Source organism: Thermobia domestica, chromosome 4 (assembly GCF_964235325.1).
Source record: "Thermobia domestica chromosome 4, izTheDome1.hap1.1, whole genome shotgun sequence".
Classification (NCBI taxonomy): Eukaryota; Metazoa; Arthropoda; class Insecta; order Zygentoma; family Lepismatidae; genus Thermobia; species Thermobia domestica.
In genome coordinates, this window is record NC_137457.1 from 333,240,926 (window position 1) to 333,313,014 (window position 72,089).

The 72,089-nt window shown below is 34.9% G+C and overlaps 1 protein-coding gene across 1 annotated transcript; it reads right to left on the reverse strand.

The window, feature by feature from the left end:
- Positions 1-17,114: 17,114 nt before the first annotated feature.
- On the reverse strand, positions 17,115-47,997 carry LOC145684474 (uncharacterized). Its single transcript, XM_081756904.1, has 2 exons — positions 47,474-47,997; positions 17,115-24,391 (listed from the first exon to the last, which is right to left on the reverse strand). Exons 1-2 carry the CDS (start codon positions 47,839-47,841, stop codon positions 23,542-23,544), a joined length of 1,218 nt encoding a protein of 405 aa, XP_081613030.1. The 5' UTR covers positions 47,842-47,997; the 3' UTR covers positions 17,115-23,541.
- Between the last annotated feature and the right edge of the window lie 24,092 nt (positions 47,998-72,089).

A 72,089-nucleotide genomic window follows, 5' to 3' on the forward strand; every position in this document is an offset into this window, starting at 1 on the left:
CAATGATTGATTATTTACCATATGGTGGTTTTCGGTGGGAAGACAAAATTGACGATTGGCAAGACACTAATAAAATTATTAATTGGTCCACTGATAGTGAATAGTTTTTTTTCTAGAAGTGGACTTAGAATATCCAAATTATTTACACGAATACCATTCTGATTTTCCGTGTGCTCCCACGAATGAAATTCCACCGAATGGTAAATACTCAAAATTACTATTAACACTTATATCGAAATCGAATTATATCTTGCATTATAGAGTATTACAATTTTATCTAAAGCAAGGTTTAATATTGGTAAAAGTACATAAAATATTATGGTTTCATCAATCTAAATGGCTTGCATCTTATATAAAAGAAAATACTAGGCGTCGTACAAATTCTACAATTGAATTTGAAAAAGATTTCTATAAGTTATTAAATAATTCTGTATACGGAAAGACAATGGGCAATGTACGAAAATGTATTGATATAGGATTAATTAATAATGAAAAAGAAGTGTAAAAAATTAGCAGTGCAAGATCAGTTTCAAAATTGGGTAAAATTAGGAGACAATCTTGCATTATTCCATATGCTAAAAAATCTGTAACTCTAAATAAACCGATCTATATAGGAGCTACACTTTTAGAATTATCAAAATTAGCAATGTATGAATTCCATTATAATGTAATGAAACCCCGATATGGAGATATGATTAGTATTACTTACATGGATACTAACTCTTTCATTTACTACATTAAAACCGACGTTATTTATAAAAATATAAAAGACGAATGAGTATTTTGATACTTTTAATTATCCGGAAAATCATGCTTTATATAGCACAAAAAAATAAGCACGTTTTAGGTAAAATGAAAGATGAAATGAAAGGCAAGCCAGTCAGTGAAGTAATTCGTTTACGTGCTAAAAATTCTGCCATAAAAGTAGATAAACAGGAAGAACATAAAACGTGTAAAGGGATCAAGAAAATGTTGTCAAAAACCAAATTACTTTTGAAAATTACAAATCTTGTTTATTCTATAAACAAATTATACAAAAAACACAATACGCTCTTCAATCGAAACAGCATAATATCACGACGAATAAAGTGAAAAAAGTAGCGTTAGACCCTCATGATGATAAACGTTATATATTAGATTGTAATGTTCATACTTTACCATGGGGTCACTATAAGATTATGGAAAAAGATAATCAATGTAAAATATGTAAATAATTGTTACTTAAATATTAAATAGAAAGGTAGGAATGTCAAGAAAAGATATTGTAAATGAATTATATGAATATGCTAGAAAACACTATGCTAGAATTCCTGTTATTACCAAAGGTATTCACGATTTATAGCAGACAGATCTTGTAGAAATGAATAGTGGGAAATTAAAAGGTCTAGCAAAAATTAATAAAAATTATAAATATTTATTAACTGTCATAGATACATTTAGTAAAAAAGCATGGGTGCTTGTGAAACAAAAAACTGGTGAACATGTGGCCAAAGGTTTTGAGTCGATTTTAAAGCAAAATCAGATAAGTCCTAATTGTCTTCAGACGGTTAGAGGCAAAGAATTCTACAACACATACTTTACTCAATTAATGAAAAAGTATAATATTATGCATTATTCTACATATACTGAAATAAAAGGTAGTATTGTCAAAAGATTTAACAAAACATTGCGTTTTCCCACCCCTTATTTTACCATAGCAAATAATACATAAGACTACGTAACATAGCAGGGGTGTACTCGTTTTCAACCCCTTTTTAAACATAGCAAAGAATACATAGCAGTTGGCCTATTTTCCCACCCCTATTTGAACATAGTCCATGTACTCGTTCTCTTTTATGAGGTGGGTGGACTCGTTCCCTTTTTCCACCCCTTATTTTAGCATAACATAAGACTACATAACATAGCAGGGATGTATTCGTTCCCTTTTATGATCACTATTTCCACCCCTAATTGAACATAGCATAGATTACATAAGACTACGTTTCAACCCCTATTTTAACATAGCAGTTGGCCTATTTTTCCACCCTATTTGAACATAGTTCATGGACTCGTTCTCTTTTATGAGCATATTTTCCATCCATCCCTATTTTCACATAGCATCGTGTTCGAACTTAGCAGAGAATACGCGAACACATAGCAAAAACTACTCCAATCCTTATTTTAACACATAAGACTACGAACATGGCAGAACATAGCAGAAATTACACTGAGGATAACAAATTCGTTCCACCCTATTTAAATATAGCAGAACTAATAAAAGAGTGTGACTTATTTTCCTCCCCTTATTTTATCATAGCATAAGACTACGTAACATAGCAGGGATCTACGAACACCCTGAACCGTCCCTCCAGTTTAGAGGGTGTACTCGTTTCCTTTTAGGGATGTATTTTAAAAGCAGACAATGAGCACATTATAGCAAAGACTGTAAGGGATGTACTCGTTTCCAACATAGCAGAAATTACATAAGACTATGTAACATAGCAGGGGTGTACTCGTTCCAACCCCTATAGCAGACAATGAGCACATTATAGCAAAGATTACTGAACCGTCCACCCACGGTCTTTTAGGGGCGGACAGATAATCATTTTAGGGGGTCCACCCCTAAGAAAAGACTAAGTTCCACCCCTAATTGAACATAGCAGAGATGTATTTGTTCCACATTATCCTTACGACCTCCATTTTAAGGGTGAACTTGTTCCAACCCAACCCAACTTCCGCCATATGTGGATAATTCTCATTACGTCAATCATTCAGTTTTTAAAAACATTGTGCTAGTGAGTACAGCCTCGTGTATTTTTTTCGATGGAAAAGTGCTGACATAATTTCACAATCGTATTATAATTAGACTCGAAATTATGACGTTTTTTCCTCCTTTTTTCTTCAACAGACAATATTGATTTAATAGTATGGGTTGATCGCTCGCGGTATGAATTAGGGATTGAAGACGCAAGACTGCTAGTTGTTTTCTATTTTCATTCAACGATAGGATGTACAAAAAAGGGAAACCCCGACCGTGACCGGTGACATCATCTCTATTGCGCAATATTACGCAATGCAATCACAAAGGTTTGTGTTGATCGCAAGCGATCTGTCTTGGCATTCAACACAAAAAGGGGAAACCCCAACCGTAACCGGTGACATCATCCCTATTGCACAATATTGCGCAATGCAATTACAAAAATATAAAAGACTGACCAAAAAGTTCTTTTTTAATCAGTTGCTTGTTGGTGTTTAAAGAGTAAACACCATTAAACACAGTTTACTGGCTCATTTAAACACAGTTTATTCATATTAACCCCTTACTGTAAATCGTTAATTATAACATCCTAGCTGTTGATAAATATTTTCCGCCGGGGCACTTCAGACACTTTACTTTTAAATTCTGTCCACCATCATCCTCAGCACTAAAGAAAAAACTATTATTTCAAATGTTCGAACGGTAAAATATTTTCGTTCTCCATCTTTATAAAAACAACACCAATCAAAGTAAAATAGACTACCAGTATCATTGCACTACTAGTTCACTCACTGAATGTATTGATTTGGAGCTGTCAAAATCTACGACAAAATCTTCCAGATGCTTGCAATCAGTACACGTGATTTCCCTAAGGCTGTCCTCATCTTCAAAAAACAGCAAATGGCACTACGAACTTATCTGTTTCTCTGTGTGACTGTGACTGTCGGTCACTGACATACGTAGTTCATGCTTGATTGTTTCATTCTGAGAAATTCACTTACAGGAAATAAACATTTGTTTCCGAAAAAATACATATATTGTAGTTACTCATCCGAAATGTAACGCGAAAAAAGTAACGCAAACTAGGTACGTTACTTAAAAATTTGTAACGCGTTACCGTTACAGTTACTTTGGAAAAAATGTAAGGCGTTACTAGGAAACGTTACTTAAAAAGTAACGCGTTGCTTGCGTTACGTTACTTCCCAACACTGCCCAGGTTACTAAATGTGGAATCACCACCTCACACTTCCGGGACATGTAGTAGTTGATGACCAATTACCAAATGAGGAAACACCACCTCAATATGTGGATCCGTTTTCGAGTTTTTAGGTTTTAAGTATTTTTACCTTTGCCCTCGATGGTCACTATTTTTGTAACTTGTAGTAGTTGATGTCCAATTACTAAATGTAGAAACACCACCTCAATATGTGGCTCCGTTTCCGAGTTATTAGGTTTTAAGTATTTTGACCTTTGACCTCGATGGTCAGTATTTTTGGAACTTGTAGTAGTTGATGACCAATTACTAAATGTGGAAACACCACCTTAATATGTGGCTCCGTTTCCGAATTATTAGGTTTTAAGTATTTTAACCTTTGAGCTCGATGATCAAGACTTTTGGGACATGTGCTCTTTGATGATCAACTACTAAATGTGGCTTCCTTTAGAAGTTTGACCTTTGTTCACGATGGTCAGTAGTTTGGGGACATGCTTGTGTCATTTCTGCTATGTTAAATTAGGGGTTGGGAACGAAATCTGTGCTACGTTAAAATAGGGGTGGTGAATGTGTTCATAATGTTATGTAATTTCTGCCATGTTAAAATAGGGGGTTGAACGAATACAGTCCTGCTATGTTAAATAGTTGTGTGTTCGTAATCTTATGACACCCCCTTTGCTATGTTACATAGGTATTCATTGTCCGCTATGTTTATAGTTAAAATTGGGGTTGAAAAATGCTCATAAAAGGGAATGAATACACCCCTGCTATGTTTCGTAGTCTTATGTATTCTTTGCTCTGCTATGTGTTCGTAGTCTTATGTAATTTCTGCTATGTTAAAATAGGGGTTGGAAAAAGAGAACGAGTACACCCCCTTAAAAAAGTGCTCATAAAAGGGAACAAATACACACCTAAAATGGAGGTCGTAAAAGACCGTGGGTGGACGTTTCAAGATGCTCGATTTCCCATGGGCCCCTGAGTTGTTCTGATATGAGCCAGATCGATCAATTTTCTACTACTTTTATATATATATATATATATATATATATATATATATATATAGTTTATATTTTGGGGTTTACCTTTCGTCACGGACATACGCAAAGTAAAAGTCAAACTTGCGTCTTTTACATGGGCAAATCTACATAAATTCACTTGATGCACTAGCGAACAGAGTTTAAGCAATACTAAAGATACTAACAGTACAGCCATGTCAATGGATTCGTAGCATAAATAAATGTACCAAATACATTATTACTATTATTATTGTTTATTTATTTATTAAATTTTACATTTCAAATGTAAGAAAATAATTAGCGTGGTTGCACAATATTGTGTATTGGCATCCAAATTGAGTATTAGTATTCCAATTTTGTAGAGGGAACCATATTGATAAGGTAAAAATTAAAATGTGATCATTCGTTATAACGGTGGCAGGGATACCTTGGCCGACCAGCTTAAAATTTGAAAAGTGCCACATTTAAAAATTTTGTACGGTAGCATAGGACCAGGGTATGTATCCCTATACGTTTTAAAGATCCACCTCATTTTCTTTCATGGATAAAAAAAATGTTAAAAATTCTTGTTTCGGATGTTTCTGACCCAATTTATTCTCTTTCATTATATAGGGGAGAGTCGTATAGTATCGGACGTCAGCTAGTATTGGACGATATTCGTTTCTGATAATTAGGCTGTAACTGTCAACACTGCCTATGACGTGTTCGTAGCCTCAAACGAGACAAAGTATTTGACGCCATTGTGGATAAGTTGAGTGCGTCGTTTGGAAGCAGCAACATCGTATGTGTTTTCGCTGTTATTTTCCAGTGCTGAAGTTAAATTTGTGAAACTGTAGCGTTCAGCTGGGTAAGTAGATAATCGCATAAACATATTTTAACAACGCGATGTCATCTTGCGAATATGTACATGAAGTAATGTTCGTGTAATTTTACTTCATTTAACTTGGCAAGATATTTTCTTGGTCTATGTCAGTTGGGTAGTATCGGACAAGGCATTGGCGGCCAGTACCGGACACACCGATGAGAGAATTTTGGCGCCAATACTTATGTTTTTTTTATTTTTCAGCTAAACATGGGGAAAACAAGAGGAAAATGAACGGAAGAGAATATAAAGTTAGCCATAGATGTCGTCAAAAGTAGACTTAGATTTTGATCGTGATATGACAGAAGCAGAAAATGATCATCCACGCCAATCCCAATCCGCCAGCACACCGCCAAGACATCATCATACTGAAGCAACACAGGCCGATGTAGATGTCTCAGATATCCCTTCAACGTCTGGGCCTAGTACATCTCGTCAAATCTCTAGATCTTGTCTGGAAGAAATATCTCCACTTCCAGGTGACAAGAAAGAAATATTGAACGTGACGAAACTACGTGGAGAACATAGGGAAATTGTCACTTCAAGTCTCTATAAAAACACACTAGAAGAAAGAAGGAGACGCATGGCTACAACAGCTAAAAGTGGTATAACCTCGGCGAGAAAAGCAGACTTAAAACGAAAACCTGACATGGAAAATGGTGAGTCTTTTTCATCGGCAACAAATTATTGTTTTTAAATTCTAAAAATGAAGAAAATACTGTATGTTTGGTCTGTGGAGAAAATTTCCAGGAAGACTGGGTTCAGTGCAACTTTTGCTATCGATGGGCCCACGAAAATTGTGCCGATCTTGGAGGAGATTCTTTATATTACAAGTGTTATGTGTGTCAGTAAAGTAAAACATGTAAGTAAGGTGAAGTTCTCATGAAAATGTGAGTGTGTTCGATATAGGCCTCCAATGTTTGATGTAGTGCAAATTTAATGTTTCAGAAAAATGTACATTATTACTCATTTATTGTATGTTGTAAGTTCGTAGTATAATGTAATTGTTCAGCAAGGAATAAAGATTTCAGAAATGTATTACCAATTTATATTCCGCCAAACACTTACCAAATAACTGATGAACCCAGATGTAATTTGTATTACCGAACACTGGTTGAGGGAAGGTGAAATAGAGTATACAGTCCTACCAAATTATATATGTGTTGGTGGATTTTGCCGGACCTTCAGTAGGCGCGGTGGTGTTTTAATGTTTGTGAGAAAAATATTAAAGGTAAAAAAACAACAGCATGTATCTAAATGAGGAACAGACATTTGAGCATGCAGTGATAGAAATCGAAAAATTAGGATATAGGTTCATTATAATTGTCATGTATAGAACACCTGGCAGCTCCTTTCCCCGTTTTATTGAAAAATTAGAACAACTGTTAACTCTAGTTAAGAAAGAAAGTAAACCAATCGTATTATGTGGCGACCTAAATATTGATTTCCTGACACCATCAAATCACCTAACATTATTATCAAACACTTTGCAATCCTTCGGCCTACAACACACAATAAACACTCCAACCCGCATTACAGAAAACTCAGAATCTTGTATAGATCAAATTATAATAGATAATGAAACTACTTCCTTTAAAGCAAATAATCTTAACACATCACTCTCCGACCATAATGCAGTTCAAATAAACATAACACTTCAACCCCAAGATCGGAAAATTGATAGAAAAGAATGTAAGTGGGCAAGAATCTTTCATGAAACGAACGTTAAGTACTTCCAATATCTTCTTAGCAAGGAAGACTGGACGGACACGTTTCTAGAAAATGACGTAAACAATAAATATAGACAGTTCATTAATACCGTTAGGCACTATTTCTAAATAGCCTTTCCACTTAAGAAGATAAAGGTATATTCTCACAAAACTAGATGCAACTGGATAACACGAGGCATAGTTAATTCCTGCATGAGAAAGAAACAACTACATACAATTGTGAAAAGGATGAATAATAGGAAACTAAAAGAATATTTTAATAAATATAGAAATATTCTTAAAGGAGTAATAAAAGAAGCAAAGAAAATGCACTCATTAAATAGGATATCTAAATCTGATAACAAGAACAAAACACTATGGCAAGTAGTAAACGAAGAATCAACCGCATCAAAACCGCAAAATATAGGAATTAAAAAAGTAATACACCATGGCCAAGAAATAACAAATAAACACCATATTGCAAACCTACTTAATAATTTTTTTGCCAACGTTGCGAAAACATACTCAAGTTCTGAGTCTGAAAATACGAACAACATAAAATTATCTAGTAATTCTGTATCTATATACTTAATACCTACCACAGAGTTAGAAATAAGATCGATTATTAAAAAAATGAAGATGAAAAGATCTTCTGGGCCCGACGATATGCCTTATTATTTGCTTAAAATGTGTGCCGAATATTTTCTTATACCGTTGACTGATATATGCAATTTCTCTCTTGAAACGGGAACATTTCCAGAAGATCTTAAACTTGCTAAAATAAGACCTATACACAAAAAAGGATCAACTGCTGACCCAGGAAATTATTGTCCTATCTCTATTCTATCTGTTTTCTCCAAAATTTTAGAAAAAGTTATGTATAACAGATTGGTGCACTTTTTGGAAAAGAATAATATCTTCACGAAGAGCCAATTCGGGTTTAGGAAGTACAAATCAATTAACAATGCTGTAGTTGCTTTTCTAAGTGATATATATAAAGCGAGAGAAAGAAGAAATAAAATATATGGAATTTTTCTGGATCTCACAAAAGCCTTTGACCTTGTTAATCACAAAATGTTATTGAATAAATTGCGTAGTTATGGTATTAGAGGTCATGCTAATTTATGGCTCCAGTCCTATTTGACTAACCGCATGCAATATGTAGAAATAGGTGCAACCAAGTCAGAGGTAAGACACATAGGCACGGAGTTCAACAAGGATCAATATTAGGTCTTATACTTTTCCTTATATACATTAACGATCTTCCCGATTATATAGTTCCAAACAAAAGCGTACTTTTTGCGGATGATACAAACATTTTAGTTGAAATTCCAAATAACATTTCCACCGAGGATTTCATATTTAAGAGCACGACAGATAAAATTACAGAATGGATAGAAGCAAACCAACTTAACTTAAATACAGCGAAAACAACTATAATGAGTTTCAATGAAGGAAAACTGAACTCTCTAAATAGACATCAAATACGTATAGACGGGGAACTCATACAGGTATCTGACACTTGTAAATTTTTAGGGTTAAAATTAGACTCTAAGTTAACATGGGATGATCACGTGAATGATTTGTTGAGGAAACTAAGCGCGAAAATATATCTTATACGTAAAGTTAGTAAGATTCTAACTACAGAAACCTTGAAAACAATTTATTTCGGATTGATCTAGTCAGTTCTATCGTATGGAATCATTTTCTGGGGTAATACCTGTTATGCGAAGAAAGTATTTACAATGCAGAAGAAAATGTTACGAATAATGTTATCAGTTCCGTTTCATACACCAAGTAGACCACTGTTTCAGAAACTTAAAGTATTACCATTGCCGTGTATATACATTCTCGAAACAACATCATTCATACATATGAATAAAAGTAACTTTCAACTCAATTCGGACCTACACCAATACAACACAAGAACAACCAATCATATTCATATACAAAATTTCCGCCTAACAAGAACTCAAAATTCGTTACACCACATAGGAATAAAACTTTATAATAAATTACCAGATCGTGTCAAACGAATGCCAAACTTCCAGTTTAAAAGGCACCTCAAGTTACTGTTACTTAAACATCTTTTCTATGGTTTAGATGAATATCTTCAGTGTGATCTTTCTTTGTAATGTAAATATTAAGATTTATTTGAATTTTGAAATATATAAAACAACATACAATTTATATTTTCTCTAAAAATACACTTTTAGTCTTATTGTTACGTATATATTTTGTATTATTATTATTATATATATTTTTAAATAATTGTATTATTAATTGTAGCGTTTTCTCTTGTAATTGTGATTATTATTAATTGTAATAGTAACTGTATCTGCTGACGAAGCCATGAACGCTAAGTTCTTACGGCGGAAATTGAAATAAATAAATTGTAACAAAGCTATCTATGACGATACTACCCGACTCTCCCCTATCTTATTACCCTATATGATTATATGAATGTGTACAGGGGTTCCCTCCCTTTCATATGGCATGGGTATATTAGTACACTCCTTTGAAAATTTGGGAGGAATATATTGCCCAACCCCTTAGTTTTGGAAGTTGCCAAATTTAAAAATTTAATATAGTAGTATAGGATCTTAATTGCTAATAAAACTCCAACTGAAAAAGTATTATTTATATATTAAGAGTATATATAATGGTTTAGTTAGTTGGAGTTTTTTTTAGCAATCTTGAATTTTCCAAAGCTAGAATGAATAATTTACAAGGATCTTAATATATACCACTATAATTTTGAGTGGTCAATCTCGTTCCCTTCTACAAGTAAAAAAAAATCAAGAAATTACTACGAAATCATGTTTGCCATGAGGTTGGTTACTGGCACAGTTTATTCCCTTTGGTGAAAGCTAAGGGTCTATTCCTTTTCACAATATATGGGTATCTTGGTGCAACCCTTTTAAATTAGATAGGGGTACATTGGCCCTGTCCTTAAGTTTTGGAAATTGCCATATTTAAAAATTTGGTATAGTAGTGTAGAACCCTAATAAATACCAATATAATTTGGAGTTGTCCATCTCATTCTCTTTCATGGTTTAAAAATTGGTACCTACACATGGCTTCCACGAGATCTGTTATTGACGTAATTTATTCCCTTGTATGATTATATGGATGTGTAGAGGGTCAATTTCCTTTTATAATGCATGTGTACATTGCTGTACCGATTTCAAATACATGGGAGAAGTATCTAGATCCACGCTTTAAATTTGCCAATTGTCAGAACAAAAATTAGTAAATATTCTGTAGGACTCGTTGTAAATTTAAGTGTTCATTTTGATCCCTTTTATGAGTGTCAAATATTAGTACTTTCACGTAGTTGGTGATTGACCTGATTTATTTTCCTCTTCTGTCTTGGGCGAGTATGGCGTACAGTATACATTGCTCAATGTAAATTGGAAAAATAAGACATCCTACATCCAATTAAAATATTGATAATTGGTTAATTTAGTTTTGATAATAATAGCCCCAAGGACTTTTTGTAGCATATAATTGAAATAATAATTCTAAAAAAATGTTTTCTACAGGGTATAATTTAGTATATGAATAAATAGTATAAAAAAGAAAGGATATGTAATAAATTAATTATATAATGGATACTTATAACTACAGTAATTAAATTATAACATAAATCCAGAGTTGAACAAATTCCGACTACATATATGTCTTTTTTTTCCTGGTGTTACACGTGAAAGTAGTACAATAAAAATGTTACTTGTTTCAGACTAAACAGAGAACTCTTCCACCATTACCATGTGACCAACAATAATGGCGTGGAGTGACCAACGACACTATCCAACCAGTAGAGTATCCGACAAAGAAGCCAAAGGAGACCCCGCTAAAGCAGAATAAATATTATATATCTGAATATCTTATCTAGAACTCACCACTATTTACATCATTGAAACCTTGTACGAGAACTATATTAGGGACATCACGATAGATAAACATGGCCAGTCACTAGACTATTCCTTTCAAGTTATAGTTTAAAGTCAAGAACAAGAGAACTTTATCCTATCTAGCAATCACCCTGTAATGTTCCAAATTAGACAATTTTATCTTCAATATACCATATACTTCTTCAGCCAAAGAAATTAAAAGCTAATCAGCTGTGTCTGCGGCATGAAACGAACTTTTTAAACAGTACTGTTTCAGGCAATAAACTCAGGTACTGTCAACCCTACATCCTACGCTTTTGTAAAAAGAATAAATGCTGTTATACTCGTTCAAATGCATCATAGACGATAAAAATTATATCCCTCCTCTTTCACGATATTACATCATTATAAAACCAAAATGGAAGAACACTGCACCTTGGCTATCAAGAAGGACACAAATTATCTTTAAAAAGCAATATTATGTTAGGCTACCCATAACGCACCAGTAATTGCAGAAGAATCCCAGATTCGAATCATAAACTCTTGGACGCGATTTCCAGCAGTGGACTAGTACATAATAAAATGTCAAACCAAACAATTCTGAACCCGTCTTAGAACTGCTCAGCGCTTTTCTCGCAGCATAAGGCGGTACTTTTGACATATTCACGAACGTCCGTTAAGTAACATGCAGGAAGAAAGCCACTAAAACTATGTTAGGACCTTTTCTCTCACAGAAGAAATCGATGGTGAATTTGTAAATTCAATTGGAACTCCGGTGCCAAACAAAAAGGGACAATAAACTGGAATCAAATTGAACCCCCTGTACGAGAAAACATTCTACGCCAGTAGAACTAAATGAGAAGTACAACTCATAGAGAGAAACCGAACATTAATAAGCCAGCCTCCACATACTTCAGTCTCGTGTTGTATTCCGAGTATAGTATGTCTCATATAGCCTCACTACTCAAAGGGGACACTAAAATCTGAAATTACCTCTAAAAAAGGCGGTAATTAATTTTGCTTGAATTTAAGTAAATTATTGGTATGTATACATAGGTTGTACAAATCAATAGCCACTATATCAGTAACATGTTTTGATGTTTATTATGACAATCAGAAATATGACTATTATGACTATTATTATTTATTATGACTATTAGAATTAGAATTATATTCACTATAAAATTTTTGCTTATTAGAATCTAGGCATCAGAAAATTGAAATGTAGAAGTCAGAAGTACCTCATATAATAATGTGTCATTTATACTAATTGCCAAAGTAATTGTAAATAGGAATTAATTGGAGTCCACAAATACAGTGTATTTCCTTCCCTCCCCCAACCTGTTCAATTGGTCATAAGAAAATGCTACATTTGCATTGCAAGAATTCGATAGCACGATATTATAAAATTATACAGGGTCTCCATAAAGTCCTTCGCCACCCCTAAAACACGGAAACGATGAAATATATATGTCAAAACGACAAAACACGTATTTCATCATTTCAAAAGTATCACGTATTGAGGGAAACAAAGTTGCCCCAGAGTCCCTCGGAGGGTCCCAGACGGGCCCAACTCAAACTTTTCAGATGACAAAGGGAGTCAAGTAGTATATCGTTTGAAAGCTATATTCAGAAGAAAAACAATGGAATAAGTTTCGATGCTCTATAGTAAACCTGAACAAAATGGCGAGAGGTCAAAATATTAATACAGTTTGCATTGAAGTCTTTGGCCACTCCTAGAAATCTGAAATGGCTCAATAGATATCAAAACTGAAAAACACGTATTTCATCATTTCAAAAGTGCCACGTATTGAGGGAAACAAACTTGCCCCAGGGTACCTTATAGGGTCCCGGACGGGATTCGACGCAAAAGTTGTAAATGACCGTTCGAAAGCAATTGTTAAAGGAAGGAAGATGGAAGAAGTCTTGTGAGCATACAAACCTTGTGTGAAATGGCGGGGGACTGAAAATGTTAACACAACCTTGTAAATCTAATTGTAGTAATGCTAATAATAGTACTACTACTTGTAATAGGAATATTAGTAATAGCATCAGAAGTAGGCACACTTCTACTTGAAATAGTATCGTCTCAATTAGTAATGCAGACATGGCACCCAGTTAATTAAACCTTTCAATAGATGTGACTGTTTACATATCTCTCAGTTCACCCCTTCCTTTCCTTTGGACATGGTTTGCATAGCCGTTAAGAACATGTATCATCTTCATTCTTTTACCAATAACTTTCATACAATATGGCACTTGTCCGTTTTCCTATTCGCAAAGTTCAAGTTGGACCCGGCTTGGTAACCTGCAGGGATTCTAAGACAAATATTTGCACATCGAAATGCTCTACTTTACAATTAAGGAAACACTTCTTTTAGCGTTTTGACATATTGGGCCTTATACAGAGTCGTTTTGAAGTGTCATTAGTGCCGTATTAAAGAGGTCGATTAACATATGTTTCCTGCAGTAGTCAAGCTTTTAGTATGACGCTAATTATACGTCAAAACGACTCTGCATAAGGCGGCTTATGTTTTACCGTTTGAAATCATTGGAAGTGGCATGGACTTTTTGACGAAGGCCGTGTTAACATCTGAGTCCCCCCTTGCCATTTCACACAGGATTGGTATTGAAACACATGGTTCCATTTTCCTTCTTTTAACAATAACATTCAAACGATATATTATCTAACCCCCCTTGCTACTTAAAAAGTTTGAGATAGGCCCCGTCTGGGACCCTCCGAGGGACCATGGGGCAACTTTGTTCCCCTCAGCATTTCCTACTTTTGAAATGATGACATACGTGTTTTTCAGTTTTGATATCTGTTGAGCCATTTCAGATTTCTATGGGTGGCCAAGACTTTTCAATGCAAACTGTATTAACATATTGACCTGCCAGCATTTTGTAGATGCTTAGTCTTGTTGTATGGGAATAATTGAGACCAAAAGCAATCTACAGGCTAAGTCCAGAAGAATCTTGGCCGACCTCTTGATAAACCACGTGTTTCAGCAAGGTGAATTGTGGCAATCCGATACCCACATGAGGAATATATTGTTTTGCTCAGCAAATAGTTTGTTTGTGTTTAAGTATATACAAAGCAAAGTTTCTAGTTACGGAAAATATTACATGAGGAAATATTCCGGTTCAGTGTGAAAGCTCCCGTAAGAACTATCACCATAATCAGTGGAATGTGCCTTGTTAGTTTTTCCCCAATGTGAAAGTACCTAGCTATATTGTTAGAAATGAAAAGGCCTTAATTTCAATCAAGTCGCTACTACAGTTTTCGTATCTGAACACACACATGTTAAAGCGCTACTTACCCCTGAAAACGAATATTTGTCTTTTATTAGTTTCTCGTGTTACCCAAAGTACCTGTGGAATTAGAGCAACTGCCTTCCGCTCGCATTACATCGACTACGATCTTGGAACTAGAACATGTTTCGGTTTAAAGATCTCAAATATTTATCTTTCAGCCCGATTCTTTGTATCAATCCGAAATTTCAAGTCTAGATAAGAGGCAGCAAAGTTCTTGCATTATTCTCGGTGCTCACATTGTGATTTACTAAATAATTATTAAATATAATTGTAAGGTGTACATTTGATATTTTGAACAGGTTGAGCAAGATAAAAAGACGTAAAAATTAGACAATGCTTGACCTAACTGTTTATGCTTTCTTAACTGTCAATGAAATAGGTCTCTTGTGGAATTTTAAATATTCGAGTTCTGTATTCCGGTTTTGAAATATATACTAGCTTCAGATTTTTCAAATCCCAGGTGTGTATCTCGGCCTTGGAACTGGGTATGGACCTAGATTCGACATTCGAACTCTCGTCCGGATCAAATCAGATTTTTTATTAATAAGGCAAGATTTTGATCTTTAGAGTAGAACGAGGGAGACATATAGACTTGTCAATATTCGTCTTATTGTTTTCTTCTTCACTGTCAGGACTTCGTGAAATTACTTTCGACGAATTTTAGATATTCAAGTTTATTACAATTTGGAATGTGGGTTTGGATAAGAATGAAGATCAGAGATCCGGATCTTCGGATCCGCCCATCCCCACTATCAACTTCTTATTTTGTTTAAGTACATGTGTGTTAACAGTGGTTGACGGTTCATATAAATATACAGGGCTGTTAGTAAAACAAGCTGTAATTATTGATTGAGAATATCTTCTTATATTACCATAATTTTAATTAGATGCACTAAATTTATACACTACTTACATTATCAATGAAAAATCATTTTTCTTCTTTGTAAAGTTTTTGTACCAACATATGTACACCTCATCGATACCTTTTAAAGGTTGAGTATAATTTTTCCCCACCATGGTTTTGTATCCACACTGTCAGATAATTCATCCTAACTTCTATGAGTCTTATTTTAAAAAATACTTTCAATATCAATTTTATTATTTCACCATCAATGCTCACATCATGTCCCCATTAGCAATAGATAAACTTGGAAAACATAAAATTTCCGACAAATAAAGACGATCATTTGAACTTAAGTATACACCGCCTTATGCAGTCATTTTGACGTATGATTAGCATCATACTAAAAGTCTGACTACTGCAGGAAACAAATGTTAGTCAAACTCTTTAGTATGTCACTAATCACGCATCAGAACGACTGTGCATAAGGCCCACAGTGTTTGAGGAGCATAAAATGTTTCTTTCTTTTCCACCATCAATAACTTTTATCCAATGATTTCTGCAGGACCAGTTCGGTATTCCAAGAAATTTTATAAATGCGATTTCCACTTCAGAGTTGAAAACGCCCAAAACGAACGGGACCAATTTTAGAAGTACTTCCAAATTTAATTTCACTTCATGTGCATGTCTTTTACCAATTCAAATCACTGAATCAAATGTTTCTGTACAATCCAACACAAATTAACTTGATTTTAGTTGAATTAAGTCCATATTCCACATTCAACAAGTAACCTTTCTTTGTATCCATAGTTTTGGAGTACCTACATTGGTCACTTCGCACTTCTTCGAACCTGACAATTTGCGCCCAAATGAACTCGGTTAAGTTTTCGTCTTTTGGATCTAGCATAGAAAGACTAGAACTATCGTTGCACTCTGCTACAGTAGGCCTACTTTGGCTACTTCTGAAATGACCTAATCTATTTACTTATATAAAGAGGGACACTGAACACAATTGGCGTACTGAGTTACTTTGCTCTTTCTTCTGTTCCCCTGGCCCCCTTGTCCACGTGCAGTACCAATTTCAATTTTGGCAATCGGGGCATTAGCGCACCACAGAAGGGTTGTATATGATAGGGATAAGTATCTGTTAAAGTTTTAGGTCCACGTCGTTGCATTTTATGTGTTACCGAAATTTGGAAATTAATAGATTTTGACCTCTTGTATTAACTTGGACGAGATTTTATCATGTTGTAGATGAGTATGGGAGTCCATAGTCTTTCATAGGACACGTGCAAGCTAACGCGCACATCTAAAGTTTTGGGGAGGGATATACGAATATATATATGCGTATTTGTTATAGCGACTGTCAAACAAATATCTATCCATCAAATAATCGTAAACAACATCGTTATAGTGTGCTCAATAAAACATCGATGTAAACAACTATTCAAACGAAAATATCTTACTGTGGACCTAGAAAAAGTAGGATGACCATTACGTCGTACCCACACAAAAAAGCAAATAATACCAAATTATATATATATTTATAAATCAATTTGTACTTATACACTAAAGTACATAAATGTAATATACACAACCAAAAGGGTGGTTGGGTGGGGGAAGTTACGGTGGGTGGTGTCGCTACACATTAAATAAACAAACAGGTACTACAGAGATCTCACCAAAAAGCATCTACCATCATATAACAGTACGAAACACCTGGTTCAAGCCAAACGTAACATGAATGGTTCTAAATGAAGTACGGGATGAATGCCGTACTTGTACCTTAACTCATATTCACTGCGAGCATCTTACACACCAATGTGTTTTCTACCAATAAGGTTGACTGGAATAAAACAAACACAATTTAAATTTGAAAGACATGAGCGACTAATAAAGCATAGGGATGAAAGCAGAGATAGTTATAAGTCTAAGATACGTAAGATATAAAACGTTAAGTTGTCCTTTTTGTGAGTAATAAGACAAGGCTTATCCTAAATTCAGAATGAGGTTCGACGTGAGCTGCAACGCTCTCTTCTCCTCTGTCTGACTGGATCTGACCAAGATTTTTCAAAATGACAAGTTTTTATTGCATTAGAGTGCAACTGGTTGTTGCTCTCACTTCGTGGTATTTTCCTAATGAAAATCCAAATTCAGCTCGATGACGGCACAAACTGGGCTTAGTGCAAGTGCACTAACGATGGCTTCTTCCAAGTTGGTCATCGACTGGCAGGACGCTGTGACAATGTCGCAGAAAACCAAGAGCTTTCGGGAACCAAAATTTTTTTTATTTCAAGTTGGGAAATAAAAATTTAGGCAATGTTTCACTATCTCTCTCTCTCTTTCTGTGCGTGTGTGTGTTTGTGAAGTGCAGGGAACATAAGAAGAAATATCCTATTCCAATATTTAAAATTTAACAAGAAATCGAAAACAAACTTTTGTGAATTTATGAATTATTTGAAAAACAGAAAATTCCACTATTTCTTCACATATAGGCCTGCCTAGGTAAGGAAATAACTATATGAAAGTTCCTTATGAAGATTATTTTTGTAACAGAAAATACGAAGAATGCTTTGATTTTAGTGTGTTTAAAACTTGTAAATCCTAATTTCAATATTGGAATTTTGTATAATCAACATATTAGAGCAGATATTTGTAATATAAAGCTACCATTATTATGTATAAAAGTGTATTGGAAATAATGACAATTCGATAGAACAAGTACATACATATATATGAAAAAGAAATATGATTTTTATTTTGTAAATTAAAATGAAATTAATTGTTGCTTTTAGATCGCAGCACTAATAGTACAGCTTTTTACGTTTCTTTTATTATTTTATTGGTAGAGCAACTACACAAATAAACTTCCTCATTAGGTATATTTCACTTTCTCTTAAGAACGAATATATGAATAAATAAATGTATATTTTCAGACAATGGTCAGAATTTGTTTTCATGAGTTACTTAAACTCGAATTTTGGATAGTCAAAAATTTACAGTAGGCACTTTATATTATCTCTACTTATTTATAAATGTTACAGTATGTAAATCTAGAAAAGTGGCAAAGCTATGAGAAATCTTCGTCTTACGCGTATTAAACTGACGAAATATAATTTTGAGAGAGCAAAGGTGGATTCTGACGGAAGAACATATTCAAGTTTTTGAAACATTTTAGAAGAAATGAAGAATTGTTTGATTTTAACTTCATGTAAACTTTTAAGACCATATTTATTTCCAATAAATTTTACGGCTAACCAATGGTGTACGAATAAAAGAAGTATGTTTTTATGAATCGCAAAATATTCATCACTTTTAATAAATTTAAAGTTTAAATAATAGAATGGGGTATTTGTACTCTACGAACTAGATGTATGTTCTCGGCACTTTAAATACACACACACACATACATAGAGAGAGAGAGAGAGAGAGTTGAATTGAATTGATTTTAATGTCCCTTTCAGCAGCGAGGCTATATGAGACGGGACCAACTAACTGATTAACGTGCAATCCGAATTATATACTAACCGCTTAGCAACGAAGGAGCTTGCAGACGAAGACAGAGAGAAAGAGGGAAACACTATGTAAATTTTCACTACAGAACTTGAAATATTAGAAAATTTTCCGGTTCCGAAAGCTAATTGGAAAATTATAATTTGTTGCTGACAAACTTTTCTCTACAGAAGTGCAACTTTGTAGTTCAATGTGCAGTTAAATATAGTGGAAATTTTTTTACCTAACATCACTATATATAATATCCAAAATTGTCCCGATTATGGAAAGTTTTTTCCACTCGTTTCTACATCGTAATGAAAATTTTCCGATCTATGAACATTCCTTTCACTTGTTTCTACAGAGCAATAAAACTTTCCGATTCACAAAATGTTTTACTTTTTGCTTCAAAATGATAAAAATTTTCCGACTCCTCTGAAAAGTATGAGGTTATTTACAAAATGTTCTTGAAAGTTTACTGAAATTTTGGAAAATATATCTCTTTAATCCCGAAGCGAAGCAAAGGTTTGGTATGTTACCATTATTGAAACAGATGCAGACTTAATTCCTCACCACACTCCATTTACGTTAAACGTGTTACAATAACTAATTTGTGCAGTTTTAAGAGACTTAGAGGAAAATTTTCTTAACCCTTGACACGAATAAGTTTTGTCAACTTCAAATGGTAAATATATGGCAAAGAATGATTTTAAACATTCTCTTATAGATATTCGACTCGATTCAAGATTTTCATATGTGTTACTATGTAAATTCTCGTATCCAACTCTCGAGGAAATTGGTTTTGAAACTACTGACAGACATGAAATTTCTCAGCTGCATATGTGAAAGTAATGTTTTTCAAAAATGATCCATATAGGAAAACTTTGCAAGACTGTTAATATGAACAAGGTGTTTCAAATTTTGCGCGACCACATGTATAGATTTTGACATAATTTCTCACTAGAACCAACACACTCATGGGAAACAGTACATGTCCCAAATGTGATTTTTTCCAAATTTCTTTCAACACTATAAATTTCTATGTGTGAATTTGCTCACCTATATACGACAGGAAACTATAAAGTGTGAACATATAAAGAAAGGCTATATATTAACATAGATTATAAAATGTGTATTTTCCTTAAATCGTATACCACTCTGTGTATATGCATCAGGTTTATAACATGAACGCTTTTTTATACGATTTTGCATTTCTCTATTTAATGTGCATTTCTTACAGCACTTCTTTAAAATTTGATGATATGATTTGAACGTGTTAATACGTCATTCCTTACGTTTGTTTCCTAGTAAATCTCTTACGAAACAAGCTGACATGTTATGAGGATTACTCACAGAATATGTGAACAAATGGCTTTTTAAACCTGATTTCCGACTACATTCGTTTCCACTCTCTTAGCAAATATGTTGTTTCTTACTCGACTGTATTAACAGACGATCTCTCAATTTTAGTGACGTACCGCTCGCGAGTGATCTGACTCTTCTAACTCTTTTTGATGATTGAATGAGTCGTTGTACACTAGAAATGAGCAACGATTCTTCGAGAGTCGTTGTTGTTCAAAAGTCGTTGTTCTTCGGGAATCATGATTCTTCAGGAGTCATGGTTCTTTTTGAACCACTGTTTTCTGGAAGGGACGATTCTTGAGGGGTGATAATGTTTGGAAAACGTGAATCTTGTACGTCGCTCACTCGCGAACCGAACTCTTGCTTTTTAATCTTGATGGTTGATTCAGTCAGTTGCTGCTTTGGAGGGGTAGATTCGGCGAGCGACTCTTCAGTCGGGTTCGGCAAATGTGCGTTATCTTTGTGTATTTGCACCTCTGGCATGAACAAATTAGAAAGAACACCGACAATGTAAATGTTTAGCACTTTGATGTGGCAGTTGGACTCAGATTGATATTTTACATATAAAGCGTAAACTTTTACTATCAATTTAAATCAAATCTTCAGAATGGGGGAGTAGGTCAAGTACGTAAAATCCGGAAAGAGCCTGTTCTTTCCTGTTTCTTGGATACGCAATTGCAATGGCACATACACAATTGAATATTCAGTTCAGAAATTAATGAAAACGAGAGCGCACCAGAAATAGAGATTACTCACTCTCCGTTTGTTCGTACATCAATATTGTGCAACTGTTAGTTTTAAACAAAAGTATGTGTTAAACAATTCCTAATGAAAATGGTATGTTAAAATGAGCATATGTAATTCAAATAAATTCGTAATAATTAAAGTAAATTTAAAATATATTTTATAATAGGAGAGAATTGATCCTGATTATCTTAGTTCATTATTTTCGTTGCAAAAGGTAATTTCAACTTAAATAACGAAGGTCTACTTAAGGATATTTTAAGATACTTTTATAATATAGACCTATATAGAAATTCTTAAAACTGCGATGTTCAAAATTCAAAACGTATTTCCCGTAAGTTGTACCTAAAACATAACTGAATTTTTTGGAAGCACACACGTTGGGATGGGTGGGACCGATGCCCCTGTTTAGGTTTTCTGTACTTAAAACAGTTCTTAAACCGCAACGTTATGTTATTGACAAAATACGTCTATTATATAAAAATGACAAGAATCTTGTAATCACGCCAAGGGAAAACAGTTGAACCGTTTAAAATTAATTTTTTGGTGTAGTTATCAACACCTACTTTGAATTCAGTTTTTATCATGTTACTTTGATTTGATGCAGGTCCGTATCACCGGGAGGCACGGGGACCAAGACACTTCTAAATTTTTACTGTCTCCCCTAAAATTTTCACGGTAGGCTTGCAAATGACCTATAATATGATTAGATTGCCCTCCCTAGCATCCTCCGAGCTCCCCTACAAATTTTGCCTGGCTACTGGCCTGATTTGATTTGGTTTTGAGTTTAGCGTCTTTTTGAGAAGCGAGGCAATGTAGCTCAGTGGTAAGTCGCTTACCTCTGGTGCCTGCGGTCCTTGGTTCGCTCCCCGGCCATTCGTGGTGGACAAGAAGTCCGTGGATTTTCTCAAGTACTCTGTTTCCTCCCACTTTCTCATTCCACCAATTCTTCCATCATCATTCAGTTGTTTTATTCATAGTCTTCCTTAGCCTGAGGGCTTAATCGTTTGCCAATAAACTAAAATATTTTATTTCAGCAGCGAGGCTATATGAGACGTGGACCTACTGAAAACGTGGAACCGAAACACATGAGCTCCCACCGGGAATCGAACGCCGGATCTGCCACACCAAAGGCGCGTACGCTAACCGCTTAGCCACGGAAGAACTCCTTACTTTGATTAAAATGTGTATTCTAAGGAGGATGTGGTCTTCAACATTTTTAGGAAAAATTTAGTTTCTCACGATGTTGTAATAAAATTATATTTTTGGCATTGCATTTAGAGTTATAACACTTTTGCAGTAATGCTATAGCATTGCGTCTAATTGTTTTGCTATAGCATTGAGTCTAAAGTTGTAATATTTTGCACTCCGTATTTTGATTTGTTTAGGCTGTAATTTGCATATAGCTTTTTTGCATTTGTGATATATCTTCACTCTAATTTGTATGAATATCTTGTATCTGAATTGCAATTTTGTGTGCTACATCTGTTAATTGTAATTGACATTAGTTTAAAAGTGTAACTTTTTGTGATTTATTAAAGTTAAATTTGTTAATATCTGTATGCTTGTAATCTAAAATTGGAGTTATACCTTTTAAATTCATTTTATGTAATGCATTTAGGCTGATAATACAATTTCAGTTTTTAACTTCCCCCTCTCTCCATTGTAAAAAAAAAATAAGTGAGTCACTGTGTCGTTCAAATGAATCGATTCATTTTAGTGAGCGAACTATTGAGCGGCGATCTCAGAGATGAATCGGTTTGCCCATCACTACTCAATTTTGATACTCCTCTAAATCCCTTCCTACACTCTTGACAAGCATGAGTAATATTATCCTTTTTTTTTTTAAAAGACGGCCTCTCAAGTCTGATTTTTAAGTATATTCCTTTCTGCACAATAGATATACAGTATGAGTGTTACTATCCGAATGGGTTAATAAGAAGTACCTCATTTTCAGTATTCGTTTCAACCTCATCCTATACTCTCACCCAACTATGTAAAATGGAATATTGATTATCAAATGTGAATACTGACTAAAATTTATACTACACTCTCGATATGAGTATGGTTAACATGTGTTCCCTTATATGATTTTCGAATTTTGTATTTAGAGTGAATCTCTTCCAATAATCCGAACAAATGACAATTTCTTTCTAAACCTGTAAACATATAAAATCTTAAATTTCAGTACCTAGTAAATCACTTATTACGCTACAGCAACTTTATAGTTTTTCAATTGAGTGTATTGACATCTGCTATTTTATAACGATTTTCGACTAAATACTTTCCCACAGTGATATATATATAATGTTCTACACCTGTGTACGTCACCTTATGTTCTGCTAAATTCGATCTTACATTAAATCTTTTCTCATACTTTTAAGAAGCAAACGGATATTATGCGAATCTGATAACAAATGTTGTCTCAGGTTTGATTTGCTTCTAAATCTCTTATCACACTCTTGACAAGAATAAGGATGATTATCTGAATGTGTTAGAATATGGCGTCTCAAATCTGATTTTTGAGTAAATGCCTTACCACACTCCTGACAAGTATAAAAATTATCATCTGAATGGGTTAAAAAGTGATTTTTTAAAGATGATATTTCTCTAAATTTTCTTCCACACTTCTGACAAGTATAAGGTTTCTCAATATGTGTTAACATGTGTTCTCTCAAAGCCCACTTTCGACTAAAATCCTTCCAACACTTTTGACATTTATGAGGTTTCTCGCCTGTGTGTGTTACCATGTGAACCTTTAGAGATGAGACTTGTGCAAATTTCTTTCCACACTCATGACAAGCATGAGGTTTCTCACCTGTGTGTATCAGCATGTGATCCTTTAGATATTGTTTCCTCCTAAATTTCTTCCCACATTGCAGACATTTCTGAGGTTTCTCGCCTGTGTGTATCAACATGTGTAACTTCAGATCTGATATCTTCTTAAATTTCGTCTCACACTCCTGACATATATGAAGTCTGCCCCGTTGCTCATGTGAATGCGTTATCGTATGTGTTAATACATCTGAATTTGGACAAATATCCTTTCCACACTCGTTTGAAGCATAGGACTTCTTATCTGTGGATCCTGATGTGTGAGTTGATAAAACTTGCCTTCCCATAAGTCCTATGTAAGACTTCAAATGAGAGTGATTATTTGGAACAGGACTTGTTCTCCTTTGTGTAACTTGTGTCTTTTCTTCACTGAGGAGAGAGTAATTAAATGACATTAAGTAAGAGCAAATTAACAAGCAAATAGAAATTACACTAAATCACTTCAACACTCAAAAACTAGCTGTTTTGCGCACGTAAAAATTCTAAGCGTATACTTCCCTCACTTTGTTTTCAGTTTTTAACTCCAGGACCTAAGTGTTTAACTAAAAAATGAAATTTGAAGTGTTTCTTTGTTTCGTTCTAAACATTCAAACTAATAGCAATAAAACATATTGGACAATCGAAATCAAAGACTATATTTGAAATCTGATTACGCATTACTAAAAAACGTTTCTAACAAAGAAAATATTGTCACACTCAATATTTTACAAGATTATTAAGAATTAAGAGTACTTCTAATATAAATGAAACTTAGATTTTAAGAGAAGTAAGCGTTTACATAATAATAATATTCTTATAGAAGAATAGTTGTAAATATTTGGTGAATAGATGTATTTCAATAGAAGCAAGAGATTAATAGTAATCTTTCTGGAAAAAAAAAAAAAAAGCATTTATACTAAATACTCGGCCAAGCCTTGAGAAGGAGGAAACTATTATACATATATTTCGCTCCAACTTTTATTATAGTACCATAAATAATTCTTTTCAATGGTTATAAGAGAATAATAAAAATAATTATCGACACCAAGGAATAATTTTTCGTCTTGAGTACTAACGCGTATACTAAATATAAGGTCATAAAATACAAAATACGGAATATTAAAATAAACATTTAATATTTAATAATAAATTTATTATCCAATACTATGTACTATAGATTATATGTTTTGGTGAACATATGAATTATGAGACAATCTAAAAAACTATTTTCTTCTTAAATAAATTGGGACTAAATCGATTTAAATCTTGGCATTGAAACAGTGTGGATAACTAGAGTTTCTTAAAAAATAAAACGAAGGTTGGAACTTTACGTAAAGAAAACATCAGTGCATAAACATAGATTTAGAACATTGTGAGTTTTTTTTTCTTTTTTTACTGGCTGCAATCTCAACTAAAACGTCAATGATATTCGAACTTTTACCATGAACAGAAAATGTACTTTTATAGTATTTGAAATGTTGATTGTCATTTCTTTTCTTTTTTTCCTTGTCCTTTCTGAATTTCCTAAGTAGAACATTATCTTTTTTCTATTATTTATATGAAATCAGACCGTGAAAAGTGAGTTCCGCTCACCACAGCATGGCGCGTCCGCAGAGTGCGGATTAAGGAGAAGGCCTCTAGATATAGAAGTTAGCTGCGAATATACTGAATAAGCAGTTGCGGACAGACGACAAGGAGTGGTTCTCCAGTTTGGGGATTTGGGTAAGGCTAACAACCTCATCCTGTAAAAAAGGCACTTGCTCAGGAACATTCACAGAAGCCTCGGGCAAAAACTGATAACATGGCACGACCTCAGCAAAAGAAAATGGACATGAGATTTGGTATATGGGACATTAAAAATCTTTAAATTACAGGCACGTCAAAATCATTAACAAGTGAATAAGAGAGATACAGGGTGGATCCTGTAGGAGTTGAAGTAGAAGGAAATTAGGTGGGAAGGACACGAAAAAGTGAATTCCAGAAATGTTACGTTTCTTTTCCGTGGAAAAGAATAAAAATCACCAATTAGAAACAGTTTTTAATTCACAAACGAAGAATAATAGTAATTAAGCGAGTTGAATTTCTTACTCAAAGACTTCCTTTTACTAGTCTTGAGGATCGGTGGTGTGATATTGTTGTTTTAAATGTACACTTCTCTAAAATATAATTGCATGCCCGAATTTTTCTCAGTCCCTTACAATTGTAAGCTTGGCAACATCGCAGTCGACGTAATGGTAGGGGAAGTGGAAAGGAAAAAGATAGCGATTCTTCAGAACATAGCCCACAGTTTGCTTTTTGAAATACTCAGTTGTTTTTTATAACTTAATGTAATGATACATTTAGATCATCATAGTATTTGGTATATGAAGAAAACTTGCTTGTAAGTAAAGCACACACGCTTTTCGACCACAATATTCGTTAAAAAAGGGAGGGGGAGTTAAGAAATTATTTCTCTATTCATGAAATAGGAATAGAACTTCAAAGTTGTTTCGATAGCCATGCGAGCTAAATTCTGCTTCCTGTGCGGATTTAGTACTTTTGAACCTGGTTCGAGTCCCACTCGATGCTCTAACTTTTTTTCATTTTGAAATTTTTCATTTATTTTTGCCGTACACTTTTATAGTATATGTATTACAAGGAGGTGATGGACCACTTCCTAATTTATCCAAAAATTAGAAGGTGTAACAGGTGTAAAGCCTTTTCTGTAACAGGTGTAAAGCCTTTTCTATACATCCCATTGTGATTTCTTATTAGTGCAAACTTCTTCTTGGATCGATCCGTAAGATTATCGTAAACCTCAAAATAAATCCGAAGTTCTAGTGTCCAGAAGATCACTATCAGCCCTAATACATCCTTCCTCACCACCAGAACGCTGTTCACATTATTATTTTTAATATTATACGCTTCTTTAGCTTGGGAGACCCGGATTGATTCCCGGCGGGAGCTCATGTGGTTCGGGGCTTATGTTAAGCTGTAGTTTTACTTCTCATATAGCCTCGCTGCTGAAAGGGGCGCTAAACACAAAATCAAATATATCATTATTATTATTATATGCGTCTTTGGTGTGATAGAACCGGGTTCGATTCCCGGCGGGAGTTCGTGTGGTTCGGGGCCTACGTTAAGCTGTAGATTTACTTCTCATAGTCTCGCTGTTGAAAGGGACCCTAAACTCAAATTATTATTATTATTATTATTATTATTATTATTATTATTATTAGGCCTATTATTATTATAAGTAAGAAATAGAAAAAAGGTTTTAGGGTACTAAATTTGGTAAGACATTTTATTTCCTCCCAGTTTGTTGTTACACCCACGATCGTAACTTGTCAGGGCATCGGGCAACTGCCCCTTCCAAAGAAGCTCCCCGCCGTTCGATGGGGGCCCATGTTAAGACATTCTTTTTACTCCATATACAATACGAAGATGGAATTATAAATGAAGCGTCAAACAGATTCACTACATTACATAAACAAAACAGCACACAAAAGGCAAATAAAAAAATGAGTCTGGGGCCTATTTCAGTAAAAAAATGTCTACTATAAGGTGCCCTAGAAATAATATGTATTAGTATGGCTTTGAGATTTGTCAATATTGTCCGCTTAATTAATTTGTCATGTATGAAACGGGCTTAGGGGTGCAACTCATGGAACCGCAGTCCTTGCCGTGCGGGAGGGCCCACAGGCTCCGGGGTCCATAAAGAGTAAGAGAAAGATGGGAAGAGGGGGCTCAAGAATTAGAAATACAACTTTTCTATGGGATCCTAATGCGCGTCTTAATGCTTCTCTCAGAAAAAATCTAAGTTACGGCGCTGGTTACACCTATGGACTGTATGTTGTTATCTTGGTGTATCAGAACCATCTTAGATAGGTTTTCACGACAATCTCACATTTTTTACTTAAACGTCTTAATAGCTCTCAATAGTATCACCGTTTGCTAGAGTCTATCTCACAAGAATGCCCTCAGTTTCATGAAACATTGGTCATCATCTTACCCTGAACAATCTTTGATGAGTATTTTGCGAGTGAAGTGAGGTGTTTTCTCTACTGCTTTCAAATCGGTGTTTTTTCAGGTTCGAAGTAGTAGTGTTGTCAACGGCTAGAGCAGCTCGGCTCCCGGCTCAGTCACCACCGAGCCGAACTGAGAAGTGAGCCAAGCCAACAGCTCATAGACCTTGCCGGCTCAAGCCAATGGTTACCTGAGCTGAGCCGAACCGAGCTTATGGCTCACCCAAACCGAGGAAGCTCGAGCCGATGGCTCATCTGAGTCCAGCTCAGCCGAACCGAACAGAACCGGTTGCTCATCTCAACCGACCCGGTTCTAGCCAATGGCTTACCTTAGCCGAGCCGAAGCGAGCCAATGGCTCATTCCAATCTTTCCGACTCGAGCTGTTGGCTCAGTTGAACCGAGCCGGAGTTCAAGCTGCGCCAGTAGCTCAGGGGTCGAGCCGAGCCGGTTGACACCAGTATTTCCAACTCGATAAAGTTTTTGCATAGCTATCGTAAAGAATTAATTGATTTAAGTAGTGTTTAGTAGTTTTTATCGGTTCAGGTGAGTAGGGCCATGGTTTTCATGCCCTTTCTTTGGTTTTGACCCGAGTACTCTAAATCATATCCTTAACTTTAACAGTTTTCTGAGCATACAGAAAACCAACTGAGAAAAGTGATAAATTTCCTTCTATCGCTTGCTGAAATCGAGGAAAGCAAGATCGCCTAGAGAAGATCCGAGTGGCACACGTAGAAGGCAAGTATACAGTATATTCACCATTTGCCAACATTATTTTAGTATGAGCAGTTAATTTTCAAAAGTAGCTGCTCTACAGGTACATGATAAAAATTGTAGCTCGCTACAACTATTAGCTGGTTTTCCAGAAAAGTATTCGCTACTTAAGCTCTTGTCACAAATACAGTTTACTTAGCATCATGCATTATAATATATGTCATGGCATCTACATGCGTAACTGAAATTAAAAGTTTGGTTAAAATATTACATGAAAATTTTCTCTATCAATTTGCATTTCACAGTAAAGTATACATTTTGTTTGCTCTTTTTAAAGTGTATATATATATATATATATATATATATTATCCCCTCCTCCCAAAAATGTATATGCTTTCGCTGCTAGAATGGCATGTAGGTATATTCTAAGAGTCGTTACTATCCTTTTGACCGATCGTCAGTACACAATTTACTTCAAAAAATTTTCTTGTAATATTGTTGCAAAATAATTGGAGACAGAAATAAGAAAACAATCATATTTTCTCCCTATCATCATATAAAAATTTACTAAAACTTGTGAGGAAATCTTGGAATTACAAAATATTTTTGCGACCTGGAAAATGTTTATGTGTATCTTTAGTACAAAATTCGCTACACACTATAAACATATGTAGCTCAGCTACAGCTACAAGCTATAGGTTTAGACTTGTATCGCCACTACATCTAGAGCTACAAAATTTGTAGCTAGCTATTGTAGCTACGCTATAAATAGCGCGCTACTTCCGAACCGACTATGAGTTATATAAGTAACAACTATCACCTAGAATAAGTTGTGTCATATACTGTATATAAGGAAAAGTTGATGACAAAGTAACACGATCGATTTTAAAAGTAAATTCACCAACAGATCGAACTCTAGACAACATATTTCACGTTTCTGTCAAATTGTATTTCTATATCATCATTTTGCTTTAATGTGTCTATATTAGGACTAATCAAAATTAAAATATATATATATTCAAAATTTGGACTACCTTTTAGAAAATTCATTTCCGATAATTCACGAATCTTCACGCTTACGCTGTGAAGCATGAGGGAACATCAGCGTGTCGTTTTTGCCCAAATTGATACTCATTAAACACTTTTACTAATATCACCAACAGAACAGCAGAGTGCATAAACAGTAAAGAAAATGTAAGCTAATTGTCACTTAAATATCTTTTCTCCAATCCTACGGTGCTTTATGGATGCGAAGCGTGGTGTTGTAAACAAATCCTGTGAAGTTTTATTTTCAATAATAAAAAACATCGTTTTTTTAAGTTTTTGTTTCTCAAACGTCTAATAAAAACCATGGCTCTAGTTTCCTGAATTGATAAAAGCTACTGAACACTGCGTAAATCCATTAATTCTTCAAGATAGCTATACAAAAAAAAAAAAAAAAATATCGAGTAAGAAATTTACACCTGACTTTACAAGAACTTTGTTTTGTAACAATCCTCTTCACAGCCGAACCAAGGATTTCTTTAAGCAGAGATCAGATACAGGAAGACTCACTAAGCCGGATATACAGTAACTTCCATAAAAGCGACAACCGATCTAACCTCTAGCGACGAAACTCGGTCCATTTGAATCCGTAATGAAACGTTCCGACTCTAATTGTGCAATTGGTTTAAATTGGTCGGCTCGCGGCTTGTTCACCACAGAGCCGAGCTCAGAAAGACCGCCATATATCACGTCTACCGAGATGTGGCGGACCTCAACCGAGCTGAATCGAGAGGATGGTTCATCTGAGCGGAGTCGAACAGAGGGGATAGCTCATCGCAACTTAACCGGTTCTGTGGTGCGTATTACCGAGTTTTTATTGAGTACATACCAAAAGGATATCACCCCAAAAATTTAACAAGATATATGCTACTGTGAGAATTTGCGTTTCACATTTCTAAAAGTTCAAAGATATTTTTTAATTAACTTTGCTGCAGTCCACATTGAATAATACTGACCCAGAAAACATTGATGTTATACCATGACAGTATTGCTAAATCAAACTTCTGGTTTGCTATTGAAATTATAGGCATTTTGTATCAGAAGCTACAACATCCTCTGATGAAGTCTTGAAGATACAAATGTGGCAGAGCATGAGGAAAATATTGACGATGCACATTCCCAAACCTGAATGATAAACACAGTTGGCAGCGAGTTCAGTGTTTTTTCTAGGTGTACGTTTCCCCCCGAAGATGAAACATCGTCAAGCGCAGGATCTAAGATATACTAAATAGTGTGCAATTATGGCCTCAACTCACTTCGATTTCTCTTCAGACAAGCTTTTCTAGAGCAAAATGTGAAAGATATCTCACTTGAACACATCATTTATCTTTAAAAAGAGGATACAACCAGGTGTTTTTTAAAATATCATAATTCAATGTATGGGTTACATCCACTACTTTGAACCTGAGAAAAAAGCTATTTGAAAACAATAGAGAACACACCTCATCTCCTCTCGTAAATACGAAGTGAGAATGTTCGAAGTAAGGAGATGACCAAGGTATTATGAAACTGAGCGGATTCTTGTGAGATGCAATTGACTCTAGCAAGCAGTGGTACTATTGAAGCTATTAATACTTTTAAGAGAAAAAAATGTGATCGTCGTGAAAACCTATCTAAAATGGTTCTGATACACCAAGATAACGATAAAATCCAAACTGGGAAGAAATAAAATGTCTCCCCAAATTTAGTACCCTAAAACCTTTTTTCTATTTCCTACTTATAGTAGTAATAATAATAATAATAGATTTTGAGTTTATCGCACCTTTTACCTGTGAGGCTATATAAGAAGTAAACCTATAGATTAACGTAGGTCCCGAACCACATGAGCACCCGCCGGCGATCGAAGCCGGGTCTTCCATGCCAAAGATGCGTATAATAATAATAATAATAATAATAGTATATTTGATTTTGAGTTTAGCGCCCCTTTCAGCAGCGAGGCTATATGAGAAGTGAACGTACAGATTAACGTAGGTCCCAAACCAGATAAGCACCCGCCGGCAATCGTACCCGGGTCTTCCATGCCAAAGATGCGTATAATAATAATATATTTGGTTTTAGCTCACCTTTCAGCAGCGAGGCTATATGAAAAGTGAACGTACAGCTTAACGTCGACCCCGAACCACATGAACTCAAGCCGGGAATCGAACCCGGGTCTCCCACGAAGACATGTATAATAATAATAATAATAATAATAATAATAATACAAATTGCGTTATGGTAGCGATGAAGGAGATATTAGATCTGATACTGATTTTCTGAACACTAAATCTCCATACTTATTTACAGGTTTTCGAAAATTCTATGGGTCGATGCAAGAAGTTATTTGCACTAAGGAAGACTCATATTGAGATATAGGAAAAGTTCTATGCCTGTACATTTATTTTTGGATAAATTAGAAAGTTGTCCATCACCTCCGTGTAATACGTATACTATAAAAATGTACGGCAAGAATGACTGAAAAATTACAAAATAAAAAAATAAATGCATAGAGTGGGATTCGAACCAGTTTTAAAAGTATAGCATCAACACAAAAATAGAGTACTTAGCACGCAAGGCGATCGGAACAACTAGGCGCTCGTTCAGTTGCATTGATAGATAACGAACTCCTTAACTACACTTGCTTTTATGACAATCTTTGTTCTTCGTTAAGAAGTGTGTGTGTTTTCTTTTTTAAAAAAGAAAAAAATTGCTGCATTAATGCTAAGGTACTGTTTTGTACTAGAAGTATCAGAATTAGAAGTAACAAAAGAAGAACTGAGAATTTCAAACAGCAAACTGTGAGCTGTGTTTATAAGTCGTGTTTCTTTCTTCATTCCTTTCCCTCCTCTCACTCAGAATGCATTGTTGCCAAACTTAGAATATTAAGGGACTTAGAAAAATTCGGGCATGCAATTATATTTTGGAGAAGTGTACATGTCCCAACAGAATATAAGTTTGACGATATAAAAGACAGTTTTTACGAAGAAGTGGAACGGATATTTGAACAACTCCCGCGTTATCATATGAAAATTCTATAAGAGGATTTCATTGCGTAGAAAGGACGAGAGGATATTTTCAGATTATAGGGAACGTAAGTCTGCATGAGATAAGTAGTGACAAGGGTGTTAGATTGGTGAACTTTCCAACTTCAAAACCTTATCGTGAAGACTATAAAATTCCCACATCGCGACGTTCATAAATACACTTGGACCTTACCAGACGGAAAAACGATAACGTTTATTAGATATAAGACAATCTATCATAACTGTTGTCCCGTGTTTCAGAGGGGCTGATTATGAAACTGATCACTACCTGGTAGCAGCTATAATAAGAGAGAGATTATCGTTGAATAAAGGAAATATTCAACGTCTGTAAACAGAGAGATATAATTTAAAGACATTAGAAGAGAGCCAGGTAAAAGAGGAATACCAGACTGAAGTTTCGAACAGATTCTGGACTTTAGAGGATTTGGAGTGCAATAGTGTTGAGGATACTTGGATTGAAATTAGAGATATCATTAAAATTTCAGCAAAAGAAAAACTGGGAAACGCGGAAATACGTAGGAACAAATCATGGTTCTACTGGGAAACGCGGAAATACGTAGGAACAAATCATGGTTCTACCAGGAATGCACTAAACTAGTAGAGAAAAAAGGAAAAACTACGTTGGATACAACATTCGAATGAAATAACTACACAAAATTTCAGACATCAGACGGGAGACTTCCAAAACATTTAAAACAAAGAATCGTGATTTTTGAAAGCTAAAGTGAAGTAAATTAAAGATAATATTAAAAATAAAAAAATTCGGAACACGTATAAGGGGATCAAGGAAATTAAGAAATGCTATCAACCTTGAAAATATATATATTATAAAAAGTTGACGGAAAAGTTCTCAGTAATACAGATAGCAGATAGACGGAAGATCTTTTTGAAGAATTGCTTAACACGCAGCCAAAAATTAATGTAAGTGGAAAAAGGGGAGATACACACTGCGGAACCAACTGAATAGAAGTAAAAATCACTATGAAGGAATTAAAAAATCACAAATCTCCTGCTGTAGACGAAATTCCGGCTCAGTTAATTTTACTGTAGGCGAAAAATTGTCGAACAAGATACACGAACTCATTTTCCTTATCTGGAACAAGGAAGAATTGCCAGAAGAGTGAAAGGAATAAATGATTGTTTCAATTCACAAGTAACGCAAAAAAACTGACTGTAATAGTTATCGAGGCTTTTCTCTTCTGTCAACATTGTGTAAAGTTCTTTCAAAGATTCTATTAGCAAGATTGACCCTATGCGCAGATGAAGTTATAGGAGAGTATCAGTGCGCATTTAGACGAAATCGATCGACTATCGACCAAATATTTAAGATTCGACAAATACTCGAAAAGAAGTGAGAATACAATACTCCGTTACAACAACTATTTATTGATTTTAGAAGGGATTACAACTAGAGATGCAAGGGCTCGAAAAAAACGGCTTTTTGGAAAAAAACTGTTTTATCTGCTTCACTTTTTTGCTTGGGAAATTTTGGGCTTTGTAAAATTTTTTGCTTTAAATTCATAAAGCGGACTTTGTTTTGCTTTTCTACAACAACACAAACTCATTTAACTAGTGGTTGATGTAGATAATAATAAAAAAACCTCTAAAATAAACCAATTTCGAAAATTTTTCAAACAATTTTAATTCTTAACATATTTACATTATGAATTCCAAAGGATTAACCAATGTATATAATATTTTTTTAACCTCTTATATACAAAAGTATTGTTTAACAAAAACGATACACAAATAAATAAAGAAAATTATATATAGTATTTTACTTCAAAATATCATATACCCTCTTTCTGAAACACAGTAAAACATGAGAGAAATACATTTATGCGATAGTCTTAAAGGCTGCACATCAAGAGCTTCGTTTCGAGTGTTTTTATAAATTCTTGAAATTTTTCAGTTGAGTTTTAACTTTCATATACATTGTATGAATATTTCGAAAATAAATTCATTCACTGATTACATACGTAATAATTAGACTTCGGATCGATATGTACTAAAAAACGAAAAAATATGCATGCAAATATGCGCTAAAAATGCCGAAAATATGCAAATATGCATTAAAATTAGTAAGTATGCAGCATTCAAAAGCTAAAGTTAAATGAGGAAAAAGAGAAAAAAGGTGTATTACATTACCTATATATACTTGGTGTATAAGTATGATGCATTCATGCTACAATACACAACTATGTAGTTTTCTGTGTTTTCTCGCAAAATTCTGCATTTATCAGTCAAAACATTACTGTACATGGAAAATGTTTTTTTCGTGTCACGAGTCATTAAGAGACAGTATTTGAAAGAAGCAATGTTACTTGCCGATAAATCTGAAACTCGTCCGACGTTGTTCTCATGAACATTTTATTTACTTTGGACAGTAATTTTATGCCAGGATTTTTCGCATCTATTGACTGTGCATTTCGAAAAAATGCTTGTCCGATTGGTTTTGGTGGTGTCTGTTTCGTTGTTGAATCAAACTGTTCAAATGCACTACAAAGTCCTAATCATCGTTCTTCTAATCTTATAATAAAAAAATAATGCGCCAAGTATCTGTCAATAAAGAATAAATATACTCAGAGAAGTAAATAAACATTTCTGGCATAAGCATATAATAAATCCTACCTAGCAAAATTGAACAGGACTCTCAAAAATGTCCATTAATGGTTTTAAAGTTAACGAAGATAGATGTATGTTTCAAAAAATTAAGTGATGTACATACATATAATGGATATAGCGAGATAAAATGCTGTACATAGACCTACCGTATTCAATTACAGTATTTATTTGTGCTACGAATTAATTCACATAAAACTTACAATAATAAAAAAAAAAAACCTAACTACAGTTTCAAAGGCCAAGACAAAAAGTACATGCCATGCTCTTTTCAGCGCTTTTCCCTCTACTGTTGGCTCCTTTTTGAACTATTGTGTATATTATGCTCCTTCTTCCATGTCTCTAAACCAGCTAGAGAACGAATTATTTGTATTTGAAAATTACTATGTGAATTGCACTTCGTTCAAAAAGTCGCACGGTATCTATGGCCTTACATGGTAGTGGACTAAAGGTTAAATATGTAGGGCAACAAGCAAGCTCGCGACTAGAGGGGTACTAGGAGGCCAGGCCCACCTAAACTTTTCGTGGCCCCTCCAGACCTCAATACAAAAAACAGAATTTAGATATTTGTAAGAAAATTTTTGATGACTTGACCCCTCTAACATATTCATGCCCCCCCAAACCTCTGTGGTTGGTTTCGGGTCTTGTAACAACTAAACGAAAACCTTTACAGGAAACGTAGTTCATATATCGAACTTTTTACAAAATGTCGAAAAATTTTCTAAATGCTTGAAAATTCCGGCTACATTCCGGAATATAAACTTTCCATTAAAAATATATTTTAACATCTGTTCTTCGCAACACAGGTTCCGCCTAATCAAGAGAATTTAACCATGTTCATTAACCTTTAAATTCATGGGACGGTGAAATATTTCCGTTTAAAATAAATTTCCGTTTAATAAGGGACCTGTTGAAGGCAGTTTTTCTGTATTAAAAACCTGTATTCAAAAACCTTATGTTCTTGTTTAAAAGAAAATAAATCCACTTGAAATTACTTTTTGTATCCAATTACGTGTAAATCCCAAAATATTTTCTTCTAGCGTAACATTGGCCGTTTCAAACAGTAATAATTTGCAATTTATAATATTGATACTTTAAAATGGAATAAAGTGATTTGAGCGAAATATGGAGCATGAATAGGAAGAAGGTATAGTTATCGAAAACATAACAGAAGGCTTAGTACGAAAGTTACTTTTCGAGAAACCGAGGTGTGTATCAAAACAACACAAGCTTATATTTAAATACTCTCATAAACTCCTTAAAGGAAAACTTGGGAACTTATCTCTTCTTTCAGAAAGTAACTGCTGTGACAAGTTTTAGATTTTCTGAAGCAAATATTTTTTTAATTTAGAGCTCATTTCCAAACGGTTGTTCATTTTTTCCTGAAATACATTCTTCAACGGTTTCTTTAGAATGAACTCTGTCGGTATTTAAAAAAAAGCCATATCTGAGTTGTTTCACAGTTGTATAAACTCCTTATTAGGCTTGAAACTGCTACGAAAATATAAGAAGACCAAACAGCTGAGCGCTGCTGAAGTTTGAGCTTTTGCTGTCGAAAATAATAGAAATGTCCTCTTCTGAAATCAAGCTTCCTTACTTTGCAAATATTACTTGTTTAGCATACATTTTGCATTGTTAACGTCTCTCAACTTCAATCCACTGTTTCAGAAGATTCTTCGGGCCCATGTAGTTGTAGTGCGACATCTCTCTCCAAATTTGTCCATTTTTGTCCACCCAAGAAAACGATTTGTATCATTCAAATTAACAAAGGAGGGTCATTTAGGGATGCGCACGATACAAGATTTGTGGCTGTCTCGTCTCGAAAATGTGCTGTAAAAGTGATGTCTCGACTCAAAAAATGTATATTTCTCTATTGGAAGAGGCGTGTCTCGACTAATTTTGTCAGAAAAAATCATGTCTCGACTCGTCCCTTGCCATTTCAAAATTTCGGCCACTTCGACTACCTGTACGGCATCTTCAAATGCGAATTTTAGCTAGCTCAGAATTTTATCCAATTTTTGTCCACCCAAGAACAAATTTTGTACCATTCAAATTAACAAACGAGAGACTTTCAAAATTTGGTCACTTCGATCACCTGTAGTGTGACATCTTCAAATTTGAATTTTAAGTGTCCCAGAATTTTATTCAATTCTTGTCCAATTCTGTCCACCCCAGAAAAAATTTTTGAATTCAAATAGACGAGGAAGGGGTGTTTCAAATTTGGCCACTTTGATCACCTGTAGTGCGACATGTTTAAACTCGAATTTTAACAAGCTTCAAATTTTGTTCAATTTTTGTGCATTCCTGTACCACCAACAAAAAATATGTACCATGGAAATAAACGAGAGAAGGTCATTTAAAAAATTGACCACTTCGATTACCTGCAGTGCGACATCTTTAAATTCGAATTTTAATTAGCTCAGAAGTTATCCAATTTCCGTACATTTTTGTACCATAAAAAATTTGTACCATTCAAATTAACAAAAAAGGACCAGTTCAAAAATTTTGGTCACTTCGATCACCAGGAGTATGATATCTTTAAATTCGAACTCTATCTTAGAATTTCTCGTTTTTTTGTACGTTTTTGTACCACCAAGATACTTGAAAGTCGAATTTGAAAATGCCTCACTACAGGTGATCTAAGTGGCCAAATATTTAAGTAACCTTCCCTGGTTCATTTCAATAGTACATAATTTATTCTACGTGGTACAAAAATATTCAAAAATTCGACACAATTCTCAGCTAATTAAAATTCGAATTTGGAGCTGTCGCGCTACAGGTGATCGAATTGGCCAATTGGAAATGTTCCTCCTTCGTTTATTTGAATGGTACACATTTTTTTAGTGGGTGGAAAAAATGGACAAAATTTGAAAAAAATCCTGAGCAAGTTAAAATTCGAATTTGAAGATGTTGCACTACAGGTGATCGAAGTGGCCGAAATTTTCGAATGGCCCTCCTTTGTTAATTTGAATAGTACCAAAGTTTTTCTTGGGTGGACAAAAATGGGCAAAAAGTGGACAAAATTCTGAGTTAGTCAAAATTCGAATTTGAAGATGTCGCACTAGAACTAAATGGATCCAATTTTTCTTTTGGTATTCCTATACAGCCATACGACCACACAATTTCAAATTCATACACACACAACAGTAGCAACTTTAACTGCCGAGATGAGTGACGTAGAAATTTTGTTTTAGGTGATTTGACATCGTTATTAGTATCTTCTTCCAGAAAGCTGACATTCATGCATCGTTGCTATTAGGATGAATCACACAATCTTTTGTTATTCTTCTGACCTTGGAAGATATTCTTAACCTATAATAATGAACCATTTAAAGATTTTGAGTCTATTTATATTAGAAACTTGAAATTCCACTTATAAAGAAAGTTGTCGAACGTTAAAAATTATCAATTTCTTCGTTCCTTTAAATATGCATTTATTTGCAATAATGACATAAACATGCACCAACCTCCGAAATATGCAGATATATGCACTATAAAACTCTGCTATTTTGCCCCAAAACAGCTGAAACGAATTTCTGTATAAAGAGCATACCAATATCACATCAGGAATAAAACATACAAATATGCAAAAATCCTAAGTCTAGTAATAATCTATTAGCCCCTGTCAGGTGCTTCGGACCTGCAAAATCGGTAAAATTCCAAACTCTGTAATTGACTGACTATTCCTTAAGCTTGTTCAAAATAGGGAAAGTACCAAATTTTCCGTTCATGGATCATATGCGTAACAGACTGTACATCTAAGGGCGTTGTTTCCTAGGCTCTACAATATATAACCACCATCACGGTTTACCCAGTCCTGAAAGCTTCTGAATTTTTAACAAGAGGAATGCAACATATCACTACGAAATTTCCTCTTACAAAAAAAGAAAAAAAAAACTATGGAATACATTTAAGAAAAGTGGAAAGAATCAATCACTGTCCAAATTCACAAGAAAGGCGACAAAACTGATTGTAATAATTATCGAGGCATTTCTCTTCTGTTAGTATCCTATAAACTCCTCCCAAACATTCTATTAACAAGATTGATCCCATACACACATGAAATTATTGGAGATTATCAGTGTGGATTTAGAGAAAATCGATCAACTATCGACCATATATTTACCATTCGACAAGGACTCAAAAAGAAATGGGAATATACTACCCAGTACATCAACTATTTATTTATCTTACAAAAGCTTACGACTCTGTTAGGAGGAAATCATTGTACAACATTCTTACAGAATTTGGAGTACCGAGAAAGGTAGTTAGATTAAATAAAATATGTTTAAATGAATCCCAGAGTGAAGTCCGAGTAGAAAAATTCTTGTCAACGAGCTTCCACGTCAAGAATGGCCTGAAACAAGAAAATGCATTATAGCCATCTTTACTCAATTTTGTCCTGGAGTAAGCTATAAGGAAAATCAAAGATAGCAATCAGGGCTTAGAGTTGAAGAGTACTCATCAGTTTATGGCGTATGCTAATGATTAAATCTGATAGAAGATAGGCGAACAATCGAAAGCAATGCAGAGGCTTTATTAAACGCTTGCACCGATATTGGTTTAGAAGTCAATGCAGAGGAAACTAAATACATGGATGTTCACTGGGATCGTAAAGCGGCAAATTATGGATGCGTCAAAATATCAAATAATACTTTCGACAAAGTGGATACTTTCAAATACCTAGGATCAATATTACTAGGCCAAAATCATATCCAAGAAGAAATTATATTCGACTGAATCACGAAATCCGTGTTATTATTCAGTTCAAAATATTTAGTAGTTGCGAATTCTGTGAAGGAAATTAAAGCTTAAACTATATAATACGATAATCATGCCCCTTGTGCTTTATGGCTGTGAAACATGGTCATTTACGCTGACGGAAGAACGCAGACTTAAAAGAATTTTCGAATAAAATCCTGGGACGAACATTTGTACCTAAGAGGAACGGGAATGGGGAATGGCGGAAACTTCATATCGAAGTACTGCGTAATTTATACGGTTTATCAAACATCGTTAGGGTCATCAAGCCTAGGAGGCTCAGGCGGGCAGCTCATGTAGCCAGAATGGAAGATGGTAGGAACGCTTTCAAAGTTTTAACTGGAAATCCAGTCGGAAGACATCCATTAGGAAGACCTAGGCGCAGATGGGAGGCCAGTATTAAGATGAATCTCGCAGAAACAGGAATACAGAGTAGAAACTCGATCGAATCGGCTGACAGAAGTCAATGAAGAGCTTCTGTGTGGACGCGGCATTGAACGTTCGGATTCAATAAGCCATAGAGAGAAAGAGGAGTCGTTTAAGCTAAGCAAACCGCACAACAATCATGTTGAGTGGTTAGTTTTTGCGTTTGTATCGGGAAGTCCGGAATTCGACGATTTTGACACAAGTTTTTCTTATTCCATCTGTGAATGTAAGAATAATGCGTGCAGTGTAACTCCTGCCCGAATTCCTTTCTTATTGGTTTTAAATCGTTATTACTAATTACCAGAATTGACGGATTTGCGAAGAGGGTTAGGGTGGGGATGTTTTTTGATTGAAGCCTGTACCCCGAAATTACGTAACTTCTAAAACAAACGAATTATTATTTATGCTTTTATTTAAAGCTTCAAGCTCCCCTGAAATAAAAATTAGGTATCTTTAGAAAAACTAAACATTAATAAGAAAAAAAACTCCTAAAATACTTTACTACATCCGCCATTGATTATCAGCATAAAATGGTCTTCGAGGTTGTATCTGGAAGATTATTGCTGAATATAGAAACGAAACGAAATATTAGTTATGCCTGTACTCATAAACTTCAACCCCCCCTCCAAAAAAAAAAAAAGAATTTTTAGAAAATCAAACATTAATTACAGAAACTCTCATCAAATACTTTTCTAAAGCCGCTACTTATTATTCTATAAAATGGTATCGAACGTTGTGTCCGGACGTTATTGCTAAGTCATTGCACAGCTACAGTAAAACTGAAATTTGAAAGTACTCTCTGACAGACATATTGAAAAACGTGCTAGTTTAACTATGTGCTAAAAGCTAGAATACTAAGCTATAAGAAACGAAACACGGATAACTAAAAATGAAATGATCTAGAGAAGATAGGGAGTCTATAACGCAGAAGTTAAAATAAAGTAAAAAAGCGGCGTTTAAAAATTGCCCTCAAATACAACGTACTATATGTTACTTTAATTCATTAAAAATGTGCACCATCCATCATGATGGTAAATTCCAGAGTAAAATATGGTATTTAAGTCATGAAATCTTATTTAACTATAGAGTATACTATAAAAAAGCTGTTTAGACAGAAAAGTCATGAAAATGAAAAAAGGCAAAATTTCCAAAATTCCCGCTTTTCCCCAGAAAGCCGGCCTTTTATCTGCAAAAAACCATCGATTCAAGAAAAGCCGACTTTTTTTGGATCTCTACTTAAAATTTGGTTAGGAAAGAAACATTGTATGACTTTCTTGCAGAATTTGGAATACCGAAAACGCTAATTAGATTAATTAAAGTATGCTTAAATTAATCCCAAAGTAAAGTTCGGGTAGGAAAATTTTTGTCCCCGACTTTTCACATCGAGAATGGCCTAAAACAAGGAGATGCATTGTCGTCATTATTATTCAACTTTGTCCTGGAATACACTATAAGGAAAATCAATGATAGCAACCAGGGCCTACAGTTGAACGGTGTTTATCAGGTTATGGCGTATGCTGGTAATGTAAATTTAATAGGGAATGATAGGAAAAGGATAGAAAGAAATGCAGAGGGCTTATTAAGTGCTTGCAATTACATGGGTTTCGAAGTAAATGTTGAGAAAGCTAAATACACGGAAGTGCGTCGGGACCATAATGCGCCAAATTATGGATGCGTTAAAATATTATATAATACTTTTGATAAAGTGGATACCTTCAAATATCTAGGATCAATATTGACAGACGAAAATCATATTCACGAAGAAATTTAATGTCGACTACAAGCAGGGAATATGTGTTATTATTTAGTTAATAATTTCTTATCGTCGCGAATTTTGTCAAGGGATTTGAAGCTTAAAATATATAAAAGGATAATCATGCCTGTTGTCCTGTATGATTGCGAAACATGGCCGCTTACTATGAGGGAAGAACATAGACTGATCGCATTTGAGAATAAGATCCTGAGACGAATATTTGTACGCAAGAGGAACTGGAATGGGGAAAGTCGGTAACTTCAAAACAAGGAACTACATAATTTATACGGTTTACCAACCATTGTTAGAATGGAAGCTTAGGTAGGATCATTTAGCCATTGGGAAGACCTAGGCGCAGATGCGAGGACAATATTAAGATGAATCTCACAGAAATAGGAATACAACGTAGCAAGTGGATCCAGTCACCTAAGGATAGAAATCAGTGGAGAGCTTCTGTGAACGCGGCATTGAACTTCCGCGTTCCATAGGCCATAGAGTTAGTTATACCAAACCACAACCATTTCAGCGGTATGGAAAAAGTTCTCGTTTAGTCACTAAACTGCTAAACAGTTATGGCTTCATGCGAAATCTTCTGAACAGGCAGAATAATTATTAAGAAAAAATCTGATTGAGTTTTAAATTCCACTATTCTTTTCGGTTTTAGTATATTATTACTTTTATTAAAGCTAAGAAGAAAAGTATTTAAAATATATTTTCGATGATTTCCAAAGTATTTAAGTATATTTTTTAACAGATCCGATACGAGCTGTAGTAGTTTTGCTTTGTTTTCTCCAGATATATCCAGTTGTTCCACACTTGTATTTAATATATTTACACAAATTAGATAAATTGCATATACTAGAAAAAATATTCTCTATTTTATACCTGAATATTTAACTTTTCATTTAATTATTTTAACTTTTACCGTACTTCGTTCGTTACACGAGGAATCATTTTGCATCTATTTTTCCTATTATGTAAGGAGGAAAAATTTTCGGAAAATCTATGTGCTTGACATGACGAAATTAGAGAAAGAGCTTTTACATTATCATTACATTAATACGAAATATAAACTGCAGAATCTGTCTAATAAGTTGAAACTAAGTTAATACTGCTGAATTCTTGTTCCATGATTTCATCTAAGCCCATTGATTTGAACGGGGAAGTATTCCCTTGCTTTCTTTGAAATGAACTAGAATGTAAGAGTTTGATTTTATTGAAAACTTCAAATCTTTTGAATGGATATTACTTTGTAAAAATGTTACATGTAATTTTAATAGTTAATAACGGAGTTCAATACAAGAATTAGTAATAGTAAATTTACTTTTAAAGCAGCAAGGACCATTTAACTATATTTCAATAAGAAATTCAAAAAAAGAATAATTAAAATCTAGTAAATCCAGAAACACAAGAAAATAATTCTCCAATGAAATTAAAGGGCTAAACACCAAAAAAGGCTTAAGTGCCAAGCAATGATAAATAATTAAAAGTCAACAATCTGACCAAAGCGAAAATCATATAACGTTACACTTACAATAGTATATATTATTCCTATCATTTGAGGGGCCGCGGTGGCTCAGTGGTGGAGCGTTCACCTCTGGTGCTTGGGGTCCCGGGTTTGATCCCAGCCCACGCCAAATGAACTTTGTTGTGGACAAACACCGTGTGAGTGGGTTTACTCGGGGTTCTCCCGTTTCCTCCCACTTTCTTCATTCGACCATTTCATTCATTACTCATCACCGTCTCCTTTAGCCTAACCGGCATAAGCGTGGGACGTAAAACTCAGATTTCATTTCATTTTTTCCTATCATTTGATGTGTCTGATGAATACAATGATATATGGCTGTAACGGAACCACGCTTTGCTTTGCTAGAATTATCACTTTTTAACGAAGTTTGATTGTGGTGCAAGTTAGACCATCCCATCTGTACTATTGTACAGGATCCCGCCTCAAAGACCATCAACCACATTCGCCACTCTGTAGAGAAGTATGAGTCATTTAAGTGTATACATATGTTGGTTATTTTTTCTAGGAATGTTCAATTCAGTTCGCAAACATCTACTTTTCTGCAAGACATCCATAAGAAATAAAGAATTTCTTCTCCATTTCCTCCCTACTTTATTACCGTTACGATCAATGAGTTATTTTAACCAAAAAAAACCTGAGCTGCCTCCACGTGATTGTTCACCTGGTCTGGCATGGCCCATGTGAAATCACAACTTTAAAGAAATATTATTGTGTACCACAATGTAATAAAACAAAATATTTAATTAAAGCACAGGGAAGATTGCGTATCAGATGTAATGTAACAAAATATTTAATTGAAGTGGGAAAATGTCTGAAGTTGAGGTAGTTTGAATACTCTTCACGATTCATAATCCAACGGAAAATTCACAGTGTCTTGACTTCTGCAGTGAAAATTATAGGATAGGATATGACTTTCAAAACTACGAAAGTTCACAAAGAATGTTGACATGACGGAAAAATCATATAAATACTAATATGATCTTAAAGCTTTGCTGGCGTCTACTATTAATCCAATGTTCTCGGGATTGCTGAGCTCTGAAGATGTTGCCGCTGTATGGTAACAAAACTCAGCACAGCAACACTCACTCTGGCAGCAATCCCGAGCCGAGTAAAGAAGAATTTCTTGACGCCGGCTGTCCTTCTGTTATTCAGAGATTCTACTCGTCACGATTACCAAAAAGCAAGTGATCATGTATTGTCTAGCCTAGTCTTAAAAGTCATACCTGTTTTTGAAATGCTCTGTAATTATTTAATTATGGTCCTTATTTTCTGAATTCACATTATTAAATTCTTGTTCTAAATCATCTCTTCTTGTTGCACTTTATCTCTGACTTTTAATTTCGTATTGATAGTCAATTCTGAGCTACGTTTCCTACGCTCCCAGACGTGCATTAATGTACATTTCTTCTTGGAGAGACTGGGTGGATGTCAAGGCCATTCAGTAATTTCGTATGCGAGAATGGTTTGGCGTTCGCATCCCATATAAACGTCTTCGTTTGCTATGCCTCCGGTAGATTTCTAACGCCTTTTGCGTCCCATAAAAGTTCATGCTTAAGGTAGATTGCAAGCCTATTTTATGTTTTAGCAATATGAAAGGTTTTCTTTAACATCCTACAATTACGCACCGACGCTAAGAGAGACAGTGATGATAAGATGGATGAAAATCGTAGAGCAAAGCAAGGGGAAGGAAACCGGATCAACACGAGAAAATCCTCACTAACGATGCGCCATAAAATCCATTGCACGAAATATAAGATTGAACCGCCGAACCATAGTACCAGGGGCAAATGGTATACGGTTCACAACCGCGGCCCCCAAAAGAAGAATTGATTAATTATTTTAGAGAAAAACCATTTGCAAAATAAGCACTCTACTTGTGTGTTTCATGGAGCTATACAAAGTATGCTACAATTATAAACTAATAGTGTAGATTTATACTTGGGAATTCGAACTACATATTTTTGACCGAAAACCACATCCCCATATATATATATATATATATATATATATATATATATATATATATATATATATATATATATATATATATATATATAAAATTCTCAATAACACAGGATTTACGAAGTAGATAAAAAATATACAAAAAAGGACACATTTACTTTGGAGCAAAGACAAAAAGTACACACGAAACATTCCCTTTCAATACCCACAAAGAGGAATAGAGCGTGTATTATAAAATTTATTTCAGGAGTTCGAGTTTATGTGGCCTGCTAATGTTTTAACACAATACTCTAAATAATATTCTTTTCAGTGGAGCGTGTATTGTAAAGTTTATTCTAGAGCTAAAGATTACAAAGAACGATCAACCTAAGACCTAATTATATATAATTTTTAGAACGAGTCCGGATTTAAAGGGAAACAAGCCGCTTTAGTTCCTCCCTCTAAATAGGTACATTTAAAAACTTGCCCCCTCAAATTCCACTACAACCTTAGCTCAAAAGTTCTTCAACACCCACCAAAATTACCTCCCTGCAACTTCTCCACAAGACAACAGTAGGTAACAAATAAGTAAGTTCATCTTCAGTAAAATTATGGTGACCTTATTTAATATAACAGAAAATAACACAAAAGAAGAACAAAATATTCCAGGGAAGACAAGCACACGCCAAATGCATTTTACCCCATTAACCAGCCAATTATACCAGAAAATATAATGGCCTCTAACCTTACAGTTGAAATTTACCTCAAATCAGTCAAGTTTCAATTTAATTAAACCCCAACGTTCTGAAAACTTTAACAAATCATTGCTAGAGTCAGTAGAAAATTCAAATAAAGGAATGCCGCAATTCCTACTAAATTAAGACATAATACTAAGTTACGTGAGAACACATACCACTCCAGCAACTTAAGCAAACCGACGCCAAATGAGATACAACACACAAAATGCGGTGCTACACTACAAATCGTTTACATAACAAAACAATAATGAACCGCGTGAAATAATTAACAACATTGCCATCTGTCGAAAACACCTAAAGTTATCACTAAGAACAAGAACTAGTTTTCGGTGAGAAAAGAAAAAAAAATCGAGCCAGTAATTGAAAGTTTACCCCAATTTCTTCAGCGACACCTGCTCTTTTACATGAGGTTATGAATGCGTAGCTCAATCCTTGATCATCCATGAAGCAAATATGAAAAAAGTGAATAAAAATATGTAACCAATAATATAAGTGATGTTTTTAAAGATGATACAGATAACCCATGTTTTTGTTTACAGGTAATCTATGTGTGTCATATCACTTTCAATCTTTAGATTATGATTTTTACTTTCGACGTATTCCTCATACCTTGTTGTTTCTTATCTGTAAAATTTCCGAAGCTATTTTGGTGCAGTTCTACTGTACGGATCTGTGGATTGTAAAATGTAAAGAAAATTTGGGGAATTCTTTAATTTGTCCATTTTATGTCGAGAACACAACGCAACAACCCCCTGCGAGGCTTCTAACCCGTTTCTATTAATACTAACTACTACTCCTACTAATATTTCTTATACTATGAATCCGTATAGTAAAACTGCACGGCTGTTTGTACCCGTATTATCAATCTGAACCAATTACTTATAGAAAATTCAAGATTACCTTTCTAGCCCCACTGAACTCAATGTTTTTATTGTTAATTGTTTATAAGTACTATAGTACGACGCGCTAGTATCTTGTGCCACTACATTCCTAAGCGTTCCCAAATTACTTTTACTTGAAGAATCTTCTTCAACTCCAGGTTCTGATTTCACGATATCAACGTTTGGTTTCACATCGGAAGAAATCGTAGCTTCATCTTTCACTATTGTCTCCTCTACTTTCGCTGTACGTAATATTAACTCTTTGTTGTCCGTTATCAGTGGGTATATCCAACCTTTCCCTTCGAGTGGGTCGTCTTGAGCAAAATCATAATCAATTTCTTTTTTACACATAAATTCCAACTTAAAAGATTGTTCATCTGCCATCATGATCTCACTTTTAATACTATATTTTTATTTTAGTTTATACCATAAATTTCGTTTTAAAAAAAGTTTGCATGATAGCTCATAGTAAAAATACGTTACACTCGTAATCCAACAGACATCTTACAGATGTTAAACACCTAGTAAAATGTCTGTCTTGACAATGTTGCCAACACTTATTAATGAAATGTTAGAAACAGTAGTTAGGAAACGAGGAGAAATTGGTCTAAAAATAAATGAAGAAAAAAGCAAGTTCATGGTTTTTAGTGGAGACATAGAGGATAAAAATATACAAGCAGGAAACATAGTAATAAGCAGGACTGAAAAAATAGAATTTTTAGGAATCACACTTGAAGAAGGAGAACAATACTTACTTGAACATGAGAAAAAACTGAAAAATAAACTACAAAAGTATACAGCAATTATAAAAAATAAAGCAATGAGGTCATACAATAGATATGAGGTGTCAAGAATACTATGGAAACAAGTAGCAGTACCGGCGCTAACATATGCAAATGAAGTAATAACTTTAACGAAAAAAAAAACAGGAGTATTTTACAACAAGCACAAAATCAAATAGGAAGGTTTGCCCTAGGAGCAAATAAATTAAGTGCAGATGTAACAATAACAGAAGAGATGGGATGGAGTGATTTTGAAAAAAGAGAAGGTGTGAGTAAAGTAAAATATCTTGGAAGATTAAAATTTATGGAAGAAACAAGATTAGTAAAAGTAGTGCATGAGGCCACTAAACATATGGGAAAAGGGGAGAACACGAAACGGTTTAGGAGAGTTAGGAAATTAGAAAGAAAGTATGATCAAACTTACCGCTAGCATACAGAAGAAAATTATAAAAATTGGGAAAAAATCACAGAAAAAACATTTAAAGAGAAAGCTCAGGAAAAGTGGTATGAAGAAGTTGTTAAGAAGAGTAATTTGAAAGGAATATACACACATAAACAGCGTTATGAGAAAATAAATTATATGAACAATGATTTACGAAGCATTTTACTTTTCAAAGCCATGTCAGGGAGCCTTGAAACAGGGGTAAGATGGAAAAAATTTAAAGAAGTGAACGAAAAATGTCAATTATGTTTTAAAGAAGACGAAACATTAGAACACTTATTGTTAAAATGTGAACAAACCCAAAAAATCAGCGAAAAATGGAAAAGGATCGATGAAATGAAAGAGGAAGGAAATTTGGTTAAATTAGCTTGGAGGCTAGGCTTTAATGTGAATGGAAGGGAACTAAGTGAGAAAGAAATAGAAAAAAACAAAGAACTTCTTGAATTTTGGTGGAAAAAGAAATTGGAAAACGTTAAATGAAAAAAAAGAGCAGTACTTACTTTTCTTTTTTTTTCTTTTTTTCAGGATCCAACCTTCCGAAGAGAAGGAAGGAAAATACCTTGAACCTGAACCTGAATCTGCTAAATTCAGCTCCGAAGACCGCCAGAAAATCACAAACACTGATATTTGTTGTTAGATTCAAGCCTGAAAACATTGGGCCGTATGCAGAGTCTTTCTGACGCGTGATTAGTATCATACTAAAGAGTTCGACTAACACTTGTTTCCTGCAGTAGTCAGACATTTAGTATGATGCTAATCATACGTCAAAACGTCTCTGCATAAGGCGGAATGTTTCTTTCATTCTTTTTTTTTTTTTTTTTTTTTTTTTTTTTGACGAAACAGCATAAAGTATACATGTATAATGTACATAAACATAAGCAGAGCTCCCTCGTGGCTAATAGGCTAGCGTACACTACTTTGACATAAGACCCAAGTTCTATTCCCAGCAGGATTTCATGCGGTTCAGATCTTATTTAGCTGTAAGTTTACGTCTCCCTTTTTCGCTGCTGAAAGAGTCGCTAATTCAAAATCAAATCAAAGTAAATATAATCAATAAAAACAGAAAACATGTAAAATTGAAAGAAACACTGTCTCTTTCTCCATACGTTTCATCCTTCTTGCGGGGTTTACTATGCTTAAAATACAAAATATGGCACTTTTAAGGGAGAGTAAAAAGAAGCACAGGTTGCACACTTTAGTCACTAATTTATCAATTACACATAATTGCACTACACAGTACACATTAAAACTAGCTAGTAGAAGGAATCATTCGAAATACCCTACTTCAGTGATGGGCCACCTACAGGCCTGATTGGAAACCTATGGGCCGCGGGCCAGATCCCCTGAGAGGTCCTATCCGACCTGAGAAATTTTATCTAATCTGAAGAATGAAATTAAGAATGGGATTTCTTCGATATAGTTGTATTAGAACCAGAGCGACAGATGAGCAATTAACTGTGTTTCCGAGAGTCGCTGCATCCCAATTAGAACTAGATGAAGAAACTTTAATTCTTAATAGGAAGTAATAGTACAAAATTTATATCAAATGTACAATTCTTACTCTCATAGATTATATTGGTCCGCCTAAGATGTTTCCTTTTTTTTCTATGCCACTCTTCTATAAAAATTTGCCCATCGCTGCCGTAGTTTGCTTTAAATTTGGAAAACGAACGAGGAGTTATCCCCCACAAGTACTTTTTTACTAGCCTTGTCCCGAATCGTCAAGTATCAGTTGAGCTGATACACAACTTACCATTTCCAAGACATTGTGTTGTCAGTTGTAACAAGCATCAGGTAAATCTAGAATATATCACACATTGTTTATTCAGGTGACGACGTCAGGAACCATACAGGTTATTCCCAAATTGTACCCAGTGGAACCCACATAACGATTCGCGTTCGATTTATTCACCAATCTCTTAACAATTGCTCAGTAAGTAATATCAAAATTTAAAAAAAAAAAAGTAAAACACTAAAAGAAATCGCCAGTTTTATTGCCAGGACTCTTCAAAAGTCGCTGAAAAAGTCGTTTTTGCTTTTATACAAACATTGTCTCTAACTGTCTCTCCAAATTTGCTAGGTTTTGCATCTTGTCGCTAACAATGGCAACACTGTTTAAAGACATTTAATAACAATAATAATAATAAAAAAATAAATATTTTATATACAACACGAGTCGGCCGTAGTAGCCAGGTCCTTTATTACACTGAAAATTGATAAACCAGGGATGCAAATAAGCAACAAAATTTTACTCGTCCAACAAAAAAGCTACTAGTCCAGATCCCACAGTAGAAATAATTTACTTACCTACGGTATGATATTAAATACTCGCCCGCACCGATGAACGACTCGCCCCAGGCGAGTGCTTATTGGCAACCTTGTGTGAAACACTGTGAAAATTGTATTAATCGAGGAATGGTTTACACTGAATTGTAAACGTGGCCATGCTGCAGCAGGACCAAAATGGCGCGGGTTGGAAACTCGATATGGCCTCGTGTTAGGCAAATTTGCAATAAAGGAAAATAATTGTAGAAAAAGTGTGACAGCCGAGATGCCCGTGCACTAAAAAAGTTGAATTAAACGAAAAAGAGTACTTGATATAAACGAACACATTGAATAAAACTGGAGCTCGACACGAACAAACCAGCTCGTACATCAGATTCAGACGAACTCCCTAATGTCTGTCCATAAATAAATTGTTTAAAGATAATTTCATTATCATCATCTTCTTCTCCGATAGATTTTCCTTAGCGAATAAAGCTGAATAATCAGATCAAAAGAAAAAGATTAATAATTGTGTTGAGTCTTTGGGGTTGTTTAATAAGATCGAAATAAAGGCGAGCGTTGTAAATATAGATAATATGTATGAAGCATGAATGGAGACAAAGTTAAAATTAAATAATCCACATTAAAAGTTCCAGAACAAAATAATTTATTAAGAACAGAGATTTTAAAAACGGAGGCTATGTTGCTAATAAAGAGCACAGCAGAAAATGAGAGGATTGATGGTTCCAGCTCCTAGACCACAATTACAGAATTGAGTAGAGCTATTGGGAAGAAGAAATAATTGTTGAGGAGTAGAGGTGATGTGCGGAACGCCCTCCTCGTTGAAGAGCCAGAGATAAAAACACATTTCCATCTACAACAACCTGTTGTCAGATACCAAAACTACATATACTATTTGCTATTATCGCATTCGAGCTAATGACGATTATGTACTAGAAATCATTATTATATGTAATAGATAGCAAAAAGTGTAGTAAAACCTATAGCTTACTACTATATTTCAAGAACAAATACTTATTTTAACTTAATAACTTCAGGCCCGTATCCAGGGGGTCTAGTGGGGTCGGGTCCCCCTAAATGTTTATTGCCCCTCTAAAATTTTCACGGCACGCTTGCAAATGAACTATAATATGACGATAAATTAAAATATGGTTAGATCGGTTCCCCCCCTAACTACCGCCGAGTTCCCCTATATTTTTGGGCTGGATACCGCCTGAACAACATATATATTACTCGTTTGATAAGTTATGTTAAACATATAAAAACGTTTCAATCTTCATGTCGGTGACTTTCTAAGGAGGTTCTGAAAGAAATAATTACTAGGTATTCTTTTTTACATATACGCCAAATATCAAACTGTTCTCATAGCAATTTATCAAAAGAACAACTTAAACGATTCATAACAGTTCGTATACAAGGGCGCCGATCCTGGGTGGGTCGAAGGCTCCCCAAGCTCAAGAGGGCCCCTATTGCATTTATGTACAAACAATATTTGGCATAATTTGACCACAATTTGTTTTAAAATATTCATATGTATACATTCTGCATCTGAATGCTCCCTCACAAATTTACAGAGAAATCGGCGCCCTTGTTCGTATATGCCAAACTGGGAAACAACCTCGGAAGGAGAGATCAGCTAACGTCACATGAATAGCTCTGCCACCCAACTTATGCTTCTCAGTTCATATACCGAGTGTTCCAGAATTCTTGTTCTGATTACAAACATTCACAAGACATAAAATATGACACTTAGACAAACATTTTTTCTTCAATTTCCTGAAACATGTAGAAGTTTTGTGTACATGCTTACTGTTATTTTGTTTGTTTAGGATCAAATGTAGCAATAACAAAAGAATTCAACACAATTTCCAGAGACATGTACTCAAACCAACACAAAGCCCAATGTATCCTCTGGTATCTCCACACACAATCACCAGAGACAGCCCAAAGACAATTCCAGACCCCATACCATTGACAACTTCAGCTGGTAACAAAAAAAAAAAGAAAGAAACAAGCAGCATCAGTGATCTCCTTAGAACAAGCAGGCCTGGTCCTAGTCCAAAGACAATTCAGCCAGTGAGACGCTTTAGTGACAAGTCCTAACAGGACAGTCCGCAGAGAGTAGTAGGCCCAGATATCTCGCCGAGTAAGCAAAAATATTTGAGACGTCAAGGGTCAAAGATCGACGCCTTTGGCCCGGGTTAAATGACCTACTTGTACCTGGAACCAACCCTATATTCTGGCCGGGGTACCTTGGCTCACTACCCTAATTTAAACAGGGCTACCTAGGACCACCCAGTTAAATTTTGGAAATTGCCGCATCTAAAAATTTCGTTTGGTGGTATATGGCCAGAACACGTATATCTGTAAGTTTTCGGGGTCACTATCTTCAATTCTATGCGTAAAAATTTACCAAATATTAAAGTTTCGGAAGCTTTGAACCAACTTATCCTCTTGGAGAAGGTTTATTACCTTACATGGCAATATGGGTGTTTACAGGGTTTCATTTCGTTTCATAAGATACGAGCACCTTGGTGCACACGCTAAATTTTGAGAGAGGTACCCTTATGAGCAAAAAAAAAAAAAAAAAATGCGCGTATAGTGTAACGCACGATTTTTCGCAATTGTTCCATTTTCCTTACGTTTATGGGTAAACTTCAGTTATTAGTAAGTGGAGATAATAGAAGGCAATCCATCTAAGGTATTTTCAGAAAAGGCAATAAAATTATAAATATATAAGCAAAAAAGAAAATTATGTTCGGTTTCGTGTATACTGGCAATAATGCTTTTGAGGGATTTTTGGAATAGCAGAGCAGGATTGCAGAGGAAATTTCACGATTGGTAGTATCGTGGTATTCAGAAGTTGCATCGAGAGAGTAGAAAGTATAGTAAAATATTGCATTTATTGGTTTAAACCTAGGGTGAAAATTGTCTGTCAAATATAAATTAGCTTCTGTAACCAAGATGTTGTACGGAAATATAGAAACAAAGAGGAAAACTGTTTTCTTAAGTTTGAAAGTAACATGCTCTGTAGAGTGGCTTACTGGTAGTTCTTATACTGTTTTGACACCAGATCGAAACCCATCTCATCCCATCCATTTTTTAACAAAATATTATAGAAAGTGTATAATTTGTATGTTAATAAGAAGCGAAACAACATAATAAGGAAATAACTTTTTGTTTCCTTTGATGACGTATTTATTCAGAATTAGTGTATTATTAGTAATAGAGATTGTTTTCAGTTTATGGAAAGGAATGCTTATTCCTCCCCTCTCCGTTTTTGCTCAGCAGAAGAAACTTCTACTAACTTCGAGTGTGTCTGTGAGTCAGGAACAGAAAGAAACAAACAAAAAATTCATGCACGACCTGCAGCCTTACAGTCACAGAAAATGAAGTAGAATATCTCGTTGTCATGAGAAAAAGCTGATGTTAAATTATTGTTCTAGTGTTTGTGTGTGTGTGCTTTTCTCTTTAGAGTGTTGACTCTCTCCTTTCTTTTCATATCCACAAGTGCAAGAAATGCAATCATAAGTCTGTGTAAGGAATAAAGAATGTTTTCTATAAACAAAACTAAATTATACAGCTCTATTTGTGAGGAACACGAATGCTTCCAAAAGATGCCATGGATATAACTATAATCATACCGTTCTTCCGAATTATACAGCAGTGTGAAAAAACTGATAATAAAATGATGGAACAGGCATAAGATTTATTCTAGCGTGGCAACACATTAAACACAACAAACTATTTTTTTTTTGAATTACAACTTATCACTTTAAATGTCTGTGTGGGCCTACTCATTTTTACATTCGAGCGACGAGCGAAGAAAGTGTGGTGATGGTTATCCTACACGAGATTTCAATGAATTCAAGTTACCTATATATATAAAAAATGACTTTTTTGATGACTGTCTATCTATTCGTCTGTCGGTTCGTCACGCTCTTACATGCATTCAAATAGTGGCCATACTGTTCAACGTATCTGGACCGAAATCGAGATATAACGTTTTAATAACATACTATAGTTTCGAATTTTATATCCTTTGGCACCTAAAAGTAAGGGTAGTTTACGGAAGGATGAAAACTTAAAATAATTCAATTTTCTTAAAAAAAAAAAAAAAAAGCTGTGACGATTTTATTTTTTTATAAATATATATTTTAACAACTCTCCACCATAGCATGAATCATTTTTCTGAAAAAATACATTTGGTGTAATTTACTGTATAGTATGCGTTCTTTTCGCACTATTTTCTCAACCACATTTCATAAGTAAACGTATCATTAATAACCTAACAATATGACAACTCGTTCGTCATGTAAACATTCAGAATGAATAGTTTTTCTCTTTGGGTGAACTCTTCCCCGATGATTTTCCCATTAACGCCTCAGGCAATTTTGTTCATATTTCGTAAAGAAATGTTTCATTAATAAACTTACATACAGCATAAATCGTTTATCCCGCTAACATATGGAAGAAGTGGTTTTCTCAAGCGTTAACTTTTTTGACAATTTTCTAAGTAATAACTGAGAGTAATTTGTTCTAATTTCAATAAAAATATTTTCTGCAGTAATCTTACAATATGGTATAACTCGCTAGTTCTGAAAAAAAAAGAAAGAAACAAATAGTTTGCTTTGACAGTGAAATTTTTCCCGACGATTTGCTTAAAAATTACTCGATATACTTAGTCCAGATTTTATAAATAATTTACAATATGGCATAAATCATTTATCCTCAAAATTACATACAGAATAGTTCACCTTTGGGGGTAAGTTTTTCCCGATGACCTTCCCAAAAACTACTTAGGAGATGTTTGTTGTTCATATTTCATAAATAAATGTTACTTAAATAATCTAGCTATATGGTATAATTTCCTCATCCTGAAAATCTAGAAGTGGTATATTACTTTTAACAGTAAGTTTTACCCTGCGATTTTATCAAGAACGACTCAGGCAATTGTGTTCGTATTTCATAAATAAGTGTTTTATGAAAACACTAACAATATAGCAGAGCTCGTATGTCCTGAAAAGATCCACAAGGGATAGTTTATTTTGGGGGGTACTTTTTTCATGATTTTCTCATAAATTATTCAGACGCTTTTTTTTATAGTTCACATACAATTATATCCTTCATAATTCTAATATTTGGCTTAAGTTATTTCTAACGGAAATATGACCAGCGGGTGCTTTACTTTTGGGCCTAAAGTTTCTTCTAACAAAGTTTTCCAAAACACATTATTTTATTCGAAATTTCCCAAATAAATGTTTCAGCAATAGTTGCAGCCTAACATAAGTCAGTGTAAGAAATTCAAGCGAGAAAGTACAATGCATTTGCTCCGTACCCTTTCTTAAATACATTTTGAAATGTTGCACCTAATACAATTTTTTAAACAAAATCGAAATTTCTTTTTAAATGTGCCTTCCTGTGGTCTGATGGTTCAAGTGCATTGGTTCTGGATTTGATTTCAAGTGAGAGCTAGTGTATTATTGTCCAAGAGATGTGACACGTCGGTGCAAAGAAAAAAGTGTTTAAATAAGCCTAACCAAATTAATCAATAACACAAAGAAATACTGTAATACAATGATACGAAATTATCGAAGAAAGATTATTAATATTAGGTGGGTGCGACTGAAATGTCCAAATGATGATTGTCAATTCCAAAGATATAAAAGTGAAGAATACAATGCCAGGTTAATCAGTGGTCTCTAGATAAAGCTATCCTACTAAGAAGTGATTGAGATACCAAAAAAATCTTGTAACCGCTGGGAGACATGTTAGGGGAATACAGAGGGTGAGAGAGAATTTAATACTGCAAATCATGGATAGTGTGCACCTTCGTTTGAGGGCGAGTATTGAAGTCCGTAGGCCTACATAGTTTAGGATTGAAATTAACATTAGAACACAATACCTGTTTAATATTCATAGGGGCTTGCTCACAGGTTTGCAGTGTATTTGACGGAGTTAGATATTTTAAAGTTACTAGCGAACTCCTGAGCCTTCGTCACTGTACAATGTAAGTTAAATTCATGTTTAATTTAAACTATATGGGCCATATGCAGAGTCCTTCTGCCGTGTGATTAGTGCCATACTAAAGCGTTCGACTTACATATGGTTCCTGCAGTAGTCGGGCGTTTAGCATGATACTAATCATTTGTCAAAACGACTCTGCATAAGGCGGTATTTGTTTAAATTTAAAACTGTTGACCGTTATCACCTGTGGATCACGGATAGCAATCCGCCAGTAATTCTTTGCTTTCACCCGGCGGGACCTCATGTGGTTCGGATTCCACGTTAATCAGTAGGTCGACGTCTCATATAGCCTCGTTGCTGAAAGGGACGATAAACTCAAAATCACATCACTCATCTTTGTTTTCGCTTTGTTTTGGCCCATAAATATCTTTGTTCATGAGCTCCTTCGCGGCTAAGCGGTTAGCGTACGAGCCTTTGGCGTGGGAGACCCGGCGAGAGCTCACGTGGTTCGGAGTCCACGTTAATCAGTAGGTCGAAGTCTCATATAGCTTCGTTGCTGAACGAGACGTTAAACCCAAACTTAATGCCTTTGTTTATAAATTTCTTTGTGTATGGTTTTGCATATACATGACGTGGACATTAAATTTTGATTTGTACGCCATATGTATTTAATTACATACACACCTATAGAACAAACATAACAAACTTGAAATATCTATATTGTTTATGTATGGAAAATCACCACGCTTCGTTGCACGGGAGCAATGTGTATGGAATTTCACACACATGACAATCAACGTGTTAAGAAATGTATAATAATAAGAATTATTATTATTATTATTATTATTAATATAAATAATAACAATAAACAGGAAACGATACGATCACTTACATAATTTATAAACATAAGTTAACATGTATTAAAGCATGTAACTGGAATGGAATTAGGTTGTTTCTCTCTCTCCCTTACGCAGCAGCCGTTATTGTGCCAAGACGTAGAAGAGAACTTCTGGCACTCACGACTTTGGGACCGTGCGTGGTCAGAACATCGGATCCCTTTGTTGTTAGTCCTAGCTTTCTAGACGGATGCAGTTATTCCCGGTAGAATATACAAGCAAATAGACTTTTCTATTACTATTAAAGTAAATAATTATACTCATTCCCTCAATGTGATACTTGTGGTTGCTTAACTGAAAGAAATACTTCCGTCCGTTGCCATAGAAACCGCCGTTTCCAGGGCAACAGATCCTGTCACGGTTAGCCAATCTTGAAAGAAGACGTAAAAATTTGACGAAGATAAAATAGCTAATGTAGAGTTGGAGAGGAGTCGCTAAAATTGATTCTCTTTAACGAGGACGATTACGAAAGATCACTTACTGATTGAAATCCAGATTATTTTCCAATAGAGTAACTTCCAATAAACCTTTTGTTATTGTTAATTATTCCATATCGGACTCCCGAAGAAAACTCATCGAAACAACTTATTGACCGTGCCAATAGCGACTACTCTCAATCATGACTCCGTTTTCTTTCATTTAGAAATAGGAAAGAAAAAGAAGAAAGTAGAAGGGTAAAAGAAGGAGGTAGGTAAAGAAGAAAGAAAAGAAATAGGGTATTTTAATGAGAAACAGATTACTGGATAATTCCGGAAATATAGTAAAAGGTCGGGAAAGTCGTTGAAAGATGAATCATTCTAAATGTTATTAACAACTAATCAATTTTGGAATGCTTCGGAATAGACACATGTTCCCTCATACCACCCAGACCTAGCTCCAGGCACCACGATCATGGGGTTGCCCAGACCTAGACCTGGAAATGAGAAAAGTGAAATTTAATTCTTTGTAAAGTTATTCCAACCGGTGATTGATAACTATCCAGCACCTGAACTCTGTCCTCTAGGATCGACCACACATATGAATTAGCCAAGAGGAAAAAAAAATCCAAACTTATCAACTCAATATAAATTTATGTATCGTATCAATCGAAGTCTCAACTTCCTGGAAGAAAGATGTCGTATTTAGGCTTATTCTTGCTATTTTTGCTTCACTTCTCGAGCCGATTTAAACCGTTAGTGACGGTCCTTCATGACCTAGGTTATTTACCTTAACACATATATTAAAACATGACACATATATTACAGATGTTAATATGACAAATGATATCACTAGAATTGCTTATATTAAATCTATCATGCATTCACTCGCTCACTCACTCAGGACAGTGTATATATGTTTAAAGGAAACCAACTAACTACAAGAGTACAAATAGTTTATTACATTCATAGTGAGGAAAAAAAACAAACATATAATTATGAAGAAAATATTAAAAGCACAAGTTCTTGGTTATATATTAATAGAGTACATAGTATTATATTTTAGTAAGTTTTTTATATATTCAATCATATTGACAAATGAAAAAGAAAGGAAAAAAAATAATTACACGTATCATATCTTAGGCATGCTAAAGCAAAATGATGATTTGCGACATACGCAAAAAAAAAACTTATTTCACTTAAAAAAATTGGACAAAGAGGAAAGAAAAAAAAACTTTTTGGTGTATTAGAACTTATATGAGTCTCTACCTCACGTCGAGATATTAAAATATTAATAATTTCGAGCGTCCAAATCACAACTCACGCACTAGTCGTAGTGTCCAAAACGTTTCGCTCCATTTAACTTAGTTTGTGGTCATTTATATATATCTCTATATGTATATATATATATATCTATTGGTTACAAAACCATTCGTCGTCTATATTTGGTTTGTAACTGGTAACAGTTTATATCTGCAATCGCACACTGCTACGTCTATACCCATCTAGGGATTTCGAGAAAATAACTTTCACTAGAGGAAGTTTCTCCTCTTAGACGGTCTATTTCCAAATTTATTAGTCGAATAATTTCAAGTTATTTATCCAACACTGGGACACTTCACGAGACCTTTCATTAGGATCACTTTCGTATATGTTTATACATGGTTCGGATTAAAAAAAAATGATCTTCCACAGGTGTACGGAGTATGATGGTTCAAATTGAGGATAAAAAAAAACTGGTCAAGTCACAGGATACATATGAAGGTGAGAAGGATTCAAGGTGCACTTTCCACAATGGTTTTAGGTTAATTGTTCAGGAATAATATTTGTTATGATGTGGGTTACGTTTAGACCTGCCGATATTTTTTCAATGCATGCCATTATATAATTACAGAGGTTATCACTTACATTGATTCAGAAGAAAAGGAAAATTACTTAAGTGCACGGCGGTATTCTTAACAAAATCTACATTCTTAAATTCGTCGGAAGACTTCTGGTAAACTATAGCAACCAATACACGTCTAGGGGGACAGACACGAGCGCTCTTACATATATTCATAATACATTTAATATCAAACTTTTACTTTAACATCATATTCACATACTAATTACACATACATTTCGAAGTATTTATTTCTCTCTCTATATATATATATATATTTATAATAAATGCGCACACATTTCAATTAATCATCCCCAACAATAAAATTTTACAAGGTTGCAACATTGTCCAAGAAAACAAATGACTTCCAACATTACATTTGGAAACAAATTAAATTTTATCTGATACCGCGCGTCTATAAATTTTTAACTTTTATATAATCAATTCGTGTTTAAATCATGAAGGGAAAAAAAACTTTGTGAGGCAGGCACGTAACACAGAGCATTTCTAGATATAACTAGGTAAATCAAAATACAATTTCTGGGCCCAGGTTAACTACAAAGTAATTGAAAACCAAAACAGAAAGGAAAGTGACCAACGGATTAAAAAAAACTTAAGAGGAACGACGGTGAAAGAACGTAATCGAAGTGTCGTCAAATACTAAGTCTTTGTTCATTTCAGCGATAGGTCAAAATGTGATGGAGGACCCAATCATTATCTACTCCATTCATGAATCGTGTCTTGCAACGTCTCAGCTGGTAATTTCAGATCAGAGTTGTACGTTAAATAAATCGTAAGTAACAAGTTCAAAATCTCGGGGGGGGAGGTTGAAAAAATTAAAAAAAACTTGAAGAAATGAAGACAGAGAGAGAGATAGAGAAGAAGGAAGACGAAGAATAGGGGCGCCAAAGACTTAAGTGAGAAATAACTAACGCTACAAAGTTAGAAGTCGAATTTCGCTCTCAACAAAATCCATAGCCAAAATATTCTTAATATGCCAAACAGGGTGGTCTAATCAAATACGTAGACTCAAGGGGCGCCCTGCTGCCAAGGATGCAAGTTCTGTGTCCATCAGATCCCAATCCCACAAGAGTTGGCTTGTAAGATTGAAATCCGATCCCCGTATCCGGCCCAGACCAGCAGGATAAAAGGAGAGGGGGAAAGGGACCAGGTAACTGCGTCCCCAATTTTGAAATCTCTAAGAAAAAAAAATATTCGACCCCTTAGAAAAACTAAGAAGGTTCGAGGACAGTAATGAAACTAGAATAGAAGTATTAGCTAAGATATCCCTAACTAATGATTTGCCGAAATAAAAAAAAAATTAAATAAACTGAATTTTGGATCGGTGATTTCTATTGCCAAACTTCACCGATAGCTACCCTGCGCAGACACGCCACGGTCTGGGATGTCGTTAATTTCCCTCGTCTAATTAAACTAAGAAAAGAAATAAAAATACTTAAAGGGACTAGGGGTCGACATCCGGGTACGCGAAAATAAATTTCAATAACTAATTGTTTTGATTCTGTAACCCTATCAGAGCTGTCGCCTCCATGAACATTGTAAGCTAGCCTGAGTAGGTAACGTGAAGGAAAAAAAATCTCACGGAGCAGGATATTCTATTTTAAAAAAACCGACCAGAAAATATAATTCACTACAGCCCTGTTGTATAACTACTACTGTCTTTTCATAATTTATTATTCAATATGTCTAGTCTGCGATTATATGATGCTACCCCTTCTATCAGATGGTATTACTATGGTTGATTATTACTATAACACATTAAACTACAAAGTATTACCATAGTCCGACTATATATATATCGCCCTCCGGTCCGCGTGATATTATGGTGCAGGGGTCAGAACCTGAGATGTTTGTAGTTACACGTATCTATTCAATATCTATATATCAACACGCGGCGAAGTATTCACTGGGCTACTATATATATTTAACTATATGGGTGTCCTATATTCTATATTCATTTACTACAATATTCATATACTTATTAATATTTATATTCACATTAATATTCATTTGCCACGACGCTATATTCTACAAACACCCTGTTTCCTCTATCTACGCCCAGCCTATTTACACATTTCATCATAATACTTTAAAATCTATAATCACTACAAACATTTCCGCTCCGATCACCGCACGACAACCTCACTCGAACCCAAGACTCTTTCATCCCACACACAATACTATGTAATACCTGGTAGCTTTATTAAGAACGAAAAAAAAAATCCTACGTATGTTCACTGAAACTAGAATTATCCGCGATAATATTTAATGTTTACGAAATTTCTGCAGCAACAATTGACTTCTGCAGCCACGAAGAAAAAATGAACATCTAATATAATTCCAAAGCGAAGAACTAGCATCATATCGCCCGACTTCTGTTAAAAATTTACGTATTGTTTATTTACTTAAATATCTCGATTTCTAGACTATGCAGAATGTTGAAACTTTCAGAATATATTAATTTTGGGTCACTTGACCTAACTGTACATTCATATGGGCTGTGAATTATACCTTCCAGGTTTTATTTTGAAAAGAAAGGTCAATTTCACGAAAACTAAATCACTAAGCACCTCGACAGAAGAATGGCGGTTAGTACTGACTTTCGACACTAGGGCTAGCGACGATATAATCAACCCTTGAACAACGGAATGTGACCTTGTACACGGAATTATTATACTATATTACGTTCACTTAATGACGGAGTAATAAAAATTTATCGCATAGTAAATACTACACTGTCCGTATTTACTTATATCACACACTCTTTCATCACTTAACTACCACTACCACTGATACTACATTACAAATATACACATACTACTCAAACTACAAGACACATCATGCCAATACACACCAATTATCACTACCATTAATACATGTTGTACTGATAAATACACACAGAAAACATTCATATTTTACCATTTTAAATCGGCTCGAAAGGAAAAGGAAAGAAAGGGACAGGGCCAACTGGCCCTTGTTTCACTGAACCACATTCTTAAGTGTTTTATCAACGCCCTGAAGGGACGTATCGAAATATTAGCTAACAATAGGACCCCTGCCCTGAAGGGGCAGGAACCCGGAAACAAACTAAATGTTTAACTCATCCCGCTGGAAGCCGTACTCCCAATTTGGGAGTCAGATAGGAGCCCTTACTGATAATTCACACGTGCATTGTGATCACTATCCTAGCTACAAAGAAATTAAATACCGCCATGTTATTACTAAATAAGTACAAAAGAAATCACATTTACTACATACACGAACACAATCGGCAGTGGGGCAGGCCTAACGTAACTCTAAAAGGAGTAATTTTCAGGATGAGAATCTTTTAAGGGAGAAACACTACTCTTCCGAAACTGTTTATAGATTTTTCTTTCTAAGAACAACTAGCAAACTGATGCACTTCACAGAACCTGTCCACCACTAATTATATCAGCAAAACATGGCGTTACCGAGTTGACTTCCTATTTCTGCTCTACAGTCCGGTTTTTTACTATAAAAATTGGCAAATTTATGGCTCCTTAGCTTCCAGAGATTTTCTATACGTTAATAACGTCACAATATTACCTTTATTTTTAGTTTCTCTCAGTCCTTTCGACTTTTAAGTTAGACGAACAAAAACCAGTGTCTTCCGTAGCACTTTCCGGCGTGGAATGGAATAATTGCGCCCTAATATCATAGCGTGGGTTTATCAGCCAATCAAAACTAAGCATTTTGGCGGTGGGGCTTTGAAACGAATAAAATTTGGTAAAATCTGGATTAAACTAGTTTTTAGAAGGACCTAGGTATCTAAAAGAGAGGTGAATGGTGGTCCTGAAAATTCTGTCGAATTTTAGATTGGTTATTTGATCTGGAAAGTTCCGTCCAATAGTGGATCTATATTTTCGGATAGCACTGACACCGTAAGAATTGTAATAATCCATATACATCCATATACAAGACTTATAACTAATTTAAAATATAAATAAAGATATTGATTCCCAAAACTATCATTCCCAATGAATTTTTTACAGTTTTTCCATGTTAATTTGAAATAGAATAACAAATAAAATTACGAATTATATGAACAGCCAGAAATTTTTTGTTAAACATCAAGTACAGTCGGTGCAAAAAATTTCGGGCACCCTCCTATTAAAAACATAATCTCATTAGACTGTAATGGCATATTACAGTTCCCCGGCGTCATTAAAAAAATTTTGTTTGAATAACAAAATTTTGTTGAATAGAATTAACATGTATTAATACTAATAAACTAACTACTCACTCATACTCTCATGCACTCAAATGAGACAGTGTAACATTCACTTTGGGTATTGAGATAGAAGTTCCCGTTTTTTGTCCTCGGTACAGTTGAAAAGCTTAAGATTTTGGAAATTGTGAGTTCACCTTTTAGGTAGCAGGAAAACACGAGGCAACCAGTTCGCAATGTTCCCATCGAAAGTGGGAAAATGTTCGATGTCCTGGAGGGACACTTTAGAGCTCATACTAACATAAGTAAGGGAATAGTTACTGAGAATTAACATATTATCCTGCACAATCGGAGTCGTCACCGGATTTACCACCGACGACGTAGTAGCGGTGTTATAATTACCCATGTAAGTGAAAGGGATTCTGTTGGTCGTATTGAGTATGTTGGGCTCCATCCCCGGACCAATCGCACCCATGAACAACGACTCAGAATGGCACCCATCTCCTTTTCCCGGCAACACGCTATGTGATTGTATACCTCCATGTAAGGAGGGAGCACTCACGCTAGTGACCGTAGTCGTCACAACACTCGACTGATTCGGCACACTATTAGAATTGAACCACGACTTGGGTTCTGACTGATGCATGGGGTAGTGCGTCGCAATATCCCGTGCATCAACTGACGTTAAATTTTCTTTTCCTGCGCCACGGGTAGTTGTAGCGGGTAATATTCCTGAAGAATCGCTACCGGGGAAAGGATAGGTTACCTCTGATTTTTCGCGACTAGATTTTGTCATTTCTTTTCGAATATTTACTATGTCGTTCTGAATTTTCGAAACTTTCTGGTCAGTTACTTCCAGTTCGGTTTTCAATGATAAGTCTCAAAAGGTTGACTTTAAACTATCAATTTCGGCCTGCTGTGTTTCCAGTTTATTGTCGATTTTATGTAATTTTGTATCCATTTCTTCAATTTCAGAATTTACATGCTCTAATTTACCCTCAGTCTCCTGCTGAAATTGCTTTAGGGACTGTTGAGCCTCGCATCTGACCAAATCAATTTCAGTAGACATTTGCTCTCTCAATGTAGTTATTGAGGAAGCAAAGTCCGAGCGTATGTTGTCGATTTTCTGGGTTAATGCTTCGAATCGAGATTCGGTTTCTCGGTTCGAGGCATCTATTTTTTCATTCATTTCCCGGCTATTCTTATTCATTTCGCGTCTCATTTCCAGGCTATTTTCATTCATTTCGCGTCTCATCTCCTGTAGCATTTGTTGCAATGAAAGGAGGAGAGCATCATTATTAGACGACCCAGTCTTCCTTTGCTTTTCTTTGGGTTTATCACCAATCGGATCCCCATCTCTTTCATCATCATCGAGGTCAGATATCTCCACTGGAGATATTTGGCCTCGGTTCTTCGGGGTACTATACCCTCGCTCACCGTCCGAATCGGGATGCTCATTTTCTTTTTCAGAGGATAAACTCATGGGTTCACGCGACTGGTGGAGCTTCCCCTCACATTCTTTACAATATTTGACTATCTCACCAGCCCGGACCTTTTCTGCATTTTCCGCAGTATCCTCTAAATTAATACAACTGAAATGTATCCATTTCAGCCCACATTCGTGACACCTCACTAGCCTACGAGAGACGCGAGCTCTTTTCTCACTACTTTCTAAAGTACATTGTGTACATGAGACTTCCGCGTTCTCGTGTGATACGACTTCTCTATTGGTTGCCATAGCTTCGACCCAAAAAGACACAATATAAATACATGCAATTATATACTTATCGACTAACAAGACTTATTATTCAGGCACTGTTCATAAATTAAGGGACTCCTATCTAATTCCCTCCTTGGGTCAACTTCCAGCATTTTCAAATTTTAGAATTTGACAAATTCCTTCATTTCCCCCTTTCTACAGAGAGAGACAAAGATAGCAGAACAGCCAATGACTATAATTATTTAATCTCACTGTAACTTTTTAATTATGCACCTTTTGTGACCAAGTCAATATGTGCTCGATCCTAAACAGTGTTTAATAAATAATTTCAGATTCGTTACCAGGGAAAACAATTGTTTCCATGGTAACTGTCCTATGTCAACGGTCGCCAAAATTGAAAGAAATACTTCCGTCCGTTGCCATAGAAACCGCCGTTTCCAGGGCAACAGATCCTGTCACGGTTAGCCAATCTTGAAAGAAGACGTAAAAATTTGACGAAGATAAAATAGCTAATGTAGAGTTGGAGAGGAGTCGCTAAAATTGATTCTCTTTAACGAGGACGATTACGAAAGATCACTTACTGATTGAAATCCAGATTATTTTCCAATAGAGTAACTTCCAATAAACCTTTTGTTATTGTTAATTATTCCATATCGGACTCCCGAAGAAAACTCATCGAAACAACTTATTGACCGTGCCAATAGCGACTACTCTCAATCATGACTCCGTTTTCTTTCATTTAGAAATAGGAAAGAAAAAGAAGAAAGTAGAAGGGTAAAAGAAGGAGGTAGGTAAAGAAGAAAGAAAAGAAATAGGGTATTTTAATGAGAAACAGATTACTGGATAATTCCGGAAATATAGTAAAAGGTCGGGAAAGTCGTTGAAAGATGAATCATTCTAAATGTTATTAACAACTAATCAATTTTGGAATGCTTCGGAATAGACACATGTTCCCTCATACCACCCAGACCTAGCTCCAGGCACCACGATCATGGGGTTGCCCAGACCTAGACCTGGAAATGAGAAAAGTGAAATTTAATTCTTTGTAAAGTTATTCCAACCGGTGATCAATAACTATCCAGCACCTGAACTCTGTCCTCTAGGATCGACCACACATATGAATTAGCCAAGAGGAAAAAAAAAATCCAAACTTATCAACTCAATATAAATTTATGTATCGTATCAATCGAAGTCTCAACTTCCTGGAAGAAAGATGTCGTATTTAGGCTTATTCTTGCTATTTTTGCTTCACTCCTCGAGCCGATTTAAACCGTTAGTGACGGTCCTTCATGACCTAGGTTATTTACCTTAACACATATATTAAAACATGACACATATATTACAGATGTTAATATGACAAATGATATCACTAGAATTGCTTATATTAAATCTATCATGCATTCACTCGCTCACTCACTCAGGACAGTGTATATATGTTTAAAGGAAACCAACTAACTACAAGAGTACAAATAGTTTATTACATTCATAGTGAGGAAAAAAAAAACAAACATATAATTATGAAGAAAATATTAAAAGCACAAGTTCTTGGTTATATATTAATAGAGTACATAGTATTATATTTTAGTAAGTTTTTTATATATTCAATCATATTGACAAATGAAAAAGAAAGGGAAAAAAAATAATTACACGTATCATATCTTAGGCATGCTAAAGCAAAATGATGATTTGCGACATACGCAAAAAAAAAACTTATTTCACTTAAAAAAATTGGACAAAGAGGAAAGAAAAAAAAACTTTTTAGTGTATTAGAACTTATATGAGTTTCTACCTCACGTCGAGATATTAAAATATTAATAATTTCGAGCGTCCAAATCACAACTCACGCACTAGTCGTAGTGTCCAAAACGTTTCGCTCCATTTAACTTAGTTTGTGGTCATTTATATATATCTCTATATGTATATATATATCTATTGGTTTACAAAACCATTCGTCGTCTATATTTGGTTTGTAACTGGTAACAGTTTATATCTGCAATCGCACACTGCTACGTCTATACCCATCTAGGGATTTCGAGAAAATAACTTTCACTAGAGGAAGTTTCTCCTCTTAGACGGTCTATTTCCAAATTTATTAGTCGAATAATTTCAAGTTATTTATCCAACACTGGGACACTTCACGAGACCTTTCATTAGGATCACTTTCGTATATGTTTATACATGGTTCGGATTAAAAAAAAAATGATCTTCCACAGGTGTACGGAGTATGATGGTTCAAATTGAGGATAAAAAAAAAACTGGTCAAGTCACAGGATACATATGAAGGTGAGAAGGATTCAAGGTGCACTTTCCACAATGGTTTTAGGTTAATTGTTCAGGAATAATATTTGTTATGATGTGGGTTACGTTTAGACCTGCCGATATTTTTTCAATGCATGCCATTATATAATTACAGAGGTTATCACTTACATTGATTCAGAAGAAAAGGAAAATTACTTAAGTGCACGGCGGTATTCTTAACAAAATCTACATTCTTAAATTCGTCGGAAGACTTCTGGTAAACTATAGCAACCAATACACGTCTAGGGGGACAGACACGAGCGCTCTTACATATATTCATAATACATTTAATATCAAACTTTTACTTTAACATCATATTCACATACTAATTACACATACATTTCGAAGTATTTATTTCTCTCTCTCTCTATATATATATATTTATAATAAATGCGCACACATTTCAATTAATCATCCCCAACAATAAAATTTTACAAGGTTGCAACATTGTCCAAGAAAACAAATGACTTCCAACATTACATTTGGAAACAAATTAAATTTTATCTGATACCGCGCGTCTATAAATTTTTAACTTTTATATAATCAATTCGTGTTTAAATCATGAAGGGAAAAAAAACTTTGTGAGGCAGGCACGTAACACAGAGCATTTCTAGATATAACTAGGTAAATCAAAATACAATTTCTGGGCCCAGGTTAACTACAAAGTAATTGAAAACCAAAACAGAAAGGAAAGTGACCAACGGATTAAAAAAAAACTTAAGAGGAACGACGGTGAAAGAACGTAATCGAAGTGTCGTCAAATACTAAGTCTTTGTTCATTTCAGCGATAGGTCAAAATGTGATGGAGGACCCAATCATTATCTACTCCATTCATGAATCGTGTCTTGCAACGTCTCAGCTGGTAATTTCAGATCAGAGTTGTACGTTAAATAAATCGTAAGTAACAAGTTCAAAATCTCTGGGGGGGGGGAGGTTGAAAAAATTAAAAAAAACTTGAAGAAATGAAGACAGAGAGAGAGATAGAGAAGAAGGAAGACGAAGAATAGGGGCGCCAAAGACTTAAGTGAGAAATAACTAACGCTACAAAGTTAGAAGTCGAATTTCGCTCTCAACAAAATCCATAGCCAAAATATTCTCAATATGCCAAACAGGGTGGTCTACTCAAATACGTAGACTCAAGGGGCGCCCTGCTGCCAAGGATGCAAGTTCTGTGTCCATCAGATCCAATCCCACAAGAGTTGGCTTGTAAGATTGAAATCCGATCCCCGTATCCGGCCCAGACCAGCAGGATAAAAGGAGAGGGGAAAGGGACCAGGTAACTGCGTCCCCAATTTTGAAATCTCTAAGAAAAAAAAATATTCGACCCCTTAGAAAAACTAAGAAGGTTCGAGGACAGTAATGAAACTAGAATAGAAGTATTAGCTAAGATATCCCTAACTAATGATTTGCCGAAATAAAAAAAAATTAAATAAACTGAATTTGGATCGGTGATTTCTATTGCCAAACTTCACCGATAGCTACCCTGCGCAGACACGCCACGGTCTGGGATGTCGTTAATTTCCCTCGTCTAATTAAACTAAGAAAAGAAATAAAAATACTTAAAGGGACTAGGGGTCGACATCCGGGTACGCGAAAATAAATTTCAATAACTAATTGTTTTGATTCTGTAACCCTATCAGAGCTGTCGCCTCCATGAACATTGTAAGCTAGCCTGAGTAGGTAACGTGAAGGAAAAAAAAATCTCACGGAGCAGGATATTCTATTTTAAAAAAACCGACCAGAAAATATAATTCACTACAGCCCTGTTGTATAACTACTACTGTCTTTTCATAATTTATTATTCAATATGTCTAGTCTGCGATTATATGATGCTACCCCTTCTATCAGATGGTATTACTATGGTTGATTATTACTATAACACATTAAACTACAAAGTATTACCATAGTCCGACTATATATATATCGCCCTCCGGTCCGCGTGATATTATGGTGCAGGGGTCAGAACCTGAGATGTTTGTAGTTACACGTATCTATTCAATATCTATATATCAACACGCGGCGAAGTATTCACTGGGCTACTATATATATTTAACTATATGGGTGTCCTATATTCTATATTCATTTACTACAATATTCATATACTTATTAATATTCATATTCACATTAATATTCATTTGCCACGACGCTATATTCTACAAACACCCTGTTTCCTCTATCTACGCCCAGCCTATTTACACATTTCATCATAATACTTTAAAATCTATAATCACTACAAACATTTCCGCTCCGATCACCGCACGACAACCTCACTCGAACCCAAGACTCTTTCATCCCACACACAATACTATGTAATACCTGGTAGCTTTATTAAGAACGAAAAAAAAAATCCTACGTATGTTCACTGAAACTAGAATTATCCGCGATAATATTTAATGTTTACGAAATTTCTGCAGCAACAATTGACTTCTGCAGCCACGAAGAAAAAATGAACATCTAATATAATTCCAAAGCGAAGAACTAGCATCATATCGCCCGACTTCTGTTAAAAATTTACGTATTGTTTATTTACTTAAATATCTCGATTTCTAGACTATGCAGAATGTTGAAACTTTCAGAATATATTAATTTTGGGTCACTTGACCTAACTGTACATTCATATGGGCTGTGAATTATACCTTCCAGGTTTTATTTTGAAAAGAAAGGTCAATTTCACGAAAACTAAATCACTAAGCACCTCGACAGAAGAATGGCGGTTAGTACTGACTTTCGACACTAGGGCTAGCGACGATATAATCAACCCTTGAACAACGGAATGTGACCTTGTACACGGAATTATTATACTATATTACGTTCACTTAATGACGGAGTAATAAAAATTTATCGCATAGTAAATACTACACTGTCCGTATTTACTTATATCACACACTCTTTCATCACTTAACTACCACTACCACTGATACTACATTACAAATATACACATACTACTCAAACTACAAGACACATCATGCCAATACACACCAATTATCACTACCATTAATACATGTTGTACTGATAAATACACACAGAAAACATTCATATTTTACCATTTTAAATCGGCTCGAAAGGAAAAGGAAAGAAAGGGACAGGGCCAACTGGCCCTTGTTTCACTGAATCATATTCTTAAGTGTTTTATCAACGCCCTGAGGGGACGTATCGAAATATTAGCTAACAATAGGACCCCTGCCCTGAAGGGGCAGGAACCCGGAAACAAACTAAATGTTTAACTCATTCCGCTGGAAGCCGTACTCCCAATTTGGGAGTCAGATAGGAGCCCTTACTGATAATTCACACGTGCATTGTGATCACTATCCTAGCTACAAAGAAATTAAATACCGCCATGTTATTACTAAATAAGTACAAAAGAAATCACATTTACTACATACACGAACACAATCGGCAGTGGGGCAGGCCTAACGTAACTCTAAAAGGAGTAATTTTCAGGATGAGAATCTTTTAAGGGAGAAACACTACTCTTCCGAAACTGTTTATAGATTTTTCTTTCTAAGAACAACTAGCAAACTGATGCACTTCACAGAACCTGTCCACCACTAATTATATCAGCAAAACATGGCGTTACCGAGTTGACTTCCTATTTCTGCTCTACAGTCCGGTTTTTTACTATAAAAATTGGCAAATTTATGGCTCCTTAGCTTCCAGAGATTTTCTATACGTTAATAACGTCACAATATTACCTTTATTTTTAGTTTCTCTCAGTCCTCTCGACTTTTAAGTTAGA

Coding starts and splice junctions, on each gene's coding strand:
- LOC145684474 (XM_081756904.1), bottom strand. CDS start 47,841: ATGATGGCAGATGAACAATCTTTTAAGTTGGAATTTATGTGTAAAAAA. Junction 24,392..47,473: donor AGTTCAGTGGGGCTAGAAAG/GTAATCTTGAAT, acceptor CTCTCTCCTCAG/TGAAGAAAAGACACAAGTTA.